We start from the raw sequence: 72,089 nt of genomic DNA, 5'->3' as shown, positions 1-72,089 counted from the left end.
CCAGCCACAGTTTTCAGCTTCAGCATGGATTCCTTTTTTTCCTTAAAAATGGAAGAATGTTTTTGAAAAACTGATAGAATGCCATCCACTGTACCACAGTAAGCAAGCCAGGAAAGTCTCAAAGTATGCAGGGGCTAATCCCTTGGTGAGACAGAGACAGTTCCTCTAAACACCCCTCCTGTTCTGAGATTTTTCAAATTTTGTTGATGGAGTTTAATTTTGAAGGATATTTGTGCAATAAAATGGAAGGATCCCTTGTTAAGGGATTGCTACATAATCTGAGGCTTCTTTTCTTGGCTTGCTCACTGTCTTATGGATAACATCCTATTAATATTTCAAAATGCCCCTGTAGCTTTTAAGGAAAAAGCTGGGTTTTATTTTGGGCTTGCTGTTGTTTTAATTAAACCAAGAGTACCTCATGGCCATTTGCTCAATTCAGTACTCTCAGCCACTCAGTGGACACCCACTTGGCGGTGGAGTGCCCTTTTGCAGAGTGCGGTCCTTTATTTCAAGAGCTACCAAAGGATGATTGTTTATTTGAAGGTGTCCTCTGTTTGAAGGGATGTCCTGTCCATTTCTGGTTTAAAGTGCCCATCTCCAGTGAGGAGCTGGAGAGTAGGCAGAACAGGCTGGCAGTGGGTTGCTATCTTGCACACTATGATCAGTTACACTGCATTTCTATTTAAAGTACAATAATTATTTCTAAATTTGCATCTAGACATATAATCATGTAGACCAACTGGGTGATGGAGTGGCTCCATCAAGAAGCCACAGCCAGAATTTGCAAGAGCTGAGCAGGGCTGTCATGGACGGGACATCTTGGAGAGACTTCTTTCATTAGGCTGCCATAAGTCAGAGACAACTTGAAGGCACATAACAACAACACATTTTATGCAAATTGATGCCCTGCTTTATTTTCTTTTTTGGCAATTCCTCACTGGCTACCCTATGGGAGAGCCTGTAGGCTGAAGGGATGCTGCCAAAGGGAGGAAAACCTGGCATCAGCTACCCAGATGGAAGGGGAACAAGCATGCTTAGGTCTGGCGTATTGTGACTCTCCTTGGACCAACATGGCAGCCTGAAGCGTTGGACTTTCCTTGGTGAGCAGTTATGGGGCCTGCCATGATGAACATCTGGATTTCAAAATGTACCATGACACCCCAGTTCCTGGATGAAATTGCCTGCAGTCTCCATGGCTCAAGTAGCAAGAAGCCACTGCCTGGTCCTGATAAAGCAGAGATGGGTGATCTGTGGATCTTCAGATGCTGTAGGACGGCAGTGCCCAGCACCACTCACCTTTGGCTGGGGTTGATGGAAGTTGCAATCCAACAACATCCAGAGAGCCACAAGTTGGCCACCCCTGCCATAGAGTTCCTGGTTCATACCTGACCAATATTTCCACATGTTGGGAACTGATCCCCAGCATCCAGAATAATGTTGAATTCAACCATCATAATGCTGAATTTTTCAATGGAAGAGAATTAGGATAAATTTCTTGCGAGTCCCAGTACATTTCACCATAGCGGGGAGGACTGTGACCAGCTGGCCTGTGACTCACCAAGATGCCTGTTCTGTGGATGCTAACCATGGATGGACTACTCCAAGGCCTCCTGCTGCTCTTGCTTCTTCTTGGGGTTCTTTATGTTTAAATAAATGTTTAAAAATAAATCCAATCATTATCCCAGGAATTGGCCTGGGCAGCCCTTCCAACAGAGTTCTTAGGGAAAATGTCCCAGAAAGTTCAAGAGAAGCTCCAGGGTAACTGTGGCATTTCCCAGGAGAGGTCTGTCCCTCTTGTGCTCCTGCCTTCACCCCAAGGGCCTCTTATCCTTTCCTCTTCCAAAGACAGTGGCTGAATTAGTGACTGCAAGCAGCATTCCCTCTCTTGCGACACAACTTTTATGGCCTCTGAGCTCCTCCCTGAAGCATTTATAACCAAAGCTGCACAAGCAGGTACTGACAGCTGGGGAAGGAGTTGTGAAATAGGGACTCCTCGCTGGAGGCAGCTTTTGCATGTTCACATCATCATGTACTTTCCCAAAGTTTGCAGGTGACTATCCCATGCAATCATTTCTCTCATCAGCCTGCAGAGGTAACCACCCAAACAAACCCCAGAAGGGCTGGGGAGATTGCGATCAGTTGTATGTCTCCACCAAGAGCTTCCGCATCTCCCCTGACTAAAATCATTAATCTCGCTGATGTTGTGAGGTGCGCCGCAGAGGATAACACCACCTGTTTCCAAAGCACCACCTACACCAGACTCTTTGGCAAGGGAGGCTTACGAATTAAGGTTGAGTGACCCTACTGAGGCCAGCTGACTTTAAGCCAAGTAAGATCAGGTGCTTTACAGGTGAGGCAGGCAGTTAAGGCAGGAAGCATAAGCTGGCAACACCGAAAAGAAAAAAGAAAAAGAACTGTCAAACAATTCTAAAGGAAACACAGCACCACAATAGTTTTTCTGTTTTTCCGAAGAAGATATTATCCTGGAGAACCCTTGGCTGGAATAAGCCTCATTTTCAAGGAGCACCGTGAACTGAAGAGTTCAAGTCTCTAGTAAGAACATTCCATTCTGGAGCTCTGTTGAGAGGTCACTGAAACCCCAGTGTCACATTGTCAAGGCAGTGCCAAAGAATCTTGCCCCGTGAGATGAAGTGCTAGAAATTCACATATATTTTTTGCTATTGCCTGTTTGGGGTATTTTATACTTTCTACATTTCTACTGATTTTATGATATGTTTGACTGCATTTCTATTCTCTGTTTTATTGATTGTTGCAAGCTGACCAGATGATGATGGCACATCAACATCATCTCATTTAGCCAAATAGGATACTTGTTCAGGTACTTCGAAGTGAGGGCTGTTGTGAGCACAGTTCACAAATGGGATTGCATTATGACCACAACCAGCGTGGCGCTGAGCCTTTTAGCCAAGACAAATCTCCTTCTCTGAATTTCCAGTATTCAATTGTAACAGCAATCTCTGACTGTCAGTAACTATGCATCGGAAGAAGCAGTGCAGCCTTCTAGGGGGAAAAATGCACAAAGGCTGGAAGACTGCCAGATATCGAGGGAAAGGATAGTACTATCTGGAAAACATCTAGAGGGTGGGATTGGGCCTGCAAGTTGGCCAAACTTGGCTTCCAGACTCAAGGTCCCCACCTTGATACCAAGGATGCAAGCAGTATTCTATCCCATTTCTGACAAAAGCCAACCTTTCTGGTCTTTCTTTTCTACCGATGCATTGTGAGCACTGTCAACCACTTGCAAATTTAGCGGTATGAAAGTTTAATAGATTTAACTTTCTTTAATCTATGCAGTCTTCCTGGCAGTAAGCTTGCTGAATTCACTGGGGCTTACTCACTGGGGATAGAATTGCATCTTAAAGGCGAAAACTCATCTATGTTCAGACAGAAAAACCCCCTACATCTAGCAGTATTGTCCCCAACAGCCAGGCTGGGAATTGTAGGAAAAGGACAAAAAAAGCAGGGGTGGGGGCCAATTGCAAGATTTTCCCCTCTATTGCGTAGCCATTTCCCTCAGGTGTGCAGAAGTCCATACAACTAATGCAATGGCGAAGGAAAGGAGGGCCTGAGATGGAGTCAGGAGGGCTGCGGGGCTCAATGCAGCCGCATGACTGCTCTCTTCTCTGGCCAGAGTGCCACAAACTGCCGGTTCCCATGTAGCAGGGGTGACCAGCCAAAAAAATTAGCTTGAAGCCGGATGCTGTGGGGTGTCTCCAGATGATCCATTGGCTACATTGGGTAGGGGTGATGGAAGCAGCAGGCCAACGTGTCTGGAGGGACACAAGCTGCCTGCCCCCGCTTTCAAGCAAAGGGACATACGTGGCAAGTGCAGAGGGTGGGATGGGGAAACTCCTCCTTGGCCAGGCGGCATCTGGACAGCCCACCGCAGCCCGTCTCCCTCGCCCTTTGGCCACTTGCTTTTGGACAGGGGGCGCATGGCAGAATAGCCAGCAATTATCTCATGGCAGCTGCCCTGGACCGGGTGCCCTCTGGTGTTTTGGACGGCAGCCCCAGTCAGTCCGACCAGTGCGGTCCGGAAGACCTGGAGGGCTTGGACAGGCTATCGTATGCTGTCACTGCTGTTCTGCACGCCTGTACATAGACATGGAGGGGATCACACCACGGTCATAGGTTTAGTTGTTAATTTATTAGATTTATATGCCACCTTTTTTCTTACAAAGAACTCAGAGTGACTTGCATCGTTCTCTTCCTGCTGCTCTCAATTGTATCCCCACAACAACAACCCTGTGAGGTGGGCTGGGCTGAGAGTCTGTGACTGGCCCAAAGTCACCCAGTCGGCTCCATGGCTGAGCAGGGACTAGAACCCAGACTGGCTGAATCCCAGACCCACACCCTTAACCACTACACCACACTGGCTCTGGTTTTATTGGGGTTTTTCTGCAGGAGGGATAATATAATTTCAATAATGTAAGAATAATCCAACATACGCTGGATCATGGAGAAAGCTAGGGAGATCCAGAAAAACATCTACTTCCTCAGATATGCAGATGATACCATTCTAATGGCAGAAAGTGAAGAGAAGCTAAAGAGCTTCTTGATGTGGGTAAGAGGAGAGCAGAAAAGTTGGCATGAAACTCAACATTAGGAAAACTAAGATCACGGCATCCGGTCCTATCACCTCCTGGCAAATAAATGGAGAGGAACTGGAGGTAGTGACAGATTTTATTTTCCTGGGCTCCAAGATCACTGCAGACGGGGACTGCAGCCAAGAAATTAAAAGATACTTGCTCCTTGGGAGGAAATCTATGGCAAATCTAGACAGTATGGTAAAAAGCAGAGACATCACCCTGTCGACAAAAGTGGGTATAGTCAAGGATATGGTTTTCCCAGTGGTTGTGAAAGTTGGACCATGAGGAAGGCTGAGAGCCGAAGAATTGAGGCCTTTGAATTGAGGTGCTGGAGAAGACTCCTGTGAGCTCCTTGGACTACAAGGCGATCAAACCAGTCAGTCTTAGAGGAGATCAACCCTGACTGCTCTTTAGAAGGCCAGATACTGAAGATGAAACTCAAATACTTTGGCCACCTAATGCGAAGGAAGGACTCCCTGGAGAAGAACCTAATGCTGAGAACAATAAATGGCAAAAGAAGAAGGGGACGGCAGAGGACGAGGTGGCTAGATGGAGTCACTGATTCAGTTGGTGTGAGCTTAAGTGGACTCCAGGGGATGGTGGAGGACAGGAAGGCCTGGAGGAATGTTGCCCATGGGGTCGCGATGGGTCGGACACGACTTCGCAACTAGCAACAACAAAAACAGTCCTGCCAGATCAGATCGGATGCTGTTAGTCCAGCACACTCAGCACACAGAGAACAACCCGATGGCTCATGGACATCCGCAGCTGGCCCTGAATGCCATAGCGCCATCTTGATTTGCTCTCCAGCAACTGGAGTACAAAGGCAAACTGCCTCGGATACTGGAGGGAGCCTACAGTCATTGTGGCTAGTTGGCATTGATAGCTTCATCCTTTTTTTAATCCCCGTGTAAAGCTAGTCGGGTTTATTTTAATTGCAAGTTACCACATAGGGCTTATATTGTAGTACTGCACTGTAGCATTTACTGGGAAGGGAGGGAATAAAAATGACAAAATAAAGAATCAGTCAAAAGGCCACACTGGCATTGCAGGTTCCAAGCGAGCTATTTCCCCAGGCACTGTTGTACAACAAGAGTGCAACTTGTGGCCTGTTGTGCAATGCACTAGCCAAGGAGAGGGAGAGTGGGGATTGGGGGAAATAGAAACATTCAGTGTACTGATATCAGGATTTGGGTTACGCTGCACATTACACAATCAGAGACCGTAGCCTAGAGGGAATGCTTTTGGCAGCATCCCCGTGTTTCTTGCAACTTGTATTTCTTCCCTACACTACGTGGTCCTGATATCCAAAGTCTCCATTTATTTTGGCTGTATTCAGGCTACTGAATGGGTAACAAGAGCATAGCTTACCTTGGACAGCCAGGTCATCATGCCCACCTATTTGGGCAGTGGGCCTGTGCAAGGGAGGAATCTTACGCTGAAAGGAACTGGAAGCCAAAGGCCAGGGCAAGGAGACCTGGAAAGGAGCACCTCCAGGTCAGCCACAGTTTCCAAGTACAATAATCCTCTGTAGCAGCCTTCCCCAACTGGGTGCCCTCCAGAACCCCAGGCTCAGCCCCTCACTTTTGATCATGCTGCTTAGGGCTGACAGGGGTTCTAAGCCAAAATACATGGCGTGCCAGAAGTTGCCCACCCCTGCTGTAAATGAAAAAAGATCAATGGGGTTGTTTAGTAACATCAGTGTGATGTGTTGCTTAGGGTTTAAGCATGCCTAATGTTCTGTCAGATCACAAGTGTGCAATGTAATAAATTATTGGTTAGCAGTTCAAATGCATTTTTAATCAAAGTTTTGTGGGATGTTTAACTGATCTCTCTGTCTATATCCATGATTTAAGAGAGGGAGAGGGAGAGGGAGAGGGAGAGAGATTCTTAAACCATTGGTTTTTATTCTATTTATTCAAAGCCTTTCCAAAGACTGGCTGCCTGTCAGCCTTTGGGCAAGGGAGGGAGCACAGAGGTCCCTGCTCCCTGACGTATTCCTTTCCAGGCTCTCTCTTGTTTTGCATGCCTCGCATAAACACTAATTTGGCCAGCTAATTAACTTAACTAGTATTTTGCATCACGAATGAACACTCATTAGGAGCAGAGTCAGGGTGAGATCACAGGCACTGCATGTAATGTGTGTTGAAGTCCAACATTCAGGGCTGGCCCAAGACTGTTTTCTTCCCAAGGGAAACGGACCAGATGGCACCCGGCAGTCCTTGTGCTTCAACAGGAGCGAGAGAAGAGTGTGTCCTCTGTGGCAGCTGAGGACAAGAGGCCACCTTAGGGGATCCAGGAGTGGCTGCCTGGCACACACACCAGCCCTTCACCGCCCTGCTGCCGTCTCCCAGCGGCTAGCACCTGATGCGGCAGCGCCACTCTGCCTTATGGCGGGACTGGCCCTCCCACCTTTCCCTGTCCCAATAAAGGCACTCAGGAGCTTTCTTCCAACGTACGCATAACCTGGGGGGAAGCCTCATGAAACTCCATGGACAGCCTTCCGAGCAATATGCAGACATACATAGATCAAGCTATACAGCCATGATCCTGAGCCTACTTACTATGGAGTAGTCCCCATTGCTGCTGTCATGTGCTCTAGTCTATATGAATGGAAGCCCTCCACCATGGCCTATCCATGACAGCCCTGCTCAGCTCTTGTAAATCTAAGCTGTGGCTTCCTTCACGGAGCTAATCCATGAAGGCCTTCCTTTTCTTCTTCTACCCTCAACTTTCCCTAGCATTGCAGAAATATCCATTGCACACCACTGAACTAATTTCTAATGAAGCAGGCACAGGACTACGTTCATCCTTTAAAAAATGGCCGTTGATTATGATATTACTGGAAAACCAAGAAACCCAGTCTTAATCTTGCAAGAGCATCTTACCGGGGAACACTGGATACCGCTGCACAGCTGCTGGGCAGCTGTGACTCCTCGAGCCAATGCTGGTATGCTCCTAGTGAGGCTACCAGAGAAACGCCTGCTCATGGTTTGGGGTCATTTGCCTGCATTTGGCCCAGTGAATCATTAGGCTTGCTCTAGGATTTCCAATGGCCCTCACAGTCTTGACATACAAAGGTCATATCCTTTGTATTAGGCTACTGCCATTGTTGTGGTCCCCACTGCCTCGTCACTGCTATCACTGTTAAATTTGTGGCACTGGCAGGAGCAAACGACTGTCCTCCACAGAATTTTTTTCTTGAAAACAAGCCCTGCAAGGAGCACACACCTTGACTGGAATCAGAAATGTGTTCTTGGGAGGTTCTGGGAGATGCTATTTTGCTTCCCTAAGTTGTGTGCTTGCTTTGGCCTTGAGACTTTCAGTGGTGAGCAGGAGGCAGGCCCTGGAGGGCTCTGGGAGGGCCATGTGCTCTCACAACCCACAAAAGTTGTCTGTCTTTAAATAGAAGTATCACCACCAACGAAGCCCAATACTTGATAAAGGAGCCCCCTCCCTGTGATTGACCAGATGAAGAATTAAGCCTAAGTGCAAGTGTAATGTCTAGAAAAGCTTTTCTCAACCTGGCATGTTCCAGGTGTGTTAGAGTACAATTCCCATAACCCCAGTTAACTGTGGCTTCTAAAGGGCTATGGGAGATGGAATCCAATGCATCTGGAGGGCCCCAGGCTGGAAAAAATGAGTTGAAACCATAATGGAGGATTAATTCCAAGATACTGAATAACGTTGGGATCTGTGCATGAAAATGAATATGTGGAGTGGGTCAAGGAGCAGCCCCAAACCAGTAGCCCGCTAGGCAAGCAGCATTATCAGTGCCTGCCCCATTTCCTCCACTCTGGGACCCCTTGTTTGCATGGCATTTGTACCCTGTTTCACCACTCTGCATGTCCCTCTGCCTCTCAAAGAAGAGGGTGAAATTGCATGCCAGAAGCTGTGTTGACGTGGGACAGCAGCTTGTTTCCATGACTGAGCGGAAAGGCTGGTTTGCTGAGCCCTAAATCTGACCTTTGACGGAGTCAGGCATGATAGCTGTATATAAAGATGCAAACAGAGAAGAGATTTCTGTACAAGGCTCTGTGCTGACCTTTCTTCTTTGGCAGCTCTGTCCCTGGAACTGGAATGCTGCCATCTGAATATCCGATGGGAGATGAAAGGAAGGGAAAGTTTCAAAACCAAATTAGGCTTGACTCTGCTTGCCTCCTCTCAGCTCACTCTGTAAGATCATGTCTCTAGGGACATTCTAGGTGGATCCAGTCACCCAATCCTAGAAAGAGCAGCCTTCCAAAAGTAATTTTGAAATCGGCATGTATAAGCATCTCAAGGCACAGCACTCCGTGCCCCCGCCACACTCAGCCGCTCTTCTCTTCACCGATGGCTTCATGACCCAGAGACTTTCAGCTCTAGAACCTGCAGGTGGGCATCCACATCCATGAAGTCATCATCAAAGATGGTGGGTGCAGAATTTTAGCAGGTGCACCACAAGCATTCAGGAAAGCTGGGTTGCCTGTGTGGGCAGCGTGAACCTAAAGAGAAAGATGCAAGCCAGGAGGAGAGCAAGACAACTGGCATGTTCTTTCCACAAGCCCTGTGTCCGTGTTCAGCTCCGCGTCTTGTCCTAACTGTGGGTGATATTCTTAGCTGCAGAGCCGTCGTGCAGAACCTCAGGCCTGCAGGCCAAAGATGGCTCTCCTGGGGTTCACCGCCATGAGACCATCGCCGGCTCCACACCTTTCCCCTCAACTGCCAAAGTTTTGGCCATTTCCTGGCTTTTGTGCAATGCTTTTCCTTATTCTAGATGAAAGGCGCTGTTACTGGCAGTAAGAGCTTTCAACAAAAATATGCCGGTTGCTTGCCCTTCTTCTCACCTGCATTTTGACTTGGCCTTCCTCCATTAAATGCTGCTCCAAAACCTTCCCCCTTGGGCCAAAAGAGGTTCAGACCCTGCCCCCACCAGCTGCTCAGGGGTGTAGGAAACAAGTTTTGTGGTTAATTCTTTATTTTTTTCTAGTGCCGGTTCCCAGTGCTGAAAGTCGGTTCTGTGTAGGTGTCTGACTCATATGTTTCTGTCTCTGTGCAGAAAATGTATCAAAGTGCTATGTTCACACATCCTTGCAATGCATCGTTCTCTCCATACACACAGTCCATCAGTCACAGCCACACTTCATCACCCGGGTTTTGTGGCCTACACTTAAATGGGCAATCCCGCTGCTCCTGTATTTCTCCGTATTATTGTGTGCTGCTGTTGTGGTAGGAACACTGTGTTTAAAATTGTATTTAAAATGTAATTTTAATTGTGATATTAATATTAGGAAGGAAGCCACTTTGGGATTTTTCTTACTATAAGGAAATAGTACGAATAAATCAATGGCTTCAGGCTGCTTTGGGAACTCAATCTTGGTGGAGAAGCTTTGCTACAAGAGAGGTTGGGACAGCATGATCCTGTTGGTTCTCAGGATTTCTCGGCAGTTTCTGAAATGATCAACTGTGGCACCCATCCGGGTTGTGTCTCCAGGGTGGGGCCAGGACGGGAGCACTGGCACTGGCCCTACCTGGAGGCTGCAGAAGGTGTTGCTAAGACACCACAGTTAGTGTGGTGTAGAGCCAGTGTGGTGTAGTGGTTAAGAGGGTGGGACTGGGACTCAGGCGATCTGGGTTCTAGTCCCCGCTTGGCCATGGAGCCCACTGGGTGACTTTGGGCAAGTCCCAGACTCTCAGCCCAACCTCCCTCACAGGGTTGTTGTTGTTGTGGGGATAAGATGGAGGAGGAGAATGATGTAAGCTGCCTTGAGCCCTTTGTCGGAAAAAGTTAGGATATAAATTGAAAAGTAAATAAATAAATAAAATAGATAGTTACTCCCTGCTGGAAATACCCTGCACATCATTCCCCGGGGTTCAACTGTGCCTCCCACATGCAAGATGTCATGGAGGAATATGGAAGGTTACCACTATGCAAGTGATTCTCGGCTCTGTTTGTCCCCTTCATCAGATCCAGGTGAAGCAGTGATGTCCCTTAAAGAATGGTTGGAATTTGGGCTGGGAGAGGGTGCAAACCTCTAAGCACAATCCAGATACATTAAAGAAGCTGCTGATGGGACCTTCGGTGTGCTGGTTGACTGGGGAATGTCTCTTTTGGATGGAATTGCCCCCTCTCTTAAGGACCAGGCTTAGGAGCTCTCCTAGAGCCAGATCCCCCCCGCCCCCGATGTTCCAAATAGCCCTCTTTGTAGTCAAGCTGTCTGCTCTATTAATTTATTTATTGGATTTATATCTTGCCCCAGTAGCCATTGTTGGAGAAGACTGTGTCTCCTTTCTTCTTACAAACACAGAGTTAAAGGGAAAACGTGTGTGCATAGCTCTAGGGGAACTGCTCCTGGATAAGATATAACAAGAAGGAATCAGGCCAAGGATGAGTATTTGAGTTGCATCCTGAAAGGGTCATCTTTAGATAAGGTACGAACAGAGGGAAAAGAATTCCCAGCCTTGGGAAGGGAGGAGACCTATGAGAAAGTTGTCAGAGGATGAGGTTAACTGTAAAAGCGTTGTTCTAATCAAGTCCTGTGCAGTTCCAAGGTGCCCTGCCTTACCCATGTAATAATGTCAACAGCTGCATGTGCTATAATATTCTCAATAAATATTGCTGGTTTGCTTTATTATTTTTTCTGCATGCGCCTGTCCTATGCAAGATTTAAGGCCCTCTGTAGTATTCTCTTGCAGTCAGAAGAGACAAAACTCCCACTCAGGCTTTGCATAGCACTGTACCCTGTATGCTTCAGTTAGTTCTCGGGGTTAGAGGACTGTGAACAGAAGTTGCCATGAAAATGACCCTGACTGGATTCAGACAACACCCATGCTCCTGGGTTAAATGCAGGAGCCCTGATCTCCAGTTTTGTTTTGTTTGTACATGATCTTTTAGCAAGTCTGGACAAGTGTCACAGTGCCTGCATTCTGGACTAGAAGCTAGTGTAGAAGACTAGACCCTAAACTACCTGTCTGCTTCATTTTTGTTTGCTGAAGTTGCTCCAGCTCAGCTGACACTACTAGATCAAGGCTAGTAGATCAGACAACCCTAATCTGAGTAAGTGTTCTCTGCTCATCCAGCCACACTTTAAGCATACCTCCCATGTACCCTTGCCCAGGTTAGCACACCTTGTTGTAACTGCTCAAAGAGCTTCAGTATATAGATGGTGGTGGTGGTGATGATGATGATGGTGGTGGTGGTGATGATGATGGTGAACAATGGATGTTGCTAGTCACGAAGTCATGCCCGACCCATCGCGACCCCATGGACAACATTCCTCCAGGCCTTCCTGTCCTCCACCATCTCCCAGAGTCCGCTTAAGCTCACGCCAACTGCTTCAGTGACTCCATCTAGCCACCTCATCCTCTGCCGTCCCCTTCTCCTTTTCCTGTCAATTGTTCCCAGCATTGGGCTCTTCTCCAGGGAGTCCTTCCTTCTCATTAGGTGGCCAAAGTATTTGAGTTTCATCTTCAGTATCTGGCCTTCTAAACAGCAGTCAGGGTTGATCTCCTCTAGGACTGACCGGTTTGATCGCCTTGCAGTCCAGTGGACTTGCAGGAGTCTCCTCCAGCACCACAGTTCAAAGGCCTCAATTCTTCGGTGCTCAGCCTTCCTTATGGTCCAACTTTCACAGCCATACATTGCAACTGGAAAAACCATATCCTTGACTATACACACTTTTGTCAGCAGGGTGATGTCTCTGATTTTTACCATACTGTCTAGATTTGCCATAGCTTTCCTCCCCAGGAGCAAGCGTCTTTTAATTTCTTGGCTGCAGTCCCCGTCTGCGGTGATCTTGGAGCCCAGGAAAATAAAATCTGTCACTACCTCCATTTCTTCTCCATCTATTTGTCAGGAAGTGAGAGGACTGGATGCCATGATCTTAGCTTTCTTGATGTTGAGTTTCAAGTCAACTTTTGCGCTCTCCTCCTTCACCCGCATCAAGAGGCTCTGTAGTTCCTCTTCCCTTTCTGCCATGAGAGTGGTATCATCTGCATACCTGAGGTTGTTGATATTTCTCCCAGCAATCTTAATTTCAACTAGTGATTCATGTATCTGTTGTATCCCGCGGTTTTACGAATGAGACCAGAGACTAGTTGGAATTTTCGAGAGGGGATTTATTACCTGCAGGGACCACACTCGTTGGAGTGCGGTCTCGAGCAGAAGGAAGACAGCGTTTTTATAGTCTTTTACATGTATGCTTGAACAACAGCGAACAATAGGGGAAAGCCACTGAGCCCCATTTGCACATTTATCATGCTAAAGCAAGCAAGGGTACAAGGGTGTAACGTCAGGAGTTATGCTTGGGCTTTTGTTTTCATCCTTGCGTAGTGTGCACATTCGTTCTTGTTCTTGTTCTCACGCGAACAGGACACCCTGACCATGCTTTTTACCCGTGACGAGCCATGCCCTGGCTGAGTGTTCGATTATGAGGGGGGGTTACAACACTATCCCCGCCTTTCTCATGATGTGCTCTGCATATAAGTTAAATAGGCAGGGCGACAGTATACAGCCTTGCCGAACTCCTTTCTCAATTTTGAACCAATCAGTGGTTCCGTGTCCAGTTCTCACTGTTGCTTCTTGACCTGCATATAGGTTTCTCAAGAGACAAAATAAGGTGGTCTGGTATTCCCATCTCTTTAAGGACTTGCCACAATTTGTTGTGATCCACACAATCAAAGGCTTTAGCATAGTCAATGAAGCAGAAGTAGATGTTTTTCTGGAACTCCCTAGCTTTCTCCATGATCCAGCGTATGTTGGCAATTTGATCTCTAGTTCCTCTCCCTCTTTGAAATCCTGCCTGTACTTCTGGTAGTTCTCGGTCCACATACTGCTGGAGCCTAGCTTGTAGGATTCTGAGCATAACTTTGCTAGCATGTGAAATGAGTGCAACGGTGCGGTAGTTTGAACATTCTTTGGCATTGCCCTTCTTTGGGATCGAAATGTAAACTGACCTTTTCCAATCCTGCAGCCACTGTTGAATTTTCCAAGTTTGCTGGCATATTGAGTGTAGCACTTTTACTGCATCGTCTTTTAAGATTTTGAATAGCTCAGCTGGAATACTGTCACCTCCACTAGCTTTGTTGTTGCTCAGACTTCCTAAGGCCCATTTGACTTCACTTTCCAGGATGTCTGGCTTGAGGTCAGTGACCACCCCATCGTGGTTATCAGGGATGTTAAGCTCTTTCTTGTATATTTCTTCTGTGTACTCTTGCCACCTCTTCTTAATCTCTTCTGCCTCTGTTAGGAACAATGGATAGGAACATAGGAAGCTGCCTTATACTGGGTCAAGCTAGCTTGGCACTATCAATACTGACTGGCAGCAGCTCTCCAGGTCTTCAAAGGCTGGGATCTCTCCTCTCACTGGCATGCATAGCCCGGAATACAACTCATGAATGCTCCACCACAAGGTTTAAGTGCATGTAAATTATCCATTATGATCTGTTTCCTGTACAACTCAGAGGTGCATGGGGGGAGTACTCTGTTCATGCCCTGGAGCACACTTGCTAATGCCCAGTCCTGCATGTATGCGCCTGTACCTGTTGTGCTCCTTTATTTCAGAAGTTGTGACATACTTCTCAGCTGAGAAAGCTTTCGGTCACAAAGCCAACCCAAATATATAAAGCAAAATTAAATGAAATTAAAGGCTCAGTGTAAGCTGCCACCCTGTGCATTTATCTCCAGAAATAAGTCTAATTGGCTCATGAGAGTTGCTCCCAGATCAGTAGGACAGGAGAGCAGCCATAGTGTCTAGTCCCTACACACTTAAACCTCAATGAACTCAATGAGGCTTGCTCCTTGGTAGATGGGCAAACATGCTCCATGTCCATGATAAACTGCAGTGAATGAACTTGGACACCTGAGCTGAAAAACGTTGGGAAGAGTTGGAGGGTAAAATATTGAACTGTAAACCTCCTGGAACTATTGGTATCCCATCTATAATATTACTAAAAGTTTTTCCCCAGCACAAAAATTTGGGGAAACCTTTAACTGCAGGTGGCACTGTGAAAGCCCACTTTACTGAGAACCGGATAAGTTCAGGCTTTTGTTTCATTGTTTGTACTCTACTCCTTGCAGGAAGATCATGTTCCCAAGACTCCCCCACTGAAAGTTCCATTCATGTGCTACAAAAGACCTAACAATTAAATACAATTTAGCTTTCATGAGAAACCTTCTGCTCCTCCCTCCGTGCCAGGAAAAGGCTTGCCCATGCCTCATGCTTTCTTGATTGTAAAAACAGTGGAAAAGAACGTTTGTTTGCTTGCCATCTCATTGGTGCAAACTCACCTGGCAGTCTTTATTATTATTTAAACAAGTGTTACGCGTATAATCACACCGGTCCCTTCTTGTGAAATGCTGCCCACTGCAGCAGTATCATATGAAAAATACAAAATGGCTACTGTCACGTCAATTTCTCTTGGCACAGAGACAATCAATCTTTTGCAAGGCACCAATCTCCACACTATACACACACCCACTTCTGCTTCTGTGTCTTCTCGCTTTTCTCTGAACTTTCCATAGCCTTCATCCTCTCTCTTACTTCCAACTTTCACCTGAGATCTCGTAAGAGGCTCGGCCCTGCCTTTCTGAGGCAGGTTCCTGGAACAGGTGGAACTGGAGTGTCATGACTCAACCCACTGACTGCAATCCATCCAAGGTTCTTGCGTTCATGAGCTCATTTGATTTCAATGGATCTTTAACGTGGAATCTATACACTGGATAGTAGCAGCAAGGGGGTGTACTCTTCTGCTCTTTGTGCTGTTTACCACCAGTTAGTTAGTTAGGAAGTTAGTTCTTCGAGATCTTCCACCCCCAATTTCTGGGAAGAATTACAAACTGATGTCATCCAATCTGAGGCCATCCTTCCATTTGTGTCCCTCACCAGCACCCTCACCATTATTTTCCTGATTTGTTTCTGGGCATCTGCTGGCACTAGACTAAGAGATGGCTGTACTAACACCTGGCATTTTTAAAACATGTTGTACCAGGAAAGAAGTAATCTCACTTATTCTGTGCTCTTCCAAGAATATTCCTACAGCACGGAGAAGGCAATCTGAATCTCCAGTGTCTATTTTGAGTATACCTATTTCTCAAAAGACTAGTGGTGTTTTCATGGAGCCCTTCCAGATGCCCTAATGGTCCAAAGAGCCCAGGAAATGAAGTGCTCCTTCGTGCGCGACGGATTCAGCGCGTGCTGAATTGCAGTGTGGTGCATGTCCCAAGGCCAAGCATGGAACAATTGGTGGTGCTGAGGTGAGCTGCAGGTGTAAATAGCAGAGGCAACTTTGCACAATACTCACAATGCAGCAACTTCCATTTTCTGTTGCTCAGCTAAGAACACTGAGGCATGCAGCTAACCACGACTACTAGGCATGACTACTACCTCACAAGACTGTTGCGATGGCCAAGCGGATAGAGGAGTCCCTGCATACACAGCCCTAAGTCTTTTGCAGGGAGGGCGTGCTATCCATGGGCTGGACAGACCACCAGAAGTTACACTGATTTCAGTGTGACTTCCTTCCTTTCTTTTTGCCTGCAACAGCACCCTTAATTTTCTCTCTGAAACTGCATTGCATTTTCTGATATGATCTGAAATTTAAAAAGAGGCAAGAGACCTTTTAAGGTGACATTGCACTCGGGGATCTGTTTGTGTGAATGCTGCCAGCCAGCACCTGCAGCATCGCTTTCTGACTGACCCCATCCATAAATAAACAAACCCTCTGAGCTGGGCAGAAGCTGTGGCATTCCAAGAACACTTTGACAGGAGACCTCTGTTCTTCTCCGTGCAAAAACACAGACAATGGCTCTTTATTTCCCCCATTTTTTAAGCATGGGTAAGCTGGAGATGTAAGAGGATTAATGTCCTTAAATAGCAATGTGTTGATAGTAAGAGCTGCAAGTGCTTTCACTCGGCAGCATCAGATACACCTGGGGAATTTCTTCCAGGCTTCTGAACAGAAGGCACAGGTCCCCACGGCCTCATTTTCCAATGTCATCATTTGGAGCTTCAGTGAAGCTGCCCAGATTGCACCTGAGAAGAAGGGACGTGTTACTGCATGTGTGCCAGTTTCAGACATAACTTTAGAACGGAACTGTACATTACTTCCAGTTAAAGCTGAGGTGCAGAACCTTGGGTCCGGAAGCCCAGTTCAGCCCTTTTGGGGTCCCAACCCTTTCCATCAAGCTTGTGTTAGTTTTCCAGAATGTGTGTGGTTTTTACACATGCATCCTAAGATGTTGAAATGCCTCTCCTAAAGTTTATTTACTAGCAATAAAGGCTTTGAGTTAATATAGGAATGGTAGGCTTTTTGTATTTATTGGTATCTGGCTCTGCAAATATAACTTTTACTGATGGAGGTAGAAGCTGAAATGTTTGGAAGAAGGAATATGTCTCTGTTCCATACTGGCTGGGCAATGCTGGGCATTGTAGAATGTTTTTCATTTTTGTCTAAATATGCATAGGATAATACCCATAGTTGCTTTGTCTGTTCTTATACTATAAACGGAATCAAACTTAGCAGCTGCTTGTTTTGTTTTGATTCTGTCCTTTGGCCCATCTCCTTTTGCCTCCAGACAAGTCCAGCCCATCATTGAAAGCTTCTCTGAAATGGAATTTGGCCCTCAGACTGGAAGAGGGTCAACATCCATGCATGAACGCTTGGTGTATAGTCAGAAGACCATCTGGTCCAACTAACCTGACTTATAATTTGAATCTAAAAATAGTGCTCACCACACGATTCAGATAATCAAATGTCACATATGGCAGTGAACTTATACTGTGACTTAGATCAGTTAACAGCAAGGAACACTCCTCACACTGGAGTCATGTCCACCCAGAAAGACATGCCAGTGAGTTCAAGATAAATTTCTGCCTGGCATTTATTACTTAACACACTAAGATCCTGCCTTTCTGCTATGAGCATCTCTAGGATTCCAGAGTGAACAATAATCAATGAAATTAGCAAGTTAAAAACAGAAAAAATGCAATTCAGACTGGAAGAACAATCAACTGTTGTTCTGATGCCCAGGAGAAATAATGAAAGAGAAAAAAGTAGTGGTGAGCAAAACAATGATTGCAATGGTGGGTGCAGGGAAGGAGACAAGCTGGTCCTGCTGCAGAATCCTGTGGGGTTCCTGCAGAAAGACTGAAGGGAAAGCAGGGGATAACTCAGATCCTGCCTGCCTGTCTGGGCAACAACCAGCTCACTGCAGCAGATTGTGAGGGTGTGTTAGCATGCTGAGAACCCTCTCATCATACTCTCTCTCTCTCTCTCTCTCTCTCTCTCTCACACACACACACACACACACAGAGAGAGAGAGAGAGAGAGAGAGAGAGAGAGAGAGAGAGAGAGAGAGAGAGAGAGTGTCTTCTTAGCTGGGGGAAGTCATCTTTTCCTTCAACACATGCAGGTGAGATCTTTAGGTATGATGACATCTTCTTTCCCTTATTTCCCACTGAGGAACATAGAACAGAGTAACATTTGATGAAACATGCATAACTGCTTATTACATTATTATACGAAGTGGTTATATAAATATTATAAATCAACCAATCAATATGAACCCATGTCTCTATGCTGGCTATTTTGGTTAATGTACTGTTGTTGCCATTCAAGCTGCATTTTTGTTCTCTTCTAATTGCTAATTGTGGTGATTATGGTGTTCTCTGGAGTATTAGGGAGAGTCATAGCAGGAACCAATCTGTGTGTGAAAGAGCAGCCATTGGGCCAACGGGGCTGGCTGAATGCTGCAGGCATCCTGAGGGTCCAGGATCTATCTCTGGAGACTGGACATGAGGCGCTTGCCACTCTGGGTTTACATGCCCTGGCAGGGCCCTCTAGCACAATGCCGGGCCCCTCCTGCTTCTGCTCTTGCCCTTCCAGGTTACCTAGCAGCAACAGCAGCTTTCTGATGGGAGCCATGCTCCTGCTAGGTTTCCACCAGCGTCAGGCAGCTACCACGCTCAGTTTCCCACAATGCAACAGTCACACCAGCTAATCTTGGGGAACAGCATGCCCCAAAAGGGGGCACTTGCCCTCCAGATTGCCTGGAAAGGTTTGGGATCTTTTGCTGGGGTTGTAATAGGTGCAGCCAGAGAGAACAGGCTTTGCATTCAGACAAACATACACAGCACTTGGAAAGGAAAAGGAGAGTTTATTCATCAGAAAAATGTAGAGCAGGAACATGCTTTAGCCCCATGTGGTCCAGACGGCAAATGTTCTTGTCACATCCCAGTCTTACCCTATATTTCTAAGGAGAGAGCTTCCTACCTAAGCTAGAGAGAGATTAACAGAAAGGGGTGGAGGAGGCATTACCTGTGCTGCAGCGACAGACAGCGCTTGTGTGTCCAGAACTCCTGCAGGGCAGAGCAGGGAGAGAGAGCAGAGAATCCTTCTTAAGGCTCTGGTGTTTATACAATTTCCCTCTGCATATGTGACTTATGGAAAAGATGAGCTTCCCAAGCTGATGCGAATTGTTGGAATGGGGCCTGATGGCTTTAAGCATTGTTTCTCCGAGTAAGAGGTGAGTTCCTTGTCTGTGTTGGCTAGGTAGTATAGGTGAGGTAGTTTCCAGGTGTCTCAGGCCAATGGGTTTCCTCCTTGTGGGGTTGCTTTGCCTGCTCTCCTTAAGGGGGAAATGCTGGTCCTCTTGTCAACAAGAATTCCAGCATTCACTCTTCTCTCACACAGACCAGCCCAGGATACTTGGCCCTTCTTCCTGAATTCAAGTCTCTCCCACATGGCCCATGGCCCAAAAAGGCCTGTTCTAGCCTAGGTTTTATGGATGTGGCCCTAATATTGATACATACACACATTACACAATGTCCTGGACATTTGGGGCACTGAACATGGCAGTGCTCTTCTGCAAGAAAGCCATCGCTGTCAGGTAAGCCAAAGAGAGGGACTGGGGTGGAGGTGGCAGGCCTAATCCATCGCAGGCTGAGGGGGTCATCCACAACGGCCTGAGCCCAAGGCCCCAGGTCCTGGCATCAACCCTGGCTGTTTACCCACACCTAGACTCTACTTCTGTGTTGCAAATAAAGTCATGTCCCCCAAACACTTTAAATCTCCATTCCAGTCCAAGACATCTCACCAGCACCACTATCCAATCCAGGACATCTCACCACCACTCACCAGTTACGTCCAGGAATTTCCCACTGCTCAGGGGAAAATACAATAGTTAAGACTGGAGCTTTGCAGAGTTTGATTCTCTCCATGTCATCAAACCTCTGGGAATACCTTGCAGTAGACAGCCAGGTCCCTCCGGGTTTAAACACAGTGGAGACTTCTGGGGAAGAAGCACAGTCTAGGTGTCCCTTTCATCTCCTCTGCGAGGTTTGCAATGCAGTTTTTTCAAAGAATGCTCACACTGACTCAAAGAGAAAGCGTTCAGCACTCAAGGTGTGGACGAATGTCCTGAGATTCTTCCGGCTGAACTGATGGGCCCTGTTATGAGGAACGACCACCCAGGTCTTGATGTATGCCGGAGTATTTTTGCTGAGGTTAGGCCCTATCAGTGATGCATTTGACTGTGTTTCCCTCTGAGGCACAGTTACAAAGGGGCTAGACAGAGCTTGCCGCCGGTCAGCTGTGCCTTCCACTGTTGTCCCCTTGATAGCCTGTTTGCCAGGATAATGCCTTGCTTGTGGCTAGTGCAGGGAAGTTTTAAACAGGGGCCAGTGGCCACCTTCATGGCATATTTGCACTCCTGTGGCAGAGTGCAGGCGGAGCCGATTCCAGTTCCTGGGATCTCCAGGCTCTGGAAAGATCCCTTCCTGGATCCCAGGAGGCTCATGCACAGAGCAGCTGGCTCCAGGTTACTCACAGCCACTGCCAGCAGCTGCTTGTTCCTTATCATTTTGCTCATCGCTGCTCCCACTTGCTTGCTTAACAGGCAAGGACCCAGGATGCAAATAGACCAAGGCAACTATAGTCCTGCTGCTCCTCACCAGTACTATTATTGTTGTTTTTTTATTTATTTTTTGGTGATACTGCCTTGTTGCCAAATCTTTCTGTGTGGTTCACATCAATTCTCTCTCTCTCTTTCTCTCTCACACACAGACACCATAAATACAATAAAAAAACAGGAAAAAACAGCATAAAGTTTTTCCAACACGAAAGATTTAAAAACAATTTACCTGTTAAAAACAATTTTAGTACAAGCTCGACCGTACTAAAGCCGCAGAAATAAATGCCCCATCATGTCATTCGATGCCCTTGAATGCCTGGAAAAAGAGGTTAGTCTTAACCTGATGCCTGAAAGTTGGTGCCATTGGGGAAAGCGTTCCATAATCAGGAGGTCACCAGTGAGCAGGCCATCTTCCTTGTTGCCTCCCTTGGGGATGGCACAAATCCAGATCATAGTGTCCAGGGAGATTCAGGGGTGGGCTAGAAGACAATGGAAGAAACAAGCTGCAATGGTGACGAGGAGAAGGGGACTGCTATCAGTGAGCTCCTGCTGAAATAAGGGTCCTCGGTAGATGCCTGACCACGCTGACCCTTGAAGCAGCCCCTGGTACAGAAAACTGAGCTATATGAACCAATGGTTCAACATGGCATAAGGGTGGTTCCTTGACAATACAGTGTGGTGTAGTGGCGACCCAGGTTCTAGTCCCCACTTGGCCAACTGGGTGACTTTGGGCAAGTCACCGACTCTCAGCCCAGCCTACTTAACAGGGTTGTTGTTGCGGGGAGGATGAAGAGCAGGAGGAGAATGATGTGAGCTCCGTTCAGTTCACTGTAAGGAAAAACCAGGCGAGAAATCAAATACATACATACATACAGCTGTGGTTGGAGTGCCTGAAAGTGGCTTGCAAATCACACAGGCTATTTCAAGAAATGCCTGCAATGCCTGCCGGCTCTGCCCGTTTTGTTCCTCTCAAAACAAAATTAATGGGCAAGCCTTGGGGCTAATGCAGCATGCTGACCCCCAAAGAATGACAGTCGGAGAAATACAACAATGCTATTCATCAAAGCATTTCTCCCTAAACCCTGTCTCCCAGCAGAAATGAGTGCTCATCTCTCTCCGTCCCGTTAAGAATGTTTTCCTGTGCATTCATCCGAGCGAACATGCACAGTGCGCTGCTCTGGCGAGTCTCCCTTTTTCCACTATCATCAGTGACTGTGAAGTAAACACCAAGCCAGACTAGGAACCAGGCATTTTCCATCCTGCACCGTTTTACGACATGCAGGATGGTGCACCAGAATAACTCCTGTTTGAATCTGCAGAGCTGAGCAAGGGAAGGGCCAAGTAGGAGAGCCTGGAGGAGCTTTCACACCAGGCCGGGGAATAAGGCCCACCCTGCACGCTACAGAAAATGCTTGGCCGCCGTTCCCTTGCCTGATACGTCTGTTTAGAGCACCTGGATGGGGTGGGGGTCATAGATTGTTACATGCAGAGAGGGGCTAACCTGTTCCCTACAGCACTGCAGTGGTGTGAACATCTGTCCTCCCAGATCGGCTGTTTACCACGAGTGGGAAGCAGCTATTGCCGCTTGGCAGACAGGGAATGGTGTGGGCAAAGGCCCTTGTGGCTGGGCCCATGTAAGGAACAGTGAACAGAGCAGGGGAGAAGTACATGATGATTTCACCTATGGGTTTGGATTATCCAGCCAAACCTTCAAGTCATTTTGCCGCCCAAGGCACAACAGCACATGCTGCTGCTCCTCGCCCACTCATGTCCTCCGAGCACCTCTCAATTAGTCAGGGTGAACTTTGTGATTAAGGTGGTGAAGACCCACAAGAACATTAAGTCTTGATCCAGTGCTTCAGTATGTTCCCCACACAGGCAGCAGAGGGAGGTGGGAGCAAAGTGGCCAAGCCCTCGGGCTGTCAAAGAGATCGCTTCAGACTCCAGGTGAAGGGTCTGGAGCAAGTTGCAAATATTCCCCCACGCTTAAAAAGCACGACTCTCTCCTTAAGCACAAAGCCACTGCAGCAAGGAACCACCACTCTTTAATAAGCTAGCTATTTTCTGAGGAGCATGGTTGAAAATAAATAGGAGAAAATGGCAGTCCCCTGTCCATAATGGACTTCTGGGCTTCGCCACATCTGCTTTTGGTCATGTCATTTTCTTGGGTGTGTAGACCAGCCTCCACAATCCTTGTGTTGGATATGTGCCTGTCTTTCACTGGCAAAGCAGACTAAGGAGCTGCAGCCCCTCCACACACGGACACACGGAGGGTCATGTGTTCAACATCCTTGCTGCAATATGGCCATATTAGGAACCATATAAGTCAGAAGGAGGGGTGGAGTCGGTACTGAGATGAAATGGCCAGTCCAAGCCCACTAAGTAGATTCATGGGAGAGGAAAGTTTTCAACTAGGACTTCATGGTTCATAGCCAGCAGGGCCAGCAAAGAGAAGCAGCAGCAGAACAGGGAGCCCCAGGAGCTTCGAGTGAGCCCTCTCTTGGGGTACAGCCATGACAGATGCCACCAGTGCCACCCCGATGCCAACCCAGAATCCTTGCTATCAGTGAAGCACAGTATGACAGATGTCCAATACACAAACATGCATGTTTGCACAGAGAGAACTTTTTGTTCCAATAGCATCAGAATCTTGGCTATCTGTAGCCCTTCACAGGAAGACAAGGACATTTCAGACAGTCATGAACGATCTTCAGCACGGGGCACAGACAGCCATTGTTTGTTTCTCTGTGAAACAGGGTCTGTTTTGGCTCATGATGCTGGCATATTTTGGCTTGCAATGTTGATGGCACAAGCCTGACCTTGTGGCATTTTGTCTCTCATAGAAGGTCTGTCACAGATTGTGTGCACAGTGCCATTATGCAGTTTAATCAACACTACAACACTCAGCATGCCTAGACTGAGCTGTATCTGGGTAAAAACTGAAGTTTCCTTTAACCATTCTGTTCTTGTTCTTGTCTTGCTTCGTGACTGGTGTCCTCTAAGCCTTCCATGACACAGATAGTTCTCACACTGCATTTGCCAGCATTGTCACCCCAAAACTTTAGAATAAGAGCTCAAGAAATGGCACACGATGTGATTTAAGATAGACAAACAGTAAAAGCATTAGGGACACAGGGATCAGCAAGCAAGACGCATAACATTCAGGAACTGACTCACCTGTTGAGCTTGTTTTGATTTGTCATTGAACAGTGACTGGAATGTTAGCATGTTTTCTAATGGCTTAATGAGATGCTCGACCAATATGAGAACGTGCATGGAAACGCAGTTGCAAAGACTGAACAGGCGTGGAAATAAACTCAGCATCTCATTCCAGATCTCTCCAGCTTTCCATGCTTCCGCTCAGTTTCCTCCCCTAGCCTTTAACTCTACCCACTTCCTCAGCTACATCCTCACCTCACTGCCATTTCCCTTTCAGATCTCTCCAGCTGCAGAGCATCCTCGTGGGCATCCTCACCGTATTCTTGAAGCCACAGAGAATGTGTCCCTGCTTCCCCAGAGCCCGCAGTCTTGTGTTTCTCAAACAGTAGCTGTGCTGCTTATTGCTAACCTACCTGAACTGATTATTGAGTTGTTTCTAAATTGGTTATGCCTGACAGCATTTTCCCCTTTTGTTAGCACTAAGCATGCTGGTTGCTAGGCATGACAGTACATCTGAGGTGAGAGTGAGTATTAGAATACTAACTGCTAAGGTTGCAAAGGTGCCACATACATGCACACTTTCCAAATTTATCCTCACCAGTAGCAAGCAATAGGGGTTAGTGCCTGTCCTTAATTAAATGCTGCCTAGAAGATGTCCTTTTCAGCAGAATGGGGTGGGGGATGCTTGTGCTTGCACTGGGCATGCTATTCTTGAGACTTGCCTCCAAGTTATTGGAGTTTGAATCTTTAAAGCAGAGGCTCTCCGATGCCTCTGGCCCTAGAAGATCACTTGAAAATGACTGGGGAGTGGGGCAATTCTTATCAATTGCTTATATCCTAAACTTATTCTGTTCTAAAAACCAAAGTATATGTCTATTTTAATAGCCATGGTCTTGCCTTCCTACTTTGATGGATGTGCATGTTTTTGTTAACACAATTCTGTGCCATAGTATTTGTCAGCTTTAGCTTCCGGTCAGATATAGCGGTCATCATTCTTTATTTGCAGCTGAGGGAAAAAGGGATGGAAATCTCATCCTATACATATGAGAGAAGAAAACAACATTTTTTCATGAGCACTGGCATCATGGTGAAAACCAGTGCTATATTATGAAAACATATGAAAACAATGGGTCCAAGCCTAATGGTTAAGGAAAGCCACCTTAACCAGTAAATCTTAAGGCCAGATATAGCAGCTCCACTAGAAAATCATGGGCCTTCTTCTTCGCTTGTTGATAATACAACCCGGCCAAACAGTTTTGACTTCCCTGGTCAGCAAAATAAATAAATAAATGAAAATAAAACATCAAATCAAATGCAGCATTAAATATTCTCAGCTGTACTGCTACTTTTCTGTGGACCACTGAAAAGAGCTTGTGGACCATTAGTTATCCACAGACCACAGCCTGAGAACTTTTCCTCTAGAAAACTTCCAAGTTTCAAAATGTTGGATGGATATTTGGAAAGTTGGTGGATGTGTTTCTGAGTTTGGAGGGGTTTATTGTGTGTATGTGTGTTCCAAAAAAGTGTATGGTAAGCTTATTAATACTAGATACCTTGGTGAAAAAGCCTTCAACAAGACAGAACGAGAGAAGGCTGGGAAGAGTAATGGTCAGGTCATGAGCCTTTGATGAAAGCCTATAGTGCCCCTGTATTTATCTGTGAAAACCTGGATGGCCTGGCACTGATGTATGTCTCTCAGAGAAAATGGTACTATTCTCTTGCACAGTTGTCAAGAATGCAGGGGATTTTCCTTCAAGGGTAAAGGTTGCAAGGTTTACTCTCAGTTTTCAGATAGTGCATGAACTGATAGTTTTTCAAAAAGCAGAGAAGGAATATGTCAATATATATGATTCTATTCCACACTGAAAATTGGAGAAACTTTATTACCAAGGACTTGTCCAATGCCACCCAGATGTGAGCATCATGACCAATTCGAAATGCCACCTAAACTCCCCACTTTCTGAAGCAGATGGAATCTTCTATATGAACATCTGCAATGTTCCTCCTTCACATGATAACGTCTGTCCAGAGTCTAAAATTACCTACCTGCACCACTTCAACCCAGAGGAATTGTTGCTAACAAAAGATAATTTGCTGAGGGGCAGCCATATGACAATTGGTTCCAGCTGAGTGCATGGAAACAATACATTCAGATAGATATATGGATAACATAAATCCAGAATCCTACCCTGGTTGAGAGTCTGAACCCAAGCCCAGCAAAGGGAAACTGGCCAGCTGCTGGCATGGCATCTTGACTGGCTGGCACTGGAACACTTGCCCTGGCAATGAAGTAGGCACAAAGAGTGGGCAACTTAGTCAGTGGTGACAGTAGCCACAGCTTCAGTGCCATACAATGGAGAAAAAGCATTGTCTTCTGCCTATGCTGTGATGAGGGGCTTAAGCATCGTTAAGGCACTGGTAAGGCTTAGGGTACAGGATTCACCCATGGATTGGGGGCTTTCAACAATTTTAGGCTTTCAGGAACATAATACAACAAAACTGTGGAAAACTGCACGGGAAGCTAGAGCAGGAAGCCAAACAGGTTTGTCTCTGTGTTGCTCCAAGATGGAGCAGAGCAAGACTAAGCCTTAAATGAGATGTAGGTGCATTGACCCTCCCCGCAAACTGACCGAAGCTTTGTTTCTCTAAGGGGTTTGACCTGTTTTAGCAATCTCGGGCTGTGACATGCTTGCAACCACACGGCCTGAGCTATCAGACTCTGAGGATGGTAATGCAGGGGAGCCAAGCAGCTTAACTGAACCTAGCACATTTCTGCAGAGCTGGGTTCCAAGGAGATGAAAGCCTTGTTACTCCTAATACTTGAGTTCTTTCTCATTAACTCTGCAGCCTCTACTTTTGAGGGAAATGGTTTGGATCCTCTGAAAATTTGGTGTCCCGGCTCAAACAAGACTATGAATTCTTGTACTGCAGGGAGTTGAGAGAACACAAGATTTGCTGCCCTGGTAGAGGCATTCCAGGTTGGGTAAGCGCAGGCCCAGGAGGGCTTCCCTAATGCTCCAGTTGTTGGGGCCATTCTTTTCCCCCTCCCCTCTGCTTTCAAGCACACCAGGAAAAAGGCTTTCTGTCTAATAGGCATAATTATGTTAAAGGTGATCAGCTAGGATGGCTTTGTGGTACAAAAGAAGAGGATTGCAGAAGTCAATAACAAAAGAAACAAGCAAAGTTAGAATGCTGGCTATTGGAGAAGAGCAGCTTAAAGATAAGCAGCTAATTTCAAACTGAATACCACTCCTTCTTTCCAGACTGAAAAGAAAAACCACACTTCAAGTTGAACCTTCTGCTTAAGATTAGAGCAATCGGTTAGAGCAGCTGACCCTTCTCAGTTTGGCTGCCCTCTTAACCTGACACTATAACCTTCAATTAATGATGTTAGATCTGACCTCTTCACTAAACTTTCCCACAGAATCCAAAACTGTCTGCTTCTCAGCAACAGCCTGGCTTACTCTGGGTCCATTGAATGGCATTCCAGCTTGGCATTCTGGACCCTCCTCTTTCCATGAATCAGAATGTGTATTCACAACCTTTGAAGGCTCTTTTTAGGAGTGGGCCCAATTCGAAGACCCACAGCTGAACAGTAGAGGGGAAGGACCAAGATTTTTGTGGAAACCTTAAGTCCCTAAAGCAAATAATTGCAAAGATAAATGAAAAAAAAATGAATGAGTTATTTCAATTAGTTTTGGGTCAGGCCCCAGGAAAGCTAATTCAATATTAGTACAAAACTTTGAGAGTTAATAATGACGTTTAAAGTATGTCCCCAAATGGTGGAAGATATTTTTCTTTTTTAAAAAAACCTGACACACTTTAAAGTTTTATTACTAAGGACAAGTTAACTCTCTGATCCATCCTGTCTTTTCCAGGACCAAATTTGCAATATTACATTAGCCAGGTAATTTTCCAATGTCACTTGAAATTCAAGGCTGACAACAAGCAATAAAACAGAAGGTACATCCTTGTGCCTAAAAAATTGTTTCCATGGCAAGCTGGCATTTGTGCCAAGCTGTTGGCCTACCTTCAGTACATCTGGTAGTTTAGAGAAAATGTCTGGAGTTGATTTTATCAAAAGTTGTGTAAATCTACCATAAACACATAGAAGTCTGCTTGTCTTTAATGCAGAAACAGGGATGGATATGGTGATACCTCAAAGGCTAACAGAATGCAGGCAATAACATTTTATTTCTTACACCCTTTTGTGTGCTTCATTGTGGCAGGCGAGTACTCAGTGGCTACATTCATACATAACACTAAGTCATGGTTTACATTAACCATGGTTTGTTGGGTTAGCCATGAATTGTCTTGCAATTGCCCAAAGAAAATGAAGATTATTTTCTCTATTTCTAGTTTGCTTTTTCTTGCCTATTTTACCAGTGTTTAGACGGGTTTCATTTTCAGGCTGCTCTTGGTGGGCCCTTCTGTTTCAGGGTAGGCAGCTGTGCAAATTACCCAGGGGGTATGCCAGGGATATTTCTCAATATGCAATGCTTTCTTGAAAAATCTAGTCCAAGGTCATATACAAAATCTAACATTCATACCAAACTTGGTAGGCCAAGGAGGAAGAAGACAGCTTAACCAAATGGTTCATGGCCATGCCAACAGGGAGGAGAGAAACCACTAAACACCTCAATCAGGCCAAGGTATCTCATAGGATATCTGCAGGTGGATTCAGGAAGAGGGAGGGGGACAACCTGATAAGGTCAGTCATCCATTCATCATCTGTTTGCATGAAAATCAACCCATCCTGGCTTATTGCTAGAGTAGGTTACCATAAGCAGAACATGTGGATGTGTCCACTGCTTAGCTGGGCAAAGAAACGGTCAACCACTCTTGTTCTCTAGGTCACTCATTGGGTAATGCAATCCTTCCTTAAATGCTCCAGGTATTTTTTCCACGTTCACTGCTTACCAGAACAGTTGCATGAGTATGTCTTACTCATCAACTATTCCATCCCCCTATGGTAAGTGGAATAAATTTTTAAGCATACAGATATCCATGTTTTCTTTTCACTATTTGCTGTTTGATATTGCTAACAGCAAGTAAAGGATTCACTTAAGACCACAGAAAAACCAAAATAGTGAGTATTCAAAATAACAAGATAGCATCTGTAGGTAGCATCTTGCAGTACAGACCACACCTGCACCTGAATCTGGTAGCAACAGTTAGCATGTACACCATATTTGCCTCATCAGATGTTGTTGTCTTCTTGTATTCCCCACTCCCCTAATGAACCATGTCTGTCCCTCTCTCTTTACATAGACAAACAGAGCTGTCTTTAGGGAGCATGTGATTGTACTTGTACCACTGGGCTTTTGCATGAAATGTATAATCTTGTACCACGGTACCATTGTTAATATGAATCTCCCTTAGCAGTAACTATGCAATGTCTGCTGGCAGCACCAGATCTCTTTAATTCTTGTTTGATCTCCTCAATAAGCTTGTGCAGTCTGAACTGTGAACAGTTTGATCTGGATGTAAAGTGAGGACTGAAAAGGCAGCTGTTAAAAGATCGACAAGTCCCTCATTTCCGACCTTGTTTTATACATATCTGGAACTCAACTGGATTTCCATCTCTCAAAATAAACAAAATATGTATATAATTGAAGGTGGCGAAGATGCTTGTGGTAGAAAAATGCCACAGCAGAAGCATTTTGCAAAGTCAGCTTTTTTAACAAAAAATTACCCAAGGGAGGGATCTCTGTGTGTCTAAATTTACCCCATTATCTGCAGGAAAACAATGAAGTGAAGCAGCATTTTGTAATATACTTCTTTACCAGGATGTGGGCAGCTATTTAAAGTGGGAATTCACTAAATCTACTGAACAGTCTCCAGAATGTGCTGCATGTATATTAACGGTGCAAAGAGCAGGGATAGGCAACCTGGTGCAGTCCATTTGTGTTGGATTTCAGCTCTTCTCAGCCCAGCCAGCACGGTCAAAGGTCAGAGCTGTACTCCAAAACACTTGGAGAGCATTAGGTTACTCACTGCTGGAACTGCTTGGAGTTCAAATCTGTGCTCAACCTTAAGTCATATAGAAGGAGGGAGAGTAGAGGAAGGTCTCCTGATATTGAAAAGACGGGCCTTGTTGGAAAGGGTTCTAGAATTGCAGGGCCACCACCAAGGCCTTCTTCCATCTTGCCACCTCCCGAACCTGCTTTGCAAGAAGCATCCAGAGAAAGGCCTTAGATGATGATCAAGATGTATAGATAGCATCGTACCAGAAGTGCTCAACCAAGTATTGTGGTCCCAACATGTGTTAACTGTTCCAGGTCAAAACTAGCACCTCAAATTGGGCTCAGAAATGTACAAGCAGCCTGTGTAAGTGGGCCAGAACTGGTGTTATATGCATAGACCCTCTTGTCCCTCTTACCAATCTGGCTACCACATTTTGCATTAGCTGCAGCTTCTCAGCCATCTTCAAAGATAGACCCACATACAGAACACTGCAACAATCCAGACTGGAGGTCACCACAGCATAAGGTGACTGAGGTCAGACTATCCTTATCCAGATAGGGACACAGCTGGCCCACCAACTGAAGTTGTTAGAAGGTATTCCATGTCATCTGAGCTTCAAATGACAATTGTGGCTTCGGAAAAATATCTAATTATGATCCTTCAGGAGAAGTACATCTCCTCTCAAAACAGGTTGAGCACTCTCCATCCAGTAGGAAGTATACGGAAAAAAATATGCTGTTACTATTCCGCCTATTCCTTTTGTGAGCAATTAGCCTGCTCCTGTCTCGACTATTTTAGCAAATGAAGTCATAGCAATGATTAACACACCCATTTTTTTTTTAACATGTTAACCTTTCTGGATGTGTCATGCCTTTCTGAGGTTTATCTAGAGAGGAGGTGGGTGCAGCCTCTTACTGGCCCTTAGATAAAATTCAGCACTTGACTGTGTGGCAAGTGGCAGGCTGAAATTGTGCAATGGCTGCTCCTGTTTATACTTAAAGAGAAATAGAAGTGAAACTGTCACATTCTTTGTTAATTTCAACTGTATCCTCTCCTTTTAAAGAAAAATGGCTCAAAGGAGTCCCTTCCAATGTCTGGAGAAAGGGAAGTGTTAAGGATGTAACAAAATTCTGTTTTCTAGATGGCAAGCAAAGTGACTGGAAAAAACAAGGGGTGTCTTAACAGTGGACTCGAAAAGTAAGCTAGATGGTTTCCTAGTTGGCTTGTGAACCTGACAGAAAAAAGCCAGATGTACAGACCAACCATAATAGTATTTACTCAGAGATAAGTCTGCAATCCACTAAACAGCAGGCTCTCTTAACACCCAATGGTTTTGTGCATGAAATGCTGCTGAGAAGCAGCTTCTTCAAAATGTCTGGAAAAGAGGGCAACCATGAAGGGTCAGGAAAGGGGAAGAAGCAATGCTACCAACAATGCTGTGCTAATGCGCCAACATGCTACCATGACCAATGGAAATTCCACTTTTGTCTTACTCAGGGCAGCAGTGCTTTGCAGCACTGGGAGCCCTCCATCTAGATTCTAGAACCATCCACCGAAGCACCTGTTTTAAAATAGCAATTCTGTCTTCCTAATATCTAGTTCTGCTCCAAGAAAGCTGCAGCCACTCCTGGCTCTAATGAACACAGCAGCATTGCCACAGTTTCCAAAGCATGTGTTTGTCTTGTCCATTTAGAGAGACCAATGTCCTACCACTGGCTGGAGAAAGTCTGGAGCTGTAGGATTTTCATCCAACTAAATATGCATGTAACTGCACCCTTAAACAACATCAACTCAAGAGCATTGGTTTCCCTGCAAATGAAAGAGCCTCCAAAGGGCAGGCACCATAGACTTACCACACTCCATAGGAGTAGGAAAGTGATCCACACACTCCTACATGTATTCAGCCCATATTAGGAGGGGATAAGGAATAGGGCCTTTTCAGTTGTGAAGTATTCAAAGCCCTCCCTAGGGAGGCACATAGGGCTCCAACACTTTCACTGCATGTTGAGGACATGGCTGTTAATGACAGCCCTTCGTAAGCCAACCTTTGCGCGTGCTGGTGAAGGGTTCTGTTTTTTTTTTATTATAACATTTCTATGCCGCCCCTTGCCGAAACCTCGGGGCGGCTTACAACATGATAAAATACATTGAAATACAATAGTACATAATAAATTACCATTAAATATAACAATACAAAAAATACATTGATTTACAAATACAAAATTAAAATTATCAGTATAAAATAAAAATATAGGAGGAGAAAGAGAAGGAAGAAGAAGTTGCCCTGGCCAGATCATATGTTTTAACAATTGAAATGATGTTTAAATAAAAAGGTCTTTACCTGGAGCCGAAAAACCAGTAACGACAGTGCCAGGCGGACCTCTTTGGGGAGTGAATTCCATAGGTTGGGCGCCACCGCAGAGAAAGCCCTCCTCCGGGTACTTACTCTCCTAATTTCTTTCATGGAGGGTTCCTGGAGAAGGGACTCTCCCGCAGATCTCAAATGGCGGTCGGGCATATACGGACGTAAGCGCTCGTTCAGGTAGCCAGGACCCAAGCTGTTTAGGGCTTTGTAGGTCATAATCAACACCTTGAATTGGGCCCGGGCTTCAATGGGAAGCCAGTGAAGCTGATGGAGGACTGGAGTCATGTGAGCATAACGCCCCGTCCCCGTCAGCAACCTGGCAGCTCTATTTTGCACCAATTGAAGTGTTCGGACTGTCTTCAGGGGAAGCCCCACGTAAAGCGCGTTACAGAAGTCTAGGCGGGAAGTCACCAGCGCGTGTGTCAGCGTCGCCAGGCAGTCGTACTCCAGGTAGGGGCGCAGCTGATTAATCAGCCGAAGCTGAAGGAAGGCGTTCCTCGCTACCGCTGTCACCTGAGCTTCCAAAGAAAGCTCCGGGTCGAGGAGTACTCCTAAGCTGCGAACCTTATCCCTAAGAGGGAGTGTTGCACCATTCAGGACCAGGTCAAATCCACCCCCTCCGAAACCCGATCCGCCAACCAACAGGACCTCCGTCTTGTCTGGGTTGAGTTTCAGTTTATTGGCCCTCATCCATTCCCTTACCTCGGCCAAGCAGCGGTTCAGCACAGCCACTGCCTCACCTGGATTAGTGGAAAACGAGAGGTAAAGCTGGGTATCACCAGCGTATTGATCATTCCACAGCCCACACCTCCTGATGACCTCTCCCAGCGGTTTCATATAGATGTTAAATAGCAGAGGGGATAGAATGGAGCCCTGTGGTACCCCATGGCATAGCTGCCATGACGTAGAGACTTGGTCCCCCAGCACTACCTTCTGGAATCGACCGTCGAGATAGGAGCGGAACCACTGCAAAGCAGTGCCTCCAACCCCCAATCCCGCAAGTCTATCCAGAAGGATACCATGGTCGATGGTATCGAAAGCTGCCGAGAGGTCCAGAAGAACCAACAGGGATGTACTCCCCCTATCCTTCTCCCTGCACAGGTCGTCGTACAGGGCGACCAAGGCAGATTCAGTACTGTACCCGGGTCTGAAGCCGGACTGAAAAGGATCCAGATAATCAGTTTCATCCAAGAGTGCTTGGAGTTGTCCCGCCACCACTCGCTCCAACACCTTGCCCAGAAACGGGATGTTGGCCACAGGTCTATAGTTAGTGGCCATCTCTGGATCCAGTGACGCTTTCTTCAGGACCGGTCGTATTACCGCCTCCTTTAAAGGGGCAGGCACTCGACCCTCCCTCAGAGAAGCGTTAACCACTTCCAAGATCCAGGTCCCAATCCCGTGCTTGGAGTTATTTATTAACCAAGACGGGCAAGGATCCAATAGGCAAGTGGTGGGACGTACTCTTCCAAGCACCTTGTCCACATCATTGGGCCGCAATAATTGAAATTCCTCCAGTAATTTTGGACCAGACGGTGGCATTGTTTGTGGGATGGGATTAAATACTTTTGTTTGCCAACCCCCCCCCCCAAACCCTTTAGCTGGTTTTTTAGTTTTATTGCATTGATTCTAGTAACTTCCTGTTATCTCTTACTGGAAAAGGGCAAGACCTAAGTCTTTAAATAAGATAAAAATAGACTGGGTATTAACACTACACCCTTCCTGTGTCTTACTACTGATATTATAATATTTTTAATGCATGAGCAAGCACTAGATTCCCCCCCCCCCAAAGAAGGAACTGAATCCTTATTCTGAGCACATTTGCAAATATACATTTTCGTATGCATTATTTCTCACATGGTAAAAATAAATATGCATACCTCCATCTCCCAATTTTACTAGCTCTCTTACTTCAGTCATGAGTTCACATGAACAGAGATAGAATAGAGCACACCACACAGTTTGGGAAGGACCAGCACAGCGTGCATGTCTGCCTAAGGGGCGGCTGGCCTTGAGGCAAAGAGCAGCCATATGTCGTGAGACAGGGGTGGTGGAGAGAGGACATGCCCGGAAAGCGCTCGATCCATGTTCCTCTTTAACTGCGCCACCTTTTTGCGCGCGCTTCCGCGGCCCGACAAAAAGCTGATGCGACCATATTTTCTCTTACCCAAAAGATTGCAACTGAAAGGGAGCGAGTGCCGGGGGCGGGGGGGAGTGTCTTGCATCGCCCCCTTACAGATCAGAAAGATGCCTCCGGCAGCTCTCTGCCGAAAGAGGGCAGGGGCGAGAGGTCAGTATCATGATTCATCCTTCCTCCTCCTCCACCTCGACTGGATATTTGGGGTACAGGCAGCGAGGTCGATGCATTTCTCTTTTGCCTCCTAACACCCCCCGCCCCCCTCCTCCTCCCCCGGTTTCCCGCCCGCCATAGCCCCGCACCGCTTCCCGCCCATTGTTCTCCCGCGGGTTCCCTCCTCCTCGCCCTCGCTCATACCCACCCAACTGGCGGCTCTCTGAGGGAGGCGGGGCCTCTCCCCGGCCCCAGCATCGACTGATCTTGGGGGCGGGCCGCATCCGAGGCCGGGCGGCGGGCTGCAAGAAAGAGCGGAGTCGGCGACGGCGCCGCTCAGAGCGGGAACCTCTCCGCTCAGCCGCCCGCTCGGCGCTCCTGCTGCACGCACCCGAAACGCGGCTCACGACAGCCCGGGCCTGGCTTCCTCTCGCCTCGCCTCCTCCAGCTACCTCCGCCCGGGGCTGGCAAGCCAATGAGGGCCCGGACTGCGGCCCTCGCCGCTTCAGGAGCCGCCAGGAGCCCCCCGTGCCGACCCCCGGCTCTACAGGAGGCGGGCGGACTGGACCCCCATGCGGCGGCTCCAGGAGAGATTCAGGAGGTGAGCCACCTAACCGGCGAGAGAGGGAACGGGGAGAGCCGCCAGGGGGTGAATTCTGGCCGGGGAGAGTTGCAAGCTAATTCCTGGGAAAATTTCTCCCTTTTTTAGGGGTAGGACAGCTTGGCCCGCCCTCCTGAGCTGGAGCAGCTATTTCTCCAGATGCTTTGATCTCGCCCGGGAAAGCTCCGCCCACTGTTCAGTTCAAGTTCCAAATGCTCATTTGTATAGTTCCATTTGTGGTATGCCACAGGAACGGAAGACAATAAATACAGATCCCACCTTCCCACATTTGGCTGTAGTCAGTGAGGTTCGTGAAAGTTTAAAGGGTGCTGTGTGTCTTTTGCCCTGGTACTTTTAAGTTCATGCACCTGAAGATCATGCTCTTCTGTAGTGATGCCACACAATCGGGGTGGCTTAACTTTGGTTAGTTATCCCATAGCAGCCTCTGATATGTATGGTAATAGTTTGGCAAATGAAATGCCCCAAAACGTGTTGGTTGACGATTAAAAATGGCATGGCTTATTATCTGTATTTCTGTTTTAAGGGAGCCATAAAAAGATTGACCTTCTTTCCCCCCAAAACTCCAAATGAAGTGCCTTACAGAGTGGAAAAATAATAAAGCAGGTTTTTTAGGTAGTGGTCCTTGCACTAACAATAAAATGGCATAGTGTAGGTATTCCACTATCTCTTCCTTAGCAGAGTTTTTCTAGAAAAAAAAAATGGAAGAAGTGGTGGGAAAAGAAGAATGCACTACAAATTGAAATTGATTGCATTTTGACATACACCCATGCCCTGTAAAATTCCATAAATAAAGCAGTGGGGGAATAAAAACCATCTGGAAGCAGGAAAGGTGCCCATGCCTATGTTGGGGAGGTTAAGTTCCTCATTGTGAAAACAGGATTGGATGGTAGTAGTTATTCCAGCTTGCTCAAAGCAACGTAAAAGTGGTAACATATTGTAGATGTGGCACAGAGTCTTTGTGACTGTGTAGTTTCCCCATGGTTGGTTTGAAGTAAAGGGGGGTATACAACCCTTTGTGCCCTATTTCTTTGACCACCCCCCTTTTGAAGCTCATGAGGGACAAGGGCCACTACTTAATTCCAGGGGATCCATACAAAAATCTTTGCTTCAAACGCTTCATGTGGAGTGCCCCATGGCTGGCTACCATCTATAGCATTAAAAAAATTCTGCACCTGACACTGACTGTTTAAAAGTATGTACATGTCTGAGCACTGGCAGAAATTTGAGCACATCGCTTAAATATCAGTAAAGAGAATGTTCTCTGGGGTGCTTATTCTGGCTTGTAATGTAATGAATTCTATAAAAAAAATCTTCATTTTTCATCTAATACATACTTAATTATGCATTTAAAATATTTTTATCCCACTCTTCAGTCAAAGAAGCTTCCAGTGCGGGTTACATATAGTCAGAGATAACAAGACAGTCCTTGCCCTCAGGCTTACTTATTCCCATTGCACCTCCACTGATGGAGCGCAGCCTTCTTGTTTTATTTAGAGCGTACAAGAGCAGTTGTGCCTGTTATTATAGTACAGGAATGCATAATGAAATTCCATTAGTTTGGGAGGTAAATATGAAATCAGGTTACCCCTTCTTGTAGGAAATAAATTTGTGGGGGTATTCTTTCATTGTGCAATGAATGTGATTACAGGTGTGATTTTATGAATAAGTTATACATATAAAGATAAATCCTGGGAACACATTTCTGTATCCAGCGGATCTCTTGTTTTCATGCACCTAACATGGGAAGAGCTAGCTCCAAGCAAAATGCCTTAAACAAGAACACACCAACTTCCTGTACAACCTTTGTTTCAACCTATCCTGTTTCTTCTCTGTTCCTCCACAATCTTGCTATCTATATCTCCTAACCTGCCATTATTTCTAGAAGTGTTCATATTTACCAGAAGAGGGCAAACGCCTGTGGCCCAAGTTGTTTGTGAAAGGCATCTAAAACTCAAATTCTACCCTCCTGGTTCTCTCCACTTCTTTAACACCTCTGATAACAGAGAAGCAAGCTGGGCTTACAGTGTTTAGATATGATTTATGAGAATGACAGCTGAGATCTGGGGATTTAAAGAGAACATGGGTGACTTAATTTATACTGTTAATTTATATTATTCTATGGAAGTTTATTTATGGATGTGAGCCGCCCCGAGGCTTTGGCGAATGTGGCGGCATAGAAGTCTCCTAAATAAATACATAAATAAATAAATATTGCATCCAGTGGCTGTTGGACCGGCTCCTGAAATTATGCGTGCAGCTCAGTTACTGAGAAAAGTGAGTAGGCATGATGGGAGGAGAGGTGATTGTGTAGCTTTGCTTTGAGAAAGAAAATAGATTGTGGTGAAAGATGAGGCTTTTCCATCTTCTAGAAGTGGGTGAAAGTTCATGTATCCGGTGTTTGTAATAGTCATCTTGGTTGAGCTAAGCTTCTCCTTTATGTGTGACTGTTGGCAAGAAACACGCTGAAACTCCTCTATATGTCTTTTCTGAATGGTTGATTCTGCAATGGGAAAGGGTTCATCTGCTTGTTTCTGCTGTTTTTTACAGTACAGAACTGGGAAGAGAAGCAGAGGAAGAAAATGAAAGCAATTTGGAAATTACTTAAGAGTATTAATAGGATTCTGCTCTTTCAAAATGGGTCATTTTGAAGCAAAGTGTGTTGCTTCAGAAATAACAGGACCAAGAATCTGATATAGATGTTTGTAGCAGTTGCTTAATAATGGCATAAAGGGTCCAGTAGCTTCTGCAGAATTAATTTGTGTGTGTGGAAGGGGGCAGGTTTTCTCTTTTCCAGCTAAATTAATTTTAATGTAGTAATATTACAGTATTACTACATTAGTTCTTCTAAACTAACTCTGATTCCAGGGAGATTCCAAAGGAATCTACATAATAAACCAAGGGATAATTGGAACATTGGAGTTGAAAAAAGCAGGAATAGTTTAATTAGGAGCATGATTAGATTGGCTGTGTACATGGCCCATCCCCAGCACTGATGTGTAATGCCTTTGTTTTCCACATCAAACATGCAAGATGCTGCTTCCTTCTCTCCTGGTTGTCTCATTCTTTATTTTTTTGAATAGCTGCTTTATAGACATTCTTTCCTCATATCCATGCAGGACTGTTGGAATTATATTGTTAAAATGTTGAATTCTAATAAGGTGACATGGTGGGTATGGCACTGCTTATTTGTGATCTTATTGATAAAACTTCTGTTTTGGAGAGTAGGATTGTCTTTTAACAGCACAGAAACATTTTCTCAGTATGTAACACCCATGGAGCTAACTTGGGTCACAGACTGAACCATCACAGACTCTCAGACCAACTTACTTTACTGGGCTGTTGTTGTGAGGATAAGGTTGTGAGGAGGAGACTTGCATAAGCCACCCTGAGTCCCTTGACAGGAAAAAAGGCAGTATATAAATGTAAATAATATTCTTGTAGCTAATATCAAACCTGTGTACAAGTCATGCAGAATGCTAGCAATGTTTCAAATGTAATTGGCTGTAGTGGCTTCTAGCAATTTGTGCCAACACAACAAGCTGAGATTCAATGGCCAAAGCAATACACTGATATTGTCAATAGACTTGAAACGTTAGTAATGGTTAATTTAGGATTCAATAGCATAGTAGAATTCTGATTACCAAGAGAGTAGTTATTTTATGTGGAATCTGACTTATGTATCAAGTTATAACCTGATCAAGTTTCGAGTCTCTTTCAAAATAAAACACGCTAAATTAGTTTTATTGCAGGACATGGTAAAATCTGAGTTTTATGCTTCAGATCCTAATCACAAAAATAATAGAACTCAGTTGCTAAAATTACTGATTTATTTAGAAATTACAAAGCAAAATCTAAACAACAAAGACAGAAAAACAAAAACATGGTATTTCTATCTAGAAATTCTTCTTCCCATAAATGCTTGATCCTGCACTCACAGATAATGGTCTATATGCATTTATTGGTTTAAAGACTGATTTGAATATATAAGAAGAACAATTCCAACTATTTCCTTCTTGCAAGTGGTTATTATTGGGCTACAGTATTAGAGCTTTGTCATAGTCAGTATAGCCATCCTTGGGTAGTTACCAGTCTACTTTTATGTGCCACTTTGTCAAATAACAATCTTTTGTAGAGTCCCAGTAGATTAAGCACTGCACACACTAGGAGTGCCATTCCAACACACTCAAAGGATATTGTGAACGGTAGACAGGGCTCTCCCATCTCCTACTCAGGAGTCAGTCAAGGGGGACGCACCGCAGGGAGCAAAGAGCTGAGGAAGCCAGCTCCTGGGGCAGCAAGACCTTTGGCAGCAGGGCATTGGGCGGGGGGGTGGCGCATGCGCAGCCCAGCGGTGAGCACCCAGGTGTGGAGGTGCTTTCCCCGGGGGGGGGGGGGAGAACACCTGTGGGAGAGGGAGGAGGTGGTGCAGCATGGAGGGATAAAGAGGAGAGAAAGGAAAGTACGGGGTGGGGGGAAGTGGCATGGAGAGAGAGGAAAGTGGCAGCAGGAAGACAGGTGGTAGGAGAACGAGGCTCAGGGAGCATATGTTGCCAGGGCCCCTAATGTTTGCCATGTGGGAAGTGCCTCAGGCCTCCATGGGTTTTTCATCCTCCGAGTTACCGTGTGGGAGATTATGAGGTCCAGCTAACTGATAAGAACGGTTGACTCAGATATATCATATAAACCTTCTGCAGGAATGGAGAGAAAGAGAGAGTCAGGCACAACTTGCTGAAAGTGCCAAGAGTGGCAGGATCTTGGGATAGAACCAACACGGAACCCTAGCGGCCTCACTCTGGGCCGCTAGGGTTGAACCTCAAACAAGTGGAACAGGTAAGGACATTAGAGGGAGAGTTCTCAGAGGTTTTCTCAGAGGTATCAGGGTACACCCACCTAATAGCTGATTCTATTGAAACCAGTCCTGGGGCCAGTAGTCTGGTGCTGATGTGTCCCTACCCCCAAAAGTCAAAACAAGTAATAATGAGGTAAAGAATATATTATGGCATGGGGTCATAGAAGAATCAGGGAGCCAGTGGAGAAGTCAGCCCGTGTTGGTGCCCAAGCAGGAATCGTCCCACTGTGCACACGCACAGGAAGCTACTGGCGGAAAAGAGGGTTGCCAAAGCTCTGGAGGAGCTGACGGCAGCCCCTGGGAGCAGTGGTGGGTGGTGGGGACAGTCCCTTAGCTGGGACAGTCAGGACTGTGCCTGAGGTTAAAGAGACAGCTTCCTTTTCAGTGAAGCCTCTGCAGGAAGTGGCCAGGTGACCCTGCTCTGTTTGCACCCAGGATTGTGCATTAAAGGCATCGCACTGCTGACTAAGACTGTTCATGGTGATGGAAGCAGTGGAGCACAGCAGGTGGGGTTGATGTTCCCCTCCCTCCCGACGCAATCACAGATATTGATCAAAATGAAGAAGAGGAGAGAAATTTCAAAGTCTTTAATATTTGGCCTTCTTGACTGACTTCCTAGAGACAGTTTCAATCAGTCTTTTTATTTATAATATAGCCAGTCTTTAGACATGTTTGCCCGCTTCTGTTCAGTGATGAGAACAACACATTGGAACCTGATTGTTAACACTGGGGATATTTTAGCCCAGAGGCCATATTTTAGAAAACAGTCTATACACTCTAGAATAATGCTGTATATTACTACCCTTTACTGAAGCTTTGTATTTAATTAAGCCTCTTCCTGGTAGTCATAGGAATTTCAAGTAGAGGAATGAATTGGCTGGTGGAGAAGGGACAGAACACTCTGCACCCAGCATAGAAAGCAAGCAGGCTGTCTGAACTGTTCTCTTCTTCCAGTGTAGATGTGCCGAAGGTTTTGGAGAACAGATGGGACTTGTTGTCCTCTGCCAGGCCCCTTTGAAAGCTAGCAACTTTTGCTATCCTGTTTACAAAGCAGCTTCAGTAACACTGGCAACCCAGATAACCACGCTGTCAAAGAACACAAATAAGCCATGTTCATGGTCATATTGATTAAACAGAATAAGCCCGAATAGTTGGAAATGACACCTTCTCTTAGATTAATTGCTGTTATGTTTTTGAATTATCACATCCTTCGTCAGTCATAGGCATTCACAGTAAACAATGAAATTACCAAGACGTTACTTTATCTGCAGTCTCTTGGCTACACTACCTGTTGGAATTGCTACCTAGGAGGGCGATTCAGCCCTAGAAATCTGAAATAGTTTGCTAGTCTCTCACATACTATGGCATCATTTTTAGTTTGTTCTTTTGTCTCTTAAGTAGTTCACTGCAATATTTGGTTCCACTACAATGATAGTTTTGGCTTTTCAGCAAAGATAACAGTCTCCTTTTGTGCAGGAGCTACATTTATCTGCATTCTGCAAGATAACATAGTACGGATAAAAACATGCAGAAAGACAAACACTAAGCTTAACCCAAGACATTTTTAAGCATCTGTGTTAGCAGGATTTGGTTTGTTTAATTTTGCTGATAGTGTATGGGTTATCTGGAGGCTCAGTCCAAGGTTTATTTTCTAACCGCAAAGTATACAATGTAGGCATGGTAATGACACATATTGTTCTGAATACACATCTTAAGAGCTGAGCTCCTTTGGGATTCATATGCTGAATCTCACTGAGCCTACTCACTTTTTGGGTAAGAGCAGTGCAGGAGTGTGTTCCTGTACACTGGTCTTGAGTTAGTATATCGAAACCCAATTCTAGCATACCTTGAAAGAGGCATAAAGACTGTTGTTCAAGTAAAGCAAGAAGGCACTGGTTAATAGTAATAATAGTAACAGAAGGTACCTTGCATGATGTACTTCTGCAACTTGATAAAAATATTTTTTCACAAATGATCATAAAAACATTAGAGCGTGTACAAGGCATCTCCAATTTCTGGTCCAGCCAAAATTGTAGATGCTACCCCTTTCTTGGTAGGCCTCCCATTGAGCTTTTCCTTTGGAAAGGCAGGAGGACAGTGGGCTGGTTTGCACACCATGCTTCCAAGCATCTTGGCTCCCGTGTGCAGTAGCGTTCAAGGCCCATGCATGCATGTGCACACCTGCACACACACAGCTGGCATTTCTTAGAGGAAGGGCCAACAGGAGACCCGTACTGCTAGTGTGGGTGCCACTGCTTGAGTGTGCTTCAGGCACCTTCTAGAGATGGTTCCAAGCCTTCCACATCCCACTTTCCTTTTCAAAGGGAAGGGCCAGAAGGGAGGGGATTGTGCCAGAGACATGAGCACTGCTGGGCAAAGATGTTCATGGCACCTTTATCCAAAGGTAGCCAAGTAAACAAAAGTAAGGCCAGTGGGGAAGGGTTGCCAGTTTGGCTCTGATTGAGTAAGACACTCTGGGCAACTTCCAGCGTTACTTTCTTCGTGATTTTGGAGTGGGGAAGGTGGCAGGAATTGCACACCGCTGGAATGATCCCCACTTACTCATGCGGCTTCAAAAGTTGGAGTAGGGCTCTAGTCCTGCTGAGCAGAGGACAGCACCATATTCACAAACATGGTAAGAATTCTTGAAGCCTGACCACACGTAGCTTAGTAGTGCTGGCTAGCGTTGTAGTTGCTAAGCAGAAACTAAGCCTTTTTGCCCAGACGAGGCTTCTAAAATTGACTGGTTTAAAGTGACTGTGGGCTGTGTTTCAGTTTATTGTTCCTCATCCAATGCATTTCCCACCACTTTACTGGGGGGCTGATGGAAAAGAGAAGTCAAGCGGTAGATCATCGTGCTTTTTTGGTATTGTTTCACTGTTAATGGCTCGACTGATTCACTGGTGATGGTGTTTTGGAAGGTCAAGAAGCATAGTATGCCCTATGATTGTCCCTGCTTGTGATAAGAATCCCTTGGCGTGTGAATGCCACACATACACACCCATTGTGAAACTGAAAGCATAGTAAGTATCACTGCATTTGTTCATGTTGTTCCCTCATCTCTGTTCTCACCTTCCATCAAGAGCAAGCTGTTCAGAGCAGGGATTTCTTTCTTTGGTTTCCCTGTAAACTCTCATGGAAATTAATGATGCTGTCCAAATAAATAAAATGCTGATAGTCTGCTGAAATCTAGGGTTCGGTATGATAACCATGGGTTATAGGAACCTTCCTTGATCTGCTGCCCTGCAACTCCCATCATCCCCACAAGCAACATCAGCTTGGAGAAGATTGGTTGACAGATTCCTGTTAAGGGAGGGTGTCTGTGCTGAAGTTTTTATTTATTTATTAATAACCTGTCACATTCCAGGAGGGACTGTCTTTGTGCACAGAATGACCAAAATGCAGACAGCTGGTCTGGGAAGGAGGGTGCTTGTAATGGGTAAGGAAGATAGCACTGCCTCTTACGCTGTGGAAGTGGAAGGATGTTGTTTCCAAGGGTGATGTCTTCCTGCTCCCATTTAGTTTGGTCCAACTGAAATATACATTTTGTTCTTGCCATTGTTCCCCCCTACTCCTGCCTAGTGCAAGTATCAAAGGATAAAAGAGATCTGCTTCTATATAAGTGTTTGGTGATTTACACTGGTGACATGTTACTTTTAAAATGAATAGGCCTTTTGGTACCTTTCTTGCCTTTTAAACTAATGTGAACATGCATGGGGAATCATTTAGCACATTCTTATATTGGGACCATTTTCATCGTAATTCTCTAGTTCCTTTAAAGTTCAGTATCTAAAATATTAAAACATCTGAATTTCCTTTTAATTCAATAAATAAATTATGCCTTTGCATACATGCAAGTATCAGTTTGCATCAACTGTTTCATATGCTTTGTCTCAACAGATTCATGAACCACCCAGCTCCAGCAAACAGCCGTTACAAACCTACTTGCTATGAGCATGCCGCGAACTGTTACACTCATGCGGTAAGAAAATTGACTTACTGGCAGGACAAACCACACGGCATCCAAATCATTCTAATTCCCATCTGCATTAGATTTTACTGTGTTTTAAATTATGGTTGAGCACAAGCTAGTACTGGGAAATGCCATTAATGCATGTTCTGGGAGCCCAGCAGACTCCAAAAGTTCCACTCATTGTTATAAAGTCTTTCTTTGTTCTGGCCCGTATTTAGCCATCAAAAGCTCCCTGATGTCTAATGAAAGTAGAATCCTCCACTAACCCAGTGACTGTTAAAATACCTTTCTGCCACTGTGGATGCTTGAGAGAGGTGTATTGCCAAAAGGTTTTGACAGCCCGTTTTGAGTGAGAGAGCAGCAGACAGGAGGCGTTTTGGCCTCTCTTGCTCTTGCCGTCAGGTAGATGGAGGGCCCCACAGAAGAGCGCTCACAAAGAGGTAAACAGAAGAGAAGTTGTAACATTAACAATCTTACCAGGTTAATGGTAGCTTCAGTTCTCAAAAACCAAACTGGTGATAAGGGATGGAAAGTATTTTGTTCATATACTTCTTCCAGGGATTTTTTTCTTTCTTTTAGCTCTTTTAGTAAGATGCACTGTTTGATCAAATAAATTAGGAGCAGCCCTGTTGATTGCACTCTCAGTGCTTGTAAAGCCCCAAATTCAGAGACTTACGAGCATCCAGTGTAGAGCAGGAGGGAAAGTGGAGATGATCTCTACTTTCCTACTCTGCATTTCAGCTAGGCAGACATCTTTTAATCACTTTAGAGGAGGATGGGGGAAAGGAGGCTGGATTGCAGTCATGATATATGGTTTCCTGGCAGTCTCATTCTCTCCCCCTTCCCATCTTGAGAATGCCCCCTTTACCTGCTCTCTGACACAGCTTTCCCCTATAGCCTTGCAAAGACAGCCTGCACAGTTCTTTCTGTGCCACCTGTGAGCAGGGGGATCATAATGCGAATTCCCAGCTGCAAGGTTGGAACTGTGTCTCCAGCTTCAGAGCGGAGAATCCAAATTATCCAGGCTCCTTCACCCCCAGCTTATGTCTAGTAGTTTGAGGATCATTCTGTTAGCAATATAATATGACACCATGGAGACAGGAAGGCGAAGGAAAACAAACCTGAAAGATTCAGGGAGGAGAAAGGGATTTTTATCTGTTTTTCCCTCAATGACTATTTTTGTTTTTTCGTTGCAAGAAAAAAATGAACTGCTTTGGATTATGAAATACTTTGTTTCAGAGTATAAGACAAAGTGCTTATATAATGTTATCCAGCCTTTACTCCATCAGATTGATTTCTAAAAACAATGTGCCTGATAAGAATACTCTTATACCAAGATTAAAGATAAAATGTGGAAATAATTTGGTCATTGTGGAAATTTTTTTTAATCCTTTCCATATGATTTCCAGCAAACTTATTTTTCCCTTCCTTATTACATTTATTGATCTAATAAATCTTTTGCTAAAAAAATTAGGGATGCTCCAAGCTGTGCTCAATTTCCCAGCATGTGAGTAGAGTCCATATCATAAAATGGAAGAAATTGTCATTCTTGACAGTGTAGGTGTTGTTGTTCAAAATTCTTTATTTCAGAAGGAAATTACTGTTGCTCTACTCTAGAGTGCACATCTGGAAAAAAAATCTGTACCTTGTCACTGCAACAGAACAGCATCGGGGTTCTATTTTTTAATTGATTTTGAGGCTTGCATCTGTAGCATTCATTGCTATAGTTTTTGTGAAGATTTCGATTAGGTGTCACCATTAGGATGTGCTGCCTTAACTACAAAACTTTTCAGTTGCTGCACCTTAAATAAGTCTTCTCTGCTTAAAAGCCACACTAAAATCATTAGCCTGGTTCCTGTGGTGTGGGCATGAACAGAACAGAACAAGAATCGGAAGGGACCTGTAAGACCACTGAGTTCAACCCCCCCTGCTCCACTATCCCATGCATTCACCTAAAGTAACTAAAATTTCACACTTCAAATAATTGAGATGGCCTAAAATGTTCTTAAATTAAGTATCTTTGTTTACCATTCCTAAGACGAGTCCTTCCTTCAGAGCAGATTTCCCTAAGCTCCACCCCATACACAGAAACTTTTAGGAATTCCCTGAACTTCCTTATAAACAGGAAAAGATGTTAACTTCCTTGCAAAACAAGAAAAAATACCTTGCTGTGTCTCCAGTATTTCCTGCTTCTTCTGACTTTTGGGAAGATTCAGTTGTTTCAAGGATTATTTGTTGACATATCCTCCAGTCAAACATAAAATAGGAACCTAAAATATGTTGTTATATCTTTGATAATGATTCATTCAAAGTATCATTGTATTTGGTTTATTGATTTTAAAATGATAGTGTATTCAGACAGTAATTGCAAATTTACTACATGAGTTTATTTTAAAAGTTTTAAAATGTAATTAGAGCTTTATGAACCAACCATGTTATACACAATGTAAAATTCTGTTTCTAAAGCAGCCTTCCCCAGCCTGGTGTCCATCAGATGCTTTGGAGTACAGTGGCCAGCATTTCTGTCCATTGACCAGGCTGGCTGAGGCTGATGAGAGCCAAAGCTGGGAAAACCTGTTGAAAAGCAACAAAGTGACTATCTCTGAAAGAGAACTAAAGGCCTAAGTATTTAATTTTCCCCCCAAATTTCCCTCCATGACTTCAATTTTTCCTGGAAATTTAACATATCTTTACAAAACAAGTTGCATCGTGAAATTTTGAAGTCGGAATTTACCATTCGCAAATGATTGTCCATCCCTACCTTCGCCTTCATTTAAAACATGTGAGAAAATTGTATGCAGCTGAATTGTCAAGTCTTACAATACCTTCAGGGATTTTTGAAAAAATAAAACAAGTAAAACCAATAATAATATCCTTGGCAATATTCAGAATGCCTCTAATTAACAGGAAACATTTGAGTATAGCAGAGAAGAGTCCCAATTTCATTAGAAGAATCTCTTCTGTAAAATTCTACTACTGAAAGGTGTTAGTCTTCCTTAAATAATTATGTAGTTCCCACTTTATTTTTCCGTAGGTTTTTGTCTTTAAAAATCTGGTTGCTATAAACCTTAAAAATAGAAAGTCAGTCTGGTCCTTAAGGACAAGTTATAATGTTTGCTTTTAAGTGGGTATGTGTTCAGTGAGGACAATATAGTGCGTGTGAAGCATTTGTATCAGTTCCTCTCTAAGCAGTTTCTAGTTTTTGCTTGCACAATAAACTTAACAAAGTGTTACTTTAAGCAGATTTTAATCCCAAATACACTATCTGACACTTCAGCACTGCTTTGTGTTTTGGAAGTGACAGCAATTCTGTAACCTTCAGCCGAAGCAAATCCTTAAAAGTTTTGCCTTTCATATGTAATCCCCGGGTAACTTTCTTGTAACATTTAAAAATCCCAAATTCTTTTCACTTCCTCCTTTTGAAGCCCGTGTTTGAGAGGGAGAGTTTGTCTAGGCGCAGAAAGCAAAATGCTAATAAAGCAGAAAATGTGGACTGGGAGAATGACAAAGAACACATTCCTGTTGTTTCTCTAGTTTCTCATTGTTCCAGCCATTGTGGGTAGTGCCCTGCTCCATCGACTCTCTGACGATGGATGGGAAAAGATAACAGCATGGATGTATGGAGTCGGCCTGTGCGCACTCTTCATCGTTTCCACAGTGTTTCACATAATTTCATGGAAGAAGAGTCACCTCAGGTATAATCCAAATAATAATTTGGTGTTCTTTTGTGTTCTTCTGCATGGTGCATGCTGTTTCTAAGTGGACTTATATAAGTTTCATATTCGTCTTCTCTAAAGATCATTCTTGGGATTCTTATGTCATTTATTATAGTTCATCTTGGCAATACTTGTTTTTCTTGCTGTAGGGTTCCTCTGAACAGCTGGCACCATAGTCACCCTGCCACCCTTTAATCTTAGTTTTCTCTCCTCAAATTTCTGTAAGCAACCTGTATATGGATGGGCACAGGTATTCAGATTGAACCTTGTCTTCGATCCAGTGAGAGTCACACATGCCTTGCTCTTATTGCCCTCCTATCTGCTTATCACATATCAACCCCCTTCGACCTTCCTTCTGAAACACTAGCATGTGGTCCTTTCTGCCTCTCTCTCTTAGTTCTCTTCTTTTGTCTCCAGTCCTCCTCAATATAGAATTAGGCAGACATCTGGGAATCTTATTTAAATGCTATACATTTACTTACCTTATATATTCCCATTATAAACCACATACCCAAATATTCTAACCTCTAGTTGATTGGCTATTGCTTTTCCCCCACCTGGGTACCTTGTGATGCAGTGCAAGATGATTTTGTTGAAGGTCCAAGATAAGTGTTCATTTGAATACAAGTGTTTGGTTAGACGCATATAAATAAAGGCATGTGTTAAGAGCCACAGAGCTGAACCTCTGTGTTTATTTAAAGCTTCAGTGCCCAACCTGTAGCACAAGTGGTACAAACAGCAAACTGGGACAGCAACAGGTGTTCCTGGATATTGCACAAAATCAAGCCTGCATCTGTTCCTACTCCTCCCATATGGTGCTGCTGTTTACATCCCCTCAATTTACAATCAGTACAACACTAAACCAGTAGTATGTGCACGTGGTATAATGTACCCTTAGTAGTGCTATCTTATGCTTTGAATTTACTTTATGAGGTGGTTGCTGAAAATGTTGTCCTCCTCTTTACGTATCTCCTAAAAGTTTCCAGCAGCTTTAACCATTCTAAATTTATTGACTTATTTCAAACATTTTGGCCTCCTTTCCAGGCAAAAGTCCTCTCAGAGTGGTTCAAAACAATGTGAACTGTGAAGGTGAAATGCTAAAATATTATTAAAATCTTGAAGTGACAAATTTGGAGATTAATAACATACAACCAGCATGTAATAATTATAACAAACTACAGCAATGAAGTCGTAAATCAGGACATGCAATAAAAACACATAAATTAGAAGCTACTTGGAACAAAAATGTCTTCAATGTATTTTTAACTTCAAGATAGAAGAGCCCAGCTGCATATCCCTTAATTAACCCTGGGCATGGTGGGTAGGTGATATTGAATATGAATTCAGCAAATTACTTTCCATCATTTCTTCAAACTGTGGCTGAAACTTGTTCTAGAAACACATTACAACTTTAAAACTGAGACTCTTTAAATACCTTGAATGCATTCCAGCTGCTGGTGAAAGCAAATATGCAAGTGACTTAGGATTCAGTTTCTGACAAGTTACTGTTGATGGCATTTTTATTGCCAATAACCATGACAAGGCAAGATGAGTGTCACAAATCAATTAGTAGCACCATTGTAGACAGTATTAACTTACTATTAGTCAGAGAGTAGTTTTTCTCGGCCCACTGTATGCATATAGTTTTTTTCTCTTCTGATAGTCCAACTCCCTGAGCAAAATTATACTCCCCTTATATAAGTCTTTGGTGCAGCCACACCTAGAATATTGTGTACAGTTCTGGTCAGCATACTTAAAAAGGACATTATTGAGTTGGGAAAAGTGCAGAGAAGGGCAACTAAAACCATGAAGGGGTTGGAGCAAATCTCCTACAAGGAGCAGTTACAACAAGTGAGACTGTTTAGCTTACAGGAAGGACAAGTGAGGGGAGACATGATAGAAGTTGTTTAAAATTGTGCACAGTGTGGGGAACATGGAGCAGGAGACATTCTCCCTCTCCCACAATACTAGACCCTGGAGTCACACTGTGAAGCTGATTGGTAGGAGATCGAGGACAGATAAAAAGAAGGACTTCTTCACAGTACATATGGTTAAACTATGAAATTCACTGCCACAGGAACTAGTGATAGCCACCAGTTTGGAGGGCTTGAAAAGGAGATTGGACAACTTCCGGGAGGAGGAAGCCATCAGCCTTAATGTCTGTGTGCTGTCCTGCATTATCAGAGGCAGTATACCAGTTGCTGAGGACCTTGGGCAGGTGGAAATCTTAGACTCATCCTGCTTGAGGGATCCTGTGGGCAGCTGGTTGGCCAATGTGTGAACAGAGTGCTGGACTGGATGGACCTTGGGTCTGATCCAGAATGGCTGTTCTTACATTCTTAACCGCAAAATGGTTTCCCCAAAGAAAGTATATTGGGTGCTCCACCCACTGACATATGTCCTAGCCAAAGGGTTAAACTATTTCTGATTTTATTGTTTTAAGAGTAATCTCTTTGGAAAGAGATTGTTTCTGTTTTAAATTATTTTACCTCACTGTTCAGCCGTAAAAGACTTTAGAATGGTTTACAAAGTCAAATAAGAAGAATGCTTCCTGCCATATATATAGTCTAACAGACACAATACAAAAATGTGATTGGGAAGAAGGAGGGGGGAAAGCAGATATAGGCAGTATTTCTTACAGATGTCCTTTCTGGCAGGGAACTGTGATTCAGTCTCCCCACAACTGCTCTCTCTCTGGCTGGTATGTGGAGCCAGGTTGGTCTCCCCACTGTCATGCTATTCTTCCTGGGAGGCAGAAGATGCTGGTTCCCAGTGGCCCATGCTCCAGAGCAGATTGTACTACTTTTCAGCTCTGCACCCCAGGGCAATAACCTATGTCTCCTTCCATTATTTGCCTTTCCATTTAGGACAATGGAACACTGCTTTCATATGTGCGACAGAGTGATGATCTACATCTTCATTGCAGCATCATATGCACCGTGGTAAGAATTAAAATGTATAGTTCTGGTAGGTAAAATTGCAGGGTCATATTATTCTAGCTTTCACTTCCTGGATTGGTTGATTAATTGTTCCTGGCTTAATCTGCTAGAGTAAAGCTGTATAGTGAAATCCTTTTTCCATTTAATAAATTAAGGATTTTCTTTGTAAACTAAGTTGCCCTGCTCCAGCAAGGGCAGTGCACACGCAGAAGCAGTCTTCAGCTTATTTATCCTTTAATAGGGTAGTTTCCACACACACGAGTGCACTGTAGGTATGCCACTGAATTGGGGCCATGACAGTGGAGTTGATTGTACCCTTCATTTCTGTCTTTCCATTTCCATCTATTCTCCCAAACATTGTTAATCTTAATAAGACCCGGAGATCTAGGTCATACAATACGGTAATCTATCATAGTTTAAATGACCTGCAGGGGGTCGTTTTCACCCCACCTCAGTCCAGTCACCATATTGTATGTGTAAGCCATGATGTGCAACCACCAACAAATTGTGGGCTGTCTTGGAGTTGTGAGTAGCTTGTTAAGTAGGCCAACAACCCACCATCGCCAGCACAATGAGGTGGCTCATACTCCCACTGTGGCTTGCATATGCAAAAGTATTTGAAAAGTTTTCATAGGATGAAAAGAAATGTTGCTTTATGTCAACTGTTAAATGTTTAGATGTATTTTGTTATTAGATATTGTCAATTAAAAGGGCTTGGAAAAGGTTCAGTCTGTGCACACATTGATATTTTAACTGCATTGAAGCTTGTTAAATGGAAAATTACATAGTTTTAAATCCAGAACTTTCAAGCACTGAAAAATGAATGTTCTCTTTTTCTCTCTGCCCCTCTCTCTGGAGAAATCGTAATGATTTCGTTACATCTTCACATAGAATTTAGGATGTTTCAGATGCCTTCCAGTCACTATTTCAGAAGTCACTTGAATGTTTTTCTAGGTTAAATCTTCGTGAGCTTGGGCCTCTGGCATCGCATATGCGCTGGTTCATCTGGCTGATGGCTGCTGGAGGAGCCACCTATGTGTTTCTCTACCATGAAAAGTAAGAAGCAGCATGATTTGTTCTCAAAGTGATGTGCTCTGGTATCACTCTGCAGGCATAGTTTCTGTACTGATGTCAAGATTAGCCAAAAATTAGGGATTGCATAACATGGCACCATTTTACTGTCTCTTTTAACTGTTTCTTTTTATTGATGGTTATTGTTGGACAGTATATTTACTTTTATATGTTTTACTATAAACTGCTGAGAACATTTATTAAGTGATATACAAGTATTCCACAAATACTGTGGTACCTCAGCTCACAAACACCTCAGTTCACGACCAAATCAGGTCGCGAACAAAAATTTAAGAAAAATTTTTACTCAGGTCGCGAACTCCACATCAGGTGACGATCGCAATAGCACCCATCTCCCCCCCTGCACGCCCATGATAACGCCCGTCTCCCCCCCAGTGCACCCGCGATTGTATCTGTCTCCCCCCCCCCCAAGCACGCCCACAATCACACCCATCTATGGCCGCGATCATGGTCGCACTTGTGCAGGGAACACAGGCGTGATCACAGTCGTGCTGGGGGGAATGGCTGTGCTTGGGGTGGGGTGGGGGGAGATGGCTACGATCTTTGTTGTTCTTTGTCACTTTGCTTCAAATTTTTGTGATTAAAAAAAAGAAATACAGAAAAGATTAGCCTTATTTACATTGAACCTTATGGGGAAATTTGACTTGGCTCACAACCAATTTGTGTAATGAACAGAGTCGTGGAACAGATTAAGTTTGTGAGCCAAGGTACCACTGTATGTGAATAAATGAACAAACTGGAACAGGAATGCAAGGCCCATAATCTCTGATTGTTGATTGTGCTGGTTTGAGTTTCTGAGAGTTATAGGCCAAAGCATCTGAAGGACATGAGCTATGTTTGTTGGTTTAGTTGATTAATTGGCTACTTACTGTAGTTGAAAAAATTCTCAAAGTTGTTTGCAATACAAGAAACCAACAAATATTAAAAATATAAAACAATGTCCAAAGTTCTGAGGTAGAATTCAGGAGCATTCTATAAACATTTAGACAGGAAATTTCAACAGCTGCTAACATTTTCTAGCCAGCATGGGTCACACAGGGCTTTTTTCTGTCTAAACTTGGGCAGGATTGCATCTGAAATGTTGGTGCAAGACTTCAATATTTGGCTTAAGAATATGAAAACAGCAAATAGAAGGGACTTATGAAACATTTGTATTTATATTTCTCTTTGTGTATCACATGTGAGAAGCTGAGAACACATAGAGCTTTTTTTGTTCTAAACAAGCCCATTTTAATTTAAACCCATTCTTTAATTTCTGTAGAGAAAAGCACAGCCTTCTGCCTGGCTATTAAATTAGCCTTTTCAAACTGTCTCTCAGCATGTCAGCATTAGGCATATCATTAGCAGGCAGAAAATGACTTTGTCTCACTTTTGAAATTCCTCTTTGATAAATAATTCAAGCAGCACTTAATATGAATAGGTAAAAGCTTGGATTTCTATCAAGGAAACAGAAATTATGAGTGCATCCTATCTTCTGTTCCTCTGAGAGACTGCACCCTTGTGAAATTTGATATTTATTCTTTTCTAGTGAAAATGAGGGGAGCAAAAACTTGAGCAAAAACTTTAGCCCACAGGAGCAGGAAGAAAGCTGATGGCCTAATAAATGTGCCTGGTCCTTTCCTCAAAAAGGACCAAATAGAATATGTTCAGAAATCCTCATTTTATTTTCTGTGTTATGGGTTTGTTCATCCTGGCCTACACAAAAGATTCCTGCTGGCTTTGTGTTCTTACTATTTGAGCATATCTCCCCTGTTCCTTGACCAGAAACATGTAGGATCAGTGCTGAAGAAGCCCCTCCTTATGAAAATTTCTAGTATATTTCATTTTTCTAACTGCCAATAGTATCAGCAAAAAAGCTGCATCCCTGCACAGCGCTAAGCCATGGTTTATGCTGGCCATGGTTGGTTGCTTCAGCGGTAAATTGTTTTCCAAACAAACCGCTGCCTGTTCTCCGTGTTCATGATTTGTTTGTGTCCTGCCCATTGTGCCAGCCTCCAGGGCAGCTTTGTTTTCAGGCTGTTCTTGCTATGTTTCAGGACAGATAATCTGTGCAAACAAAACAAGAATAGGGCACAGTTCTGGGTTCAGGTATAAGACATGCTTTAGAGAAGCAAGATTTCATAAGTAAACAACAAACCATGGCTTCTATTTCTGGTTTGTTCCTGTTTTATTTGTGTCCTGATTTGTTTGTGGGGATGGGCTTGAACACACTGGCAAGAAAGATTCAACAAACCACACTTTGACATAGTGTTACATGTGAACCAGGTCAATATTTTCTCATTTTATGGAAGCCTAGTGCAGTTAATAGCAAACACGCCATTGAGTTATGTTTTTTAAAATAACCTGTTATCCAAGAAGTGCTATAATGTATTTCTGTCCCAAATGCATGTATATTAGTGAAAATATGCCCTATTTCTGGAGTCATGAGGCATTGTTCTTGCATAGTTGTAGGCTTAGCATTTTTCTTCTTCATTTTGAAGGTATAAAATTGTGGAGCTCTTCTTCTACCTAGCAATGGGCTTTTCACCTGCTCTGGTTGTGACCTCCATGGTAAGAAATGCATGCTTATTGAAAAGCTTTAAAATAAAAATCTTTAAGAATTATTACAATTAATTAGGATGTGTTTAAAAACAACTGTAATTCAAATCTATATTTGATAGAGTAATTAGAACTTGGCTGAGCTTTTATTTCCTCATCAGTTCCTTTTCTTCAGTGTTTTGTTTATCTTAAGAGTTTTCTTCATGTTTCTACAGAAGCAGACTTAACCTCAAGTCATCCTGTTGAGCATAGCATAATCATTGTCTAGCCCTTGAGGAGTTTTAGTCATATAGCTTGCATGATAAAATTTTACCGACTACAGATGTTCAGTGTTGGCCCACATGTACAAGTGGAGCTCATATTAATAATTAAAATTTAAGACCTTTGTTGAATTGTGGATCTTTGAGACATCTGGCTAGCCACTTATTCAGCCAGGAAGGCCAGAACTAATAGTTATTATAGTGATTATGACCAGTAACTCTTGATAGATCTCCATATTGTTTTTCTAATGAGAACATAAGAAAGATACAATAATCTTTTCCCCGGTATATAGGTTTAGTTGGAATTGTTGACAGTAGTACGGAAAGTGCTTTGCTTACTTATGGAGTTCCACCATTTCCTATTAGACACTGGGAACCCTCAGCGCATGCTTTGCATCCATCAGACACATGACTACTCTCATGTGATGCCTTTGTACCTTTTAAGAGCCAAACTAGATATTGCATGCAGGTGCAGAACACGGCCCCTGCGGCTTTTGTAAACCAAAAATGTGATCCAGTGAGGATCTGAGAAGTGGTGAGGAGGGAGGGGTGCTTCATTCACCCTGCACCAGCAGCCTCTAAATCGCCCCCACCTCTTCCGATGACTTATTCCTCCATACAGCTCTTCAAGGGGGAGAAAAGAAATTTGAAATAGAAAAGGCTAAGTTCTCCCCTACAACAGTGGTTTTCGACCTTTCCACAGCTAGGGACCGGCAAGAACAGGAAAACCACCTCAGGGCCTGCTGAGGCAGAAACAAAAAGCACCGTACACATAATGCAGTATTCTGTGTATTAGTTTCCCAGCACAACAAATGAAAATTCTCCAAAACAACCAGAAACCAAGCAACAACAAATGCCAACAAAAGAACAAAATACAGACATTGGCATGGCGTGGCTCCCAGCTGGCTCTCACCAAGCCATCTCTCCCTTCCTCAGCCCCTCCAGCGGCACCAGCGCACGCCCTGCAAATGCGGTGCCAACCGAGGAAGAGGTGGAAGGGCACAGCCAGCCCCCGCCCTGGTCTGCGGTGAGCAGGATGTGGCCCCTCCACAGACCAACAGGAAATCTCTGGTGGACCGCCTCTGGTCCACAGACTGGTGGTTGAAAACCACTGCCCTACAACACCCCCACATGTCTAGAGGTCATCCAGAAGGGGTTTCCCTGATTTCAGAAGTTCCACTGAGCGTATTACCAGATTCTTCTTATGCTTAGCCTGGCCCTGATGAGTTTTCACAGAGGGCTTTGGGGTATTCCACTGGAGCACTGAAAATAACCTGGTAGACTATTTCCTATACCCACTACCATAATACTGTGACTCTGGACAAAATGTGCATTTATTGATGTTGCTATGTAAGTTGAAGTGAGTCTTGCGGCGATTAGAATCTATTAAAAGTGGACAGCCAAGAAGGTTTTCCCTATATGCCTAAGATATTAGACTTTTGTGAGAGGAAAACGCTCAAGAAAGATTTATTCTTATTCAAAAAGGGAAAAAAAGAAAATGTGGAAAGGACCCAGTAAGAAGGTGTTGAGTTTAATAGTATAAAAATACAAACAGCCACATCTTCTAATAACAGTTAATTCAATTGCTTTTAACTGTATCTTGTTAGGAAATTACTGCTTCGTAATTACTTTAGGAAGAAAACTCTCAACTTGGAAAAGGCATGTTGAGTTAGGAAAGACATGGCGGCAGCAGGAGTTTCTTTAGGCTGCTTTGTCTGGCGGAAGTGCTTTCTTGTCCGTTGAGGCGGGATGCAAGTTTTTCTCATTAGCTTTTAAGCCATCTGTGTTTATAGCACTGATAAATCACTCCTTCTTGTTCAGGTTCCCAATGCAGATACAATTAATTTCACCCTTACATATCCATTCAATTAGATTTCCATTAGGCTAGTGCTGCAAGCTTTTCTTTGGCTTAACAGAGCCACGCTTCTGGAAATTGTTCCAGTTTGGCTGCGATTTTAAACCTAGGAATAAGAAGAGTACAAGGAAGGAAAAAATAGTGGTGTAGTGGCAGCTGCAAAGACATGCAAATAGGGAAACATGGGGAGAGGGTAGCCTATGTTCGCGCGCGCGCGCGCGCTCTCTCTCTCTCTCTCTCTCTCTCTCTCTCTCTCTCTCTCTCTCACACACACACACACACAGAGAGAGAGAGAGAGAGAGAGAGAGAGAGAGAGAGAGAACATGAACATGAACATGAACATGAACATGTCCTTTCAAAGTAAAAATGTTTGCATGTGAAGTCAGCACTTGGTCTTTTCAGACAGAGTGAATGAACAACAGAAGGGTAAACGAAATTCAGTAGGAAAAACGGCTTACCCTGGGATTTGGCTGAACAGTTCTATGCAAAGGTCAATTCAGTCTCTGTTGGCTGTGAAAAAAGCTAATTCTGTTGTCAGGTGGGATTAGGAAGAAAATTGAAAATAAAATTGCTGGTATTGGAAAACCTTTATATAAAGTAATGTGCATCTTTTCCAAGTTGGAAAAGATACACAGAAGGTCATCAGGGTGTTGAATCTTTGCCCTCAGAAAAGCTGCTTCAAGTATTTGAGGATTCTTAATTTGGAAAAAAAAATAGAGCAAAGTTTATGGGGAGAATAAGATTGTTTTCTAAGCTTCTGTGGATCCTGTGGGGCAAGTACATATAAAGATGCTTCTCACACCATCATACCAGAGCTTGAGGTCAAGCAATGCTACTGATTGGCAGCGGACTGGATAAACAAAGCAAAACTTCACACAACGCATGATTAACTTCTGACCCAAGTTGCGTGAAGCAACACATGATTAACTTCTGACTCATTAGTAGCTGCTGTGGTGCAAACAGACAGTGGTTGTGTCCAGTCCCGTCTGTACTTCTTGGAAGCACCACACGGGCTACGGTAGGAAAACAGGATGGTTGTTGATGTGGCCTTTTGGTTCGTTCTAGCAGGAGATGTGTTGTGCTTATGTCCCGTATTGCTTGTGGTTACAGATCTATGCCGACTCCGTACCCATGGTATTATGTAGTGTTTTTGGCCATCTGCGTGTATGCAGCTATTGCCTCACAAAAGCACCTTTCCCACCTTTCTGATTAATCCACAGAACAACACCGACGGACTGCAAGAACTCGCCTGGGGAGGCTTGATCTACTGCACGGGAGTCGTCTTCTTCAAATGTGACGGAGTCATTCCATTTGCACATGCCATCTGGCACCTGTTTGTTGCCACGGCCGCTGCAGTTCATTATTATGCTATCTGGAAGTATCTTTACAAAAGCCCTGCAGATATTATCCGTCACTTATGATATTAAACAAACAGGCACGCGTACACCTGCAACCTGCACGAAGCCTCTGGCGCAGTATTACTTGGGTAAAACGAATTCTGGGGAAGTGGTGAAATATATTGCACAGGGAAAAATGCACTGACTTTGATAGTTTTCTGAACACATTTTACTGTGAACTGGAGTGACAAAAATGTGTCCTAGAATTACCGTTTATATATCAAGTGCTGGGCACATCATTCTCCAAGCACTTTTTCTGGGGAAGCCACCACCGGAATAAATAGGAATTATGCAAGAACAGTGATGCACGGTTCTTGTTAATTTCAGTGTGGCTTGTACAGAAACGTCCCTTTTGTATCGCATCCACTGTCAGCAAGTGGAGGCTGCAATCCAGCATATGAAGTTGGGCGCATGGAGTGTAAGCACGCCTAGCTTTGGGTTGCGGTTCAGAACATCACGCTGCATTATTAGTGATCCATTCCACATTAACAGGGAAAACAGTGTAAAAATGACAAGTGGCCTGATGTTTACAATTTTTTAAAATGTATTAATGGGTTTCATTTCTGCAACTTTAAACTACATAAAACTTTTGAAATTACAGTTTTGAATTGTGGAAGTTTATGCGATAGCAGAAATGCTATTTTTTAAGTTGCTTTCTACTTTTTCCATGAACTATTTAATAAAACACAAATCATGGATAGATCAATTTAGCTCCCCCTACCACTTATACTCATGTGACTTTTATATTAAAGCAATTTTTAAACAGAATTTTAAAAGTACACACAATTGCTGTTCTGCAGTTGTTACTTAAAGTGAAACTTTTCAAGCTACATTCCACATTTTGTCCTGACAGATATACCTCTTCCAAAGTTTTTTTTAACAAGTATGTAATTGATAATTATGAATTTCAAAATTGGCTCTGCCAAGCTTTAACCTGAAAACCTGCTACCCTCCACTGTAAACTAAATTGCCTAATTTGGGTTTATTGAAGAATAAATGTTATGCTAGCTAACATGTGAAATCCATCATGCAGTGCAATTTCTGGAGGAGATTGTATGCAAAAGCATTCTCGAAATTTTGGTTCTAGCAATACCGGTGGCCATCAACAAACTACTGTAAAATCTAAATTATTTTAAAGAGTCAGTAATTTTGTAGATGCATAAGATACTTTGGTGCTCAAACTGTGTGTCCATTGCAATCTTATGTATGTTTACTCAGACGCAAGTCTTATTTTGTTCAGTGGGGCTTACTCCCTAGTAAATGCATTTAGGTTTGCATCCCTAGAGTGTTCAAGATTGCTAGTATAGGAAAATGGCTCCTCTTGGACATAGTCTTATTACTTCTATCATTTTTTAAAAGAAATGATTGCTAATAAAACTTTTGAGTACTTATAGTTACTGGTTATGATACACCTAAATGGCCTTTTCAGGGAGGGAAGCTTGAAGAGCCTGGGACAAAGTAGCAAAACTAGGCTTTAGGTATGCTGCTCCTAAGCACCTGGGACAATGAAATGTAATAGCAATTTGATTGTAGAACACGTGCATTAAAAAACAAAAGTTAGAATCCGTATTGTAACTACTGTTGTCCAGTTACTGTAGCATGTCCCACTGTACTATGAATGTCTTATATTAAGATTGAATTTATTCTTTTTCTATCTTGCTCTTTTTCATGTCAGTGTTTTAAAAACTAAAACAGAACATGTTGCCTTTTCAGATTTTATTCTGGATATTTTGCCTGTCAGAACAGTAGGTCTGTATTCTAGAGATTTGGGGAACGGGGTGGGGGGTGGGGTCAAGGTAATAGGAATCTTCTAGGCTTGCCAGTGTGTTGTTATGTAGATTAGAATTTGGTGCACTTATATACAACTTGCAGGAAGGATCATATGATCAGATGAAAGGTAGGGCATCAAATGTCTTTTCCACACAGTATTATGTCATAACTAAAGATTGTCCTACACTAGGGACACTTCCAAAGCTTTTCAGAATTCCAGGAAACCCACAGAGCTCTGGGAGAGTGATGGTTGGGCTACTCTTGTCAATGCAGCAAATACTCTGTATGCAGAATTGCAAAGGAGGAGGCTCACACAAAGTTTCCATGAGTATTTGAATGCCTGTGTTGAGTCAGGACAGGTTTAACCTTTATGGTCGTATGCATACAAAACAGCAGGTTGGAGAACATTTCTTGTGACATCTGAATGCTTGTCATCTTTGTTGTCTTTTTTTCAGCTTTGAATATATTCACTTTCTCTGAGTTGTTGTGCTCTGTTCAAATGCAGTACTGTTAAGACCACTAAAGTATGTGTAAAATTCTCTGCTTTTATCAAAACTATGTAAGTCCAATTATTTCTTCTACCATTATGGTAATTCATGGTCTTTTCAAATCTTTTTTTTTTTTTTAAGAGTGGAAAGTGATTTGGTTTGGTTTTTAACAATTGAACTCGCCAAAGTATAAGTTTACTTCAGTCTAGTCCCTAAAGTAATCTAGATGTACTAGATTAATGCAAATAAAAATTTTGTGCAATTTGGAAGTATGCTGGTGAATTTTGTACTGTGTGATTGGGTTGTAGAAGGCTTTGTTGTTCCCTTTCCTTAATGATCAAAATTGTGGCTCTCTTTCATTGCCTCCTGCATTCAGGCTGCCTTCAGCTTTGTGATCTGCCATTACTGGCTTGCTCTTTAAAACCAGAAATCCCCACGGGGCACGCATGCTTTCTCAAGTGCACATAAAGACCCACTAGAATGAAACCCATATAATAACAAGGAAGAATAATGAAGTGCCTTTAGGCCCTATGAGATGCATGACGGGAGGCATGTTTGCTTCTGATGGTCTACCTTTTATTGTACTTGTACTTGCCCTGAAATAAAAATAGTGCTGTGAAGGGAGACCTGTCTAGGAGGGGGTAAAGATGTTGGTTTCAGCTGGCCCTTGCTGCTCTGACCCTTTTAAAGCAGCCTAGTGGCTCGCATCCACATAGTTTTGTCCCAACAGCAGAGGACATGCAATTCCCTGTCTATAAAATGGTTGGAATTTAGCATAACAATGGATGGAGCAGGAGCCTCACAGATCGTGTTTCTGCTCTCAGGAGGCCGCCAATCAAGGGCAGGTTGGAGGTAGCACTTGACCTGCTGGGTTCAGGATCCCATCATTATCTCCAGGACCCCCAGGATAGGCCCGCTTAATTATGCCAGCCGAGAACCTAGTGCTTTTCCCCAGTGAAATCAGTGGAGGGCTGGGGAGGAGAGAGAGACACAAGGAAAAGAAAAAGGATATGACCACTCGGGGCCTGCCATGGCTGCTGTAAGAGGAGGGCTTTGGAAGAGGTGGTTTTTGGCCACTCTGCCCACCCACTGTAGTCCTGATTCTGCTCCTGAGATTGCTCCATTTGCTGTGCTAGAGAGCAGAATATTGACCACAAATACATTTTAATTCATTGGAGCACCATCAGATTGTGCCGATTGAGCGATCGAAACTGTTCAGTCCCAAGTAGAGGTCTGGTTCACATGGTCCTGGGAGGGAAAGTAAGCCATGGTGGCTCTTATTTTATTCCCCACATGTGCTGGTTGAGCACAGCTTCATTCACATCATTGCCCTTGCAGGGTGCAAGTTATCTCGATGTCCAAACCTAGTGAGGTGGGGTAGCTGGGCTGGCTTACAACCCACCCAGCAACCCCAGAGCAAGCCACGGCTTGCAAAGTGCCCCAGCCACCCTCACCAGGTCCAGCCATCATGACAACATGCCCCCAGCAGGAGCAATTGCGCTAAGCAATGGCTTAGAGGGGAACAGAAAGAGGCTGCTGGGGCTTCAGGATTCCTTGAATCTTGGCTACCCCAGTCTCCCCTCCACACGAAATGCTGCCTTTAACCCCTCTTTGAGGTGGCTGGCACAGCTTTCTCCATGCTGGCTGCAAGGGGACAAAGGATTAGGGTTGGAACACAGTCTCCAGCCTCGGAGCTGGAAATCTGAACTCTTCTGTGGCCCTTCAAACAAATTTAGATGTCCTACGATCATTTCCTCTGACTACTGTTATTTTTATCACGATACTCACCTGTCATGGTCCATCCTCTCTTCACCAGTTCCCGCCTTCAGGTTCACATCCATGTGTTTTTTAATAAGGAAAAGGTCTTCCTGAGACCTTCCTACATCAGTTTTGTGGTGAATACAATATATTTCATGTGCAGAACAAGTACACATAAAAGCACCCCACTCACAAGCAAAGCATCCGTTATCTTGTATGGCATCTCTCTCTGGTATTTGTGTACAGCTTGAAGCATCACCTTGCACAACCACCATCTGCATCACAAGACTTGTGTGTCGAATTATCTTGAAGCTGGAGGGTGTGGAAAGGGCAGAGGGCAGCTGGTTTAATTTAACTCTGTGTCTGAACTCTGTGTTCTTATCTGCTTGATAAGAACGTAATAAAATCCAGGCCACATCAGACCAAAGGTCCATCTAGTCCAGCACTCCATTCACACCGTGGCAACCCAGCTGCCCATCCCTCAAGCAGGATGGGTGCCAGACCTCCTCCTGCCCAGCTCCTCAGCAACTGGTACGTGCAGGCAGGCCACCTCTAGTAGGCACCAATAGCCGCCTCCTCCATGAATCCGTCTGATCCCCTTTTAAAACCATCCGAGTTGGTGGCCATCACCACTTCCCATGGCTGAGAATTCCATTGTTGGTTTGTTTTGGGGGGAAGATGCCTGATCTAAATCCTAAGTATTATTGAGGCGTGCATGCCAGCAATGCCTCCTCTCATTTTAAAATCCTTTGCCTCCAAACGACTAACTCTTCTTCCTTAATTTAACCAATATCATGAGTCGGAGTAGTGGTGTTTTTAAGTCTTAAACCTTCCAGGACAGGGTCTCACTTTGCTTATTTGTTTGTTTATTTGCTACATTTATAGATCCCTACAAAGATTCCAGAGTGGTGAATGATAAAAGATAAATCAAGAAAAAAAGAATAAAACAATACTGGAATCAGTGGCTGATAACTACCAAAGTCTTTTAAAAGGAGACAGGAACTCTGCAATACTGGCACCTGCGGAGACGGGGGCTCCCTAGAAACAGAGCAGCCGCCCTAAACTCTCTTCCCATGTAAGACAAATGATTGTAATGAGCTATTTGGGGTGAGAATGGATGATGCCCTTGACTTCATGAAATGTTTTAACTGAAGGTGATACCTTTGCCATTTCTTTGACATCAGCTGCATGGCTTGGATATCGGTTGCCTTCGCCATGTCCTGCCCAGCTGGAAGCACATACCAAATGGTAGGAAGTTTGACCGGTGCAACTAGTGACCTTCTGAGAACTTTACTTCCTGCTGTGTTAGAGTCACGCTAAGAACCAGCTTGTGTGAGAGGGATGCTCAGCAAAAGATCTGCCAAATTGGAAAACAGCTTCTGGGCTCTGCGTAGCATCCTTTGCGGAACGTGCAGGGCACCTGTGGGGCATGAGAAGCTGCCGCTTTTAATCATGACAGCCTCTTGCTCTGGGGGACTGAAGAGAGAGGCCAGCAATAAGCAATGTCTCTCTGAAATCCCACCTTTAAGGAAGTGCAGAAGTGCCGACCCACACGCAACTGTCAGCACAGAGTAGCTTGTTCGAATATGGTGGTCATTTCAGCACCAGCCTGCAATTCCACACTTGGCGGTCCTAGTGCCCTTCCGCTGTCCCCGCCCTTGTTTTAGCGTAGGCAAGTTGATCGTTTCCAGTCAGCAAACTAGCCTGCTTTCATCTCCCAAACTATATATTATTTATTCACTTCCTTGATTTGTACCTCCTCTACCAAAAATGGCACATAATCAGCAAAAAGAATGTGTTAAAATACAACAAACACGTCCCAATTTCACAATAAAAAATCCAAAGCAGCGCCCAGAACAACAGCCCCACTGTTGGCCACAGGCCTTCTCGAATGACACCTTTGCCTGGTGGCAGAAGCCGCCTTTTGGAGGGAGTCTAACAGCCCGGCACTGGTGGCTTAAAAGGCCCTCTCTTGGTGTCCACCATCCGTGGTCTCAAAGGCCGTGGCCTCCAAAGAAGATCTTAAGGACTGCACAGGGCTGTAGGGAAGGTAGCACTCTTTCAAGCAGCCCAGGCCCAAGTCTTGGCTTCTGCTGGGAAGCAGACGTGCAGTCAATGAATCTGTTGCCACAAGGCAGCCCTGGACTCACTGTAAGGGGCTCCAGGCACCTGGCCACGGCATTCTGAATCAGGTGAAGCTTTCAGAGCAAGGCCTGTGTAAAGAGTGCTGCTGGAGTCCACATGGGATGCATGAAGGTCAGGTGTGCATGACCATGGCCAGATCACACGTCTCTTGGAGCAGGTGCGGGTGGCGACAGATGCACAGAAGCCCACACTGGGATTCGCATTCCACATCTCCCCTTTTGGGCATGGGCGGATGCTCCCAGCAGACAGTGGTGGGCAACGTTGGGATGCAACACCCACACTGCATCACCATTGGTCATGCTGGCCGGCTGGAGCTATTCTCCCACAACATCTGGACAAACCGCCCACCCTGCCGGAGAGAAGCAAGGGCAGGCAATTGGCTGTCTTCTTCTCATGTAAGTCCTGAATCCATTCCAGCACAAATTTTGCCTTGTTACTGGCTATAGCATATACACAGGTGAGGTCAGAGCTGGCAATGGCTGACCAGAAAAGAAATAGGTGGTAAATTACTGGGTGAAAATGTATTTATTTATACACATATTTATAGGTGGCCTATGACTGCTGAGGCCTTCCAAATGTTGACTGTGCAAGATGCAGGCGTGTGCAGGAAAGGCAAATTTCAGGGAAGGGGAAAACGCTGCCAATGGGGTGCTTTTTATACAAATCGATAGGGAGACCACGCTTCAAATGCAGCGTGCAGTTCTGCTCACTAAACCTCAGAGAGGCTACCGTAAACCAGGAAAGGTGCAGAAAGGAGAACCCATATGATCTGGAGGCTGCAAGGAATGATTATTTTTGGAGAGTTGATGAGAAGACAAGGTAGAATTATGTATATCAAAGCACCTTTGCAGTGGAACAAAATCCAGACAGGCAGGATTTGGCAAGGTTAGTGTTCTAAAAGTGTTTCTTTACAAGCTGTTGGATCCAAATTAGTTATTCTGCAGCAGAAAGATTTTTCTGGGGCATGAGACTTCCATGTCTCCATCACCCACCTTGCAGGATTTTCCCTCCATTGGAGCACTGGGGGACTTTTGGCCCACCCAGTGTTGCTGGATTCCAATTCCCAGCAGCCCCAAAATCAGGACAATGTAGAAGGATCTTCTGATTCCATAAAGAATCTCTTTCTATTTTTCCTTTTTTCCTTCTTGTTTGCAGGATTGATTTCCTTTTGGCCCAAGATCTAATAGAACCCACTATGTACACAAAGCATCTGAGAAAGGATATGGAACATTGTATGCAAGGTAGTATGTTCCGCTCATGTACTCCAACCCTATTTGCTTAACCCGGAGGAAGCAATCTTTACTGGCACTTTATGAGTGCCAAACAAGGGATTGACAACTAATTCAGTTTTGATATGGATTAAAGGAGTGAATTTCCTCTAACTGGCACAATGTTGGAGCTTCGCATTCCAGCTGGCTGACTGGGAAGCAATGTCCTACAAGAATATGTTTCCAAGGCAGCTTTTGTCCTGACCCCACTGGAGTGGTTCTTGTCCTTTCCTGTGGGACCAGACTAAGAAGGAAGAAGCTCTGGGTTCGATTCCCCTCTGCCAGGAGATACGGGCCCTCGGGAAAGAGGAGCATGGCTTTTCCCTTCCCAGGAGAGGGGAGTTACGTTCAAAGGGAGAGGCTGGGCATCCCTCCCACCCACCAACCACCCCCAGTCCTGCAAAGTGCTGTTACCTTAGATGAGGGGCCAACTCCAAGGAAGAACTCTGGCACAGAGATGATCAAATGTGGCATTTGAGCAGAAGGTAGGGCAAAAGAATCCCAGGGAGTTCAAGCCATCAGTGCCTGTTTGGAACCATGATCCTAATTTTTAGATTCTCGATTTAGGATTAGATCTCTGTGTCACCGATGTCTCCCTGCCTCTGGATTCCGGTTACCCCTGCCTGCTCCCTTGTGCATTGACCTTGGTTCTGACTTACTTCTGGAATATTGCTGTTTGTTGCCCTTGGCCTGCCTAATTCCTAGGAGACTCCTCCCTTGCAATTCACTGTGTGTGTGTGTGCTTGCATAGCACAGAGCTTAACAGAACTGTTTCCCCCAACCTGGTGTTCTCCAGATAGTTTGGACTACATAGTCCCATCCATTTCTTGTGGTGGTGGAGATTGAGGTGAGTAGCAGTCCAAAACATTGGGAGGACTGGGAAAGAAGGCTCCCAGGTGCTCTGTGGAGGAGCTCCATGAATCCCAGGTGGCCGATCTGCCCACCTTTTCTGCTCATCTAAAAATTGCTCTGTGGTTCTGCTCTAAATATGGATATTCATCGGTTGCTGATTTGCTTAGGGTTTTGGGTGAAGATTGAATGCCCAGCAGCAGTGTTACCCGAGCCGTTTCCTTCCCCAAGCAAAGGAGAGGGACAAGAGTCTGGAAATCCCCGTTGCACCGTTTCATCGCAACTTCCCTTCCTTTCCAGCAGCAAAATGTGACAGATTTTGACAGAATTTGCCAGCCAGATGACGCTAGTAATGCTCAAAGCAGCTCTTTGGTGACCCCTTGTGGGCAGAAGCAGAACTGCCTCTGTGTTTAGAGAAGGATCTCTGGAAATAGTAACCACAGACGAGCAGAGACACAATATGTGTGCAGATGTGCATGGTGCTCAGAACTTCCCTCCTGGAGCTGAGGGGTCTTCAGGCATGTGAAAGCAGAGCATCTTTCTGGGCTTGATCCGTCCGACCATGGAGGGGGGCCTGCCAAAAAGCACAGCCCAGGTGGAGGATTGGACTGGATTTAGAGAGGTTGCACCAAGCCATGTAAATTCCTCCATCTAACCCAGTTCTCTCTCTCTCACCACCGCCATTCCCATGATCTTGTTAGGCACCAAGCAGAAGGGGAAGCAAATGGTTTCCTCCAGCTTCTTGAACTCCGTGGGCCAGATTCGGTGTGCTCCAAAACACTACTCTTTGGAGTTATTCCCTGGCCACAGAAGAACTCTGTGTGTGTGTGTGCATGCACATGTGCCCACACACACGAACCTCAACACCCATCCATCTGGATAGCTGTGGAGGATGTGGGGAGCTGTTGCTAACTTCTTCACATCCTCCTTGTCCAGTATACCTACCATGGCATTGTCCAACAGCTCCTCCAGCTCAGAACATTTCCCCCTGCACCAGAAAATGCCAGAAGAGGGCTGAGAGGGCTGGGAAGCAGGAGCAGGGCAGAGGCTGCTGCCTGTGCCTCCCACCGGAAGAGTGATCTTGGTGTCCGCTTGCCAGGGGAATGCACCCTGACGGAGTCACCCAAAGCCAGCTGAAGACAGAACCACTCTCAGCTCTGGAGAAAAAATGGTCTGCTGCTGCACCGTCCATCCCACCAGCACGTTCTTCCCGGACAAGTGCAGCAGAAAGCCATGTGATGGAGAGACAAAGCGACAGGCCCGGCGGCTGGGCTTAGCGGGGGAGATGTCCCACGGCTGTCCTCTCCTGCAGGTTCAGCCTGTGGATGTGAGTGAGTGAGTGGGCGGGGAGGAGGGGAGGAGGGACCTGTGGTGCTGTGGAGCCCCGCGAGGTGCCACGTGGTCTCCCGTGCTGTTTCACAGCTTTATGAAACCCCGGAGGGAGGGCAGGTCTCAGGGCTTGCCGTGCCTTTGCCTCTGAACCAGGGGAGGCTGTGTGCGGGTGGCCCCGTTTCTAGGAGGAATGATCGGCTGGATGAGGGTCAACACACTGCAGTGAACACTTGAAGAGATGGAGGGTTCAGAGGGGGAGTTTCCCGGGCCTCCAGGACACATTTCCTGGGTCCCCTGTCTTGTGTGGCAGTGCTCTCCCCGATGGGAAACCCAGCCTGGGAGTGCGCCTTGTTTCAAAGCTGCTGTTTGATGGAGCCTCAGTGGCCAGGAGTAGTTGCAGCTTTTTCCCCATCTGTGACCATTCCTAGGCCTTGAGGACCTGGCGATGCAGCCCGTGCTCTGCCATCTTCCTGATCAGAGGACTGTGGCGATCTCGGTGAGGACACTCCCTTGAGGATGCTCCCATCGGAGCAGAATGCGGCCACCTGTGTGTTCTTGGGGCACTGAGATGTATGTGCCCTACACCAGTTCTGCACGGGCTGCCTGGAATCCCTCGCCTGGGCCCCAATTCAAGGTGTTGGTACTAGTGCACAAAACCCTAAATGACTCAGGATCCAGGCCCCAGAAGGCCTGCTTTGCCCATAAACGAACAGAAACAAAAATAGATAAATACTATCTCAAGTTCCTTGACCCTCATGACTAGAAATAGGGATAGAGGGGTTTTGCTGAATCTGTCAAGTCTCTGCTTTGCAAGCTATCCGATGTTTTTCATTCTGTCGCTAGCTCACGGACAGAATTGGCGTCGCTAGGGAGAGATGAAAATGCTGTTGCAGTTTGGATTTTTGCGAGTGTACAGAGGTGCAAGTGCTGGGCGCAGAGGAAAGCAGGGAAGGCACTTTGTTCTGGGTCAAGCTCTTTTCGTATTCCCAAGAGGGTCCCTGAAGAATAAAGAGTGGCGTGGTGGTGGCAGAACTCGAGTGGGAACCCGGGAGGCCCCAGCTCCGGCCCCACTCGAATACTTTTCAGTGGTGGCGGTACGGATCAGATCCAAGCATCTCTTCGCCACAGGAGGGCACCAGCCACTGTAATCCTGCTGAAAAGAAGAAAAGAACATTTGAATCTTATGCAACCCAGGAAAAGACACGCGTACCGAGCCGACTAGCCCGGTCACTACTCACACTGTGTGTACCACCAAGCGCAGACTACATTTCTACGCCATGTAAGGCACAGAAATGGGGAGGTGGGAATTGCGGGGTTATTCCCAGCTCTCTACTTTCGCTCCCTATCGCCAGAGCACATTCAGCTGCAGACATGCGCAAACCGTGCAGTTCCCGGGATAACGAAGCTCTTTGTGAATGCAGCCTGGGCTCCATAGGAGCCCACCAGGTGTGGGTCGGCCACGCAGTCCAGCTTCCCTGCCCTATATCCCAATTCGTCATAGCATCTGGCTGTCGAGGCCCTTATACCCCACCCTTTCTCCAAAGCAGGAATGATCGAGATAGCAATAAAACAAAATCCCATTGCAGCCATTAAACGTAGCAAGAATAATCAGGACACAGATATGAACAGGTCAGGAGCCAGCAGGGTGCAAATGAAAAGGTTCATATGGCCCATGTTTAGCTGTATTGAAACAGGGAATTAGGTCACCTGATCATGGAAATTAATATTGCCACCTTATCATGTAAATTATCCGTTTCTCTCCCCCCCACCCACATCCACCTCACTGCTCTGCACCTTCTCTCCCCCCCCCACCCCCCTTCATTTCAAAATGAATTACAATTTATGTGACCTTTTAGAATGCCAAAGGGACATGACTTTGCAAGACTGGTAATCACCCTGTAGCTCGTTCGTGAAAAGAAAATTTAAGGGCATTTCCACAACACAGAGGGAACATGCTGGTTTGACATTACAGTTATGTTTAATAATGTTCCAGTAAGTGATTAAAAAAAACAAAAATGAAGCCTCATTAAAATATCTGTAGGTTATTTCCTTCCCCACAAGCCCTTAAGAAGATATATTCAAAGTCGTAACATTCCAGACTTCGTTCAACCAGTCTGCATTGCCCATCGAGGGAACTGGAATTCTTTTCCCTTGGCTTGCTTTATAGTGTGCCTTGCTTCTCCCACCCCAAAAGCTTTGAGCGCAGCAAGAGGAGGAACAGACTCCACCAAATTGAAATGTGTAACACTCGTTTCAGACTTTTAAAATACACGATCCGTAACACAGCAAAGGAAGCTGTTTCCTGTCCCCTCCTACAGGTTGGCATGTCCCCATCCATCTCCTCCACCTGAGCCTCACTTTAGCCTTAGCAACGAGAAGCCACTGCAGGGAAGAAACCCCTTCGTGATTTTGCCCAAAGGACTGGGCTTAGATGCTGCAAGGTCTCCGGCCAAAGAGCCAGGGCTGGAACAAAATTCAGTGGGATCCATCCCTCCAGCATCCCTCTTGTGCTCAGCCCAGACGTAGGATGCAAGACAAGCAGAGAGGAGTCTGCAGACGTTCACAGAATGCAGTTTGTGCAATTGGCAACCTACTTCCACATCACAATGCCCAATGGTGTGGAAGGGGAACACTGCTTCCATGGCATGTGGGCCCCATCCAGGCGAGCGCTGTGCAGACCCTGGGCAGCTCCTCCAGAACTCAGACTGGAGCCTGGGGAGCGGAGCCCAGGGAAGCCGATGGATTCCCATTGGATTCCAAAATGTATTCCTCACACACCAAGTCATGCCTGAATTCTTGATTCCAAAGGAAGCAAAAGCAGAGGGTAGCCAGACAGGTACACTGGATTTTAAGAAAGTCCGTTTTAATAAACTCAGAACAATAATAAGCCAAGTCCCACAGCAAATGATCCTAAAGAGAAAAGGAGTCTGAGATGGGTGGAGATTTTTTAAAAGGGAAATTCTAAATGTGGGACCACAAGCAATTCCAACAAGAAAGAGACCACCGAAGAAGCCTGTGTGGCTTCAGAAAAAGCATAGAGGTGACTTGCAAATGAAAAGGCTCGTCTATAGGAAGTGGACAGAAGGCCGAACTGCAAAGGCAGGTATCACAGAATTGCAGGGATGGTGCTGGGAAGGCTGAAGCTGGGAAGGAGCTGAAGTTAGTGAGGGATGCTAAATACAAAAAAAAAAAGAGCTTGCTTCAGACATGTGCATGGTAAGACAGAAATGGTGGTTCAAGTACTCAAGGAAGATAGCAAAATGATTACAGATGACAAACTGGAGACAGGAGTGCTCAGCTCAGACTTTGGCTCAGACTTCTTGCAACAGAGGGTCTATGACCTTCCTGGCAAAGGTGAAGTACAAGATGAAGGGGCAAGATTGCAGCTTCAGATTGAGAAGCGTATGCTCAGGGAACACCTAGTAACTCTGAATGAGTTCAGATCTCCAGGGCCTGATGAACAACATCCTAGAAAAATACCAGAGTTGGCAGAGGAGCTTTCAGAACCACTGTCTGTTATCTTTGAGAAATCACATGGGATGGAAGAAGTGCCAGGGGATTGGAGAAGGTCTCAGATTGTCCCTTTCTTCAAGAAGGGAAAAAGGCAGAACCTGGGACCTACAGAGAGCAGTCCCTGGGAAAATTCTGGAGCAGATCATGAAACAGTCAACTGCAACTGTGAACAAGGAAGTGATTGCGAGAAGCCAACATGGATTTGTCAAGAACAAATCCTGATCAAGTTACCTCCCTGTGGACTGTGGGGATGCTGTGGACATAATCTATCTTGACTTCAGCAGATCTTTTGACAAAGCACCCCATGATATCCTGATGAGCAAACTGGCTACAAGGGGGCAAGGTGAATTCACTGTCAGGTGAATCCACAATTGGCTACCGAACTGGGCTCAGAGAGTGCTCACCAATGGCACCTCCTCAAACTGAGGAGAGGTGACGAGTGGGTGCCGCAGGGTTCAGTCCTGGGCCCAGTGCTCAACATTTTTATTAATAATGTGGGTGAAGAGGTACAGAGAATGCTGATCAGGTCTGCAGTTAACACAAAATTAGGTGGGTGAACCAATAGAAACATAGAAACAGAGCGAGTCAGAAGGGGCCTCCCGGGCCATCTAGCCTGACCTCCGGCACCAGCCAGCTCCGCTCACGACATGCCCACCATGTGCATGTCCAGCCTATCCTATCCTGTCCAGCCTATCATATCCAATACCCCAGAAGACAGAAGGTAAATTCAAAGTGATGGGTATAGGTTGAAGCTCTGGGCTGAAAACAGTGGAATGAAGTTTATTTAATAGGGACAAATGTAAAGTTCTGCACCTAAGAAAAAGAAACCCATACCCTCTTGTTTTGTTTTGTTTTGAGCTGCCGTAGGAGTCAGTTCAAAACAGAAGACAAATATTTCTATAATTGGAATTAATTTGTGGCAGAGTTTCTCAAACACTAACCACCAAAGACAAATGATATTTCCTTTTCAATTCTGCTTTCCTGGATTTAAGTCTTTAGATTTCTGTGTACAATCCAGCTCCCTGCTGGTTTACAGCAGCAAAGGGTTGCGCTATCTCATAGACTCTGGATTGTTTGGTAAAATTGCTAACACAGTTTATTGATTTTTAAAGCCATTTGGGACTTTAACGGTAACAACCAGAATACAGGACATTTGCTCCAGCTTAGAACCCCCGTCCAGCTGCTGGATTTGAGCGCAGCTGCCTCTGGTTCTAGACTGGCATCCCTGTCTGAGAAACAGATTCCTGCCCTTGCGGAGCTGAGCTCTTCCAGCCAGGGGAAAGCATGGCCATTTGGCAGAGCGATGCAGCCCCATCAATCAGCAGCTACTGGAAGGGCAAGAGCTGGCAGGCAGAGCTATGTGGGCCCCATGGCTATTCTGTGCCCCCATGCCGTCCTGCTTCCCTTAGGAGGTCATTGTGCCATTTCCAGGGCCAAAACAAGATTTA

The 72,089-nt window shown here is 44.9% G+C and overlaps 1 protein-coding gene across 1 annotated transcript; it reads left to right on the top strand.

Annotated features, from left to right (window-relative positions):
* Positions 1-34,614: 34,614 nt before the first annotated feature.
* On the top strand, positions 34,615-60,045 carry MMD (monocyte to macrophage differentiation associated). The gene is made up of 7 exons (XM_044422066.1): positions 34,615-34,878; positions 43,649-43,730; positions 47,256-47,416; positions 50,305-50,379; positions 51,331-51,432; positions 53,949-54,018; positions 57,342-60,045. Exons 1-7 carry the CDS (start codon positions 34,850-34,852, stop codon positions 57,540-57,542), a joined length of 720 nt encoding a protein of 239 aa, XP_044278001.1. The 5' UTR covers positions 34,615-34,849; the 3' UTR covers positions 57,543-60,045.
* Positions 60,046-72,089: the final 12,044 nt, after the last annotated feature.

Source organism: Varanus komodoensis, unplaced genomic scaffold (assembly GCF_004798865.1).
Source record: "Varanus komodoensis strain SLA01 unplaced genomic scaffold, ASM479886v1 scaffold12, whole genome shotgun sequence".
NCBI classification, from domain to species: Eukaryota; Metazoa; Chordata; class Lepidosauria; order Squamata; family Varanidae; genus Varanus; species Varanus komodoensis.
This window is presented reverse-complemented; position numbering and strand designations above follow the sequence as displayed.

Excerpts from the sequence above, each read along its gene's own strand:
- MMD (XM_044422066.1), top strand. The coding sequence starts at position 34,850 with ATGCGGCGGCTCCAGGAGAGATTCAGGAG. Across the intron at positions 50,380-51,330 it reads GCAGCATCATATGCACCGTG|GTTAAATCTTCGTGAGCTTG; the intron begins GTAAGAATTAAA and ends ATGTTTTTCTAG. Across the intron at positions 51,433-53,948 it reads GTGTTTCTCTACCATGAAAA|GTATAAAATTGTGGAGCTCT; the intron begins GTAAGAAGCAGC and ends TTCATTTTGAAG.